Source organism: Peromyscus leucopus, chromosome 2 (assembly GCF_004664715.2).
Source record: "Peromyscus leucopus breed LL Stock chromosome 2, UCI_PerLeu_2.1, whole genome shotgun sequence".
NCBI classification, from domain to species: Eukaryota; Metazoa; Chordata; class Mammalia; order Rodentia; family Cricetidae; genus Peromyscus; species Peromyscus leucopus.
In genome coordinates this window covers 67767145-67839233 of record NC_051064.1, presented here as the reverse complement: position 1 = coordinate 67839233, position 72089 = coordinate 67767145, and the positions used below count along the sequence as shown (strand labels likewise).

At 43.2% G+C, this 72089-nt stretch overlaps 2 protein-coding genes and 1 pseudogene across 2 annotated transcripts; all 3 read left to right on the top strand.

Moving 5' to 3' along the window:
- Positions 1-13557: 13557 nt before the first annotated feature.
- On the top strand, positions 13558-20596 carry Tal2 (TAL bHLH transcription factor 2). Its single transcript, XM_028862774.2, has 2 exons — positions 13558-13620; positions 18827-20596. Exon 2 carries the CDS (start codon positions 18837-18839, stop codon positions 19146-19148), a length of 312 nt encoding a protein of 103 aa, XP_028718607.1. The 5' UTR covers positions 13558-13620; positions 18827-18836; the 3' UTR covers positions 19149-20596.
- Positions 20597-43582: 22986 nt separating this feature from the next.
- On the top strand, positions 43583-69643 carry LOC114688145 (trimeric intracellular cation channel type B-like). The gene is made up of 3 exons (XM_028862771.2): positions 43583-43597; positions 44092-44425; positions 69179-69643. Exons 1-3 carry the CDS (start codon positions 43583-43585, stop codon positions 69337-69339), a joined length of 510 nt encoding a protein of 169 aa, XP_028718604.1. The 3' UTR covers positions 69340-69643.
- On the top strand, positions 59684-62681 carry LOC114688146 (annotated as a pseudogene).
- Positions 69644-72089: the final 2446 nt, after the last annotated feature.

Genomic DNA, 72089 nt, shown 5'->3' with positions numbered 1-72089 from the left:
ACATTCCTCAGGCTTGTAACAGCCAATGGGAAAACTGTCCAGAGCAACAATTCTCACCATCCCCTTCTGGTTCTAACGTTATGGCCCACCCCACCCTGAGCATTGTGGGGCAGATTTCTAATACCAAGTCCTCAGCACAGTGAATCTGGATGTTGGCATCCACTATGAAGGGGATTCTATCGGTTCATGGTGACACACCACCAGCATTCTGATCTGTGTGGTGGCTGCTGAGATGTGGTTGGTGATAGAGCCAGGGTTGTAGCCCTAGACCATGCCTTCCATATTGGGTGTCTTGTGTATTCTACCTTCTGGGTCCAAATCTCAGGATATCATCCCTGTGCTGTGCCAGGCCACCCTACTGTGAAAGCTGCTCTGTGGCCACCCTGGAGAAGTGTTTTGCATTCTCTGAACCCATGCTAGCCTGGATTCTTTAGACCATTCAGAAGGCTTACTGTAACAGGCCCCAGACCTTAGCATAACTGACTCCATAACATAAGTACCATTCAGCCCATAAACTCAACATGTCAACTGTACCATCTTACAAAATGAAAACAAAGGCCTAATCCATCTACATCCACAGTTATGGGAAAGTCTCTAAATGGTCTAGCCTCGCTTTTTGGCTTCTCTAAATGGTCTAACCTCGCTTTTTGGCTTCTGTAGTTCTACTTCTGGCTAAGTGTTCTTGTTAACTAAAGATGTCAACCCAGAACATGTTTTGTTGTGCTTAAAAGCTCACCCTGAGAAAGGCTCAGTGCTACACTGGGATCCTGAACACCCAGTGTAGAAGCCAACTGGCTAATAAAGACTTTCTATTGGCTTAAACCCATGTCTGAGCAGTCTTTTCTGGTGAATACTCCACAACATTTACCACTCTAATCAGGTGGCTTATGGCATGCACCAATTTCTTGGGCAGTATCTCCAGATCCTATTCTGAAAATCAGGACCTGGGGCTGGTACCCTAACTGCCTTTCTTCCTCCTACAGTGCTATGTACCCCAGCAACTGTATCCTTCCCTTGTGGTCCCAGCTTATGGTGACTCCTAAAGCCATCCCCATAGACTTCATCAGGGCCTAGGAGAAGACCCCACCTGGACCATCTATCTACAGGCTCTCAGAGCCACCTTGACGTTACAGAGAAAGCAGAACCAACTGGGTGCTGGTGGTAGTGTAGAAAGACCAGGTAGTTTGGCCATAGGGGTAGAACAAGACCTCCACTGGGTATCAGAGATCTTACATAGTAAAAAGGGGTTGGGGGCACACTATTAGGTCAGAATGGAGAGAACATGACTGCCACCCATGTCCGGACCATCCAGCATGCTGGGCAGGAAGTCTATCTCAGCATCCAGGCTTCTGGGGTGAATGACCCCTGCTTTCTTTCGTGGGGGGAGGCTGGGTACAGAACCAGAGAAAAGAGAAATAATACAGCTTGCAACCCCTGGGTGCCTCTCGCCTCTGCTCTGAGAGAGAGACCCCATACATCCCATCCTCTACCCCAATTCTCACATAACTTGTTATAGTGATGGTACAATTAGTTACTCTGCTCAATATTAAGTTTTACATAGAAAATTGTTACTAAGAAGGAAAAAGGCAAAAAGAAAAAATTGTAAAAGTATACAGTACATTTAATTTATACTATATGATTGTTATGAGCACACTTAAAATTCAGATATTTAAGTCCCACCTTAACTTTCAGTATGCACAATATTATGGGATGTGGAAACAGAACCTTTTAATAGGCAATTCAGGTACAATGGAGTTCGTATGTGTAAATCCTAATCCTAATCATTGTAAGAGAGAGTGAGACAAGAATGACTCATAAGGAGAGTACTGCGTGTGGACAGGAAGAGGGTGTCTATCTACAAGCCTGGAAGAGGAACCTACAGAAGGAATTAACTTGCCAACACCTTAATTTGGATTTCCAGCTTCAGAACACAGGAAATAACTACTGTTTAAGTCACCTAGTCAGTGTGGTCCTTTATCAGGATCCTCACAATCTAATGCTGGAATCGAGACATTAGTGTTTGCGAAGGATGGACACTGACCATCCATGCAAAGCAAAACAACCCACATGAATGTGCTAAAGCTATCCAATGAAGGCAAGATGGCTTCTTCAGCAGATGGAAACCTAGCAGCAATAAGACTAGTTGTTAGAGTGTTATTTTGATAAATGTAATATGAGACATCTACAATGTACACACAGACAAAGACACAGACACAGACACACAGACACACAGACACACACACACACAACACAGAGAGAGAGAGAGAGAGAGAGAGAGAGAGAGAGAGAGAGAGAGAGAGAGAGAGATAGGAAGCATGCATGAGGGAGGCCCTGGGCCCAATCTCCAGTAAGGCGGAGAAAAAAATAACAAAAAAAAACCCAACCCCAAAACCTTTGCAAGGTTGTAACGTATAGTATAAAAGAACAAAGCAGAAACAAGTGAGGGCTAAGGCAATAGCTCAGTGGGTAAGTGCTTGTGCTCCTAGGATGAGAGCTCCAGTTTGGATCCAAGGAGCAGCACAAAGCTGGGAAAGGCTAGCACTGAGAGCTGGAGCAGAGACAGGTGGGTCCTAGGAACTTGGTGAGCCAGCCTGGCTAGTCAGTCAGCTTTAGGCTCAGTAAGAGATCTTGTCTTTAAAAATAAGAGAGAGATTGATATTAAGGGATATAAGGAATAGGAGACCATGGTAAATGAAGACCATATGAGAAAAGGAAGAAACAAAGAGCTAAAGAGGCCCACAGAAATCCACAAAGATACCCCCACAAAAGACTGCTGGCAATGGTTGAGAGACAGCCGGGACTGACCTACTCTGGTGATGGGATGGCCAAACACCCTAATAGTTGGGCCAGAAACCCATCCAAGGACTGAGGAATCTGGATGCAGACATCTATGACTAGGCCCTGGGTGGAGCGCTGAGAGTCTAATTAGTGAGAAAGAGGAGGGTTTATATGAGCAAGAATTGTTGAAACCAAGGTTGGATAAAGCACAGGGACAAATAACCAAACGAATGGAAACACATGAACTATGAACCAAAGGCTGAGGGGCCCCCAACTGGATCAGGCCCTCTGAATAGGTGAGAGTTGATTGGCTTGATCTGTTTGGGAGGCATCTAGGCAGTGGTACCAGGTCCTGGGCTCATTGCATGAGTTAGCTGTTTGAAACCTGGGACTTATGCAGGGACGCTTGGCTCAATCTGGAGAGGGACGACTGCTGGACTGAGTCTATCAGGTGATGCAGTCTCGGGGAGACTTGATCTGGAGGAGGTGGGAATGGGGGTGGGCTGAGGGAAAGGGAAGGGGGCAGGAAGGGAGAGAACAAGGGAATCTGTGGCTATTATGTAGAACTGAATAGTATTGTAAAATAAAAAAAAAAGTCAAAAAAAAAAAAAATAAGAGAGAGAGCAGGAGAGGAAGACACCCACTGTCAGCTTCTGGTTTCTACATGTTGCTGCTGGACTAGTGGTGCACCCCCACCACCAACACACACACACACACACACACACACACACACACACACACATAATTAAAAACAAAAACAGTAACCTGAAAACCTGCCTTCTAAGAACTGAGACAAGTTTCTTTCTTTAAATTTTATCCTGAAGGGTGCTCATACTACTGAGTTTAAAATATGTCTCAGAAAAACAACATGTACAGCATGCATTCGAAACGAGAACCACAGGGGGGGGGGCCGGGGGGGGTTGCAGAGATGCTCAGCAGTTAAGAACACTTGTTGCGCTTGCAAAAGAGGCAGGTTCCATTTCCAGCACCCACCTGGCAGTTCACAAGCATCTGTTGCTGAGATCTTAGACTAGAATCCCAAGTGGTGCTTAGCCAGGTGAGCGTTGATGGCTTAGATAAGGTCAGTCCTAGGAATATCTCACCAGTTCTAGCCACAAACAGGGGCTCCAAGGTCAAAATGACACTTGCATGGCTAGACTGAGCAGGGTGGCTTGAATGGTGGTCTTGCTCAAAAGCATAGAGGCAGGTTCTTGTCCAGAGGGTTTCTGGGAATTAGCATAGGCCTTCAAAAACTAATTTAGAAGTTAGTTGAATGGGGGCAAGAAAGCTGTTAGCAGGACTCGGGGTTTTGAAAAGGACAGTTTTGAAAGGTAAGAGTAGAGTAACAAGGAAGCCCTGCAGTCCATTTTGGGCCCATGCATCACAGTGTAGCAATGTGAAGAGGAGGCTGGGGACCTGCTGCTTTCAGTTGGAGAGCAGGCAGGGAAGGACTTATAAAGAGATGCCCAGTACAAAGTATAAATTCTGGGTCTCAGCTCTCATTCTCACTCCCTAAAGCCCCACACTCATTAGGGTAACAAATTTCTCTAGTATCGGGGGTGGGTAGTTGAGACTAACCATCGACCTCACTTCTGCTACTCTATGTGAGCCCTAGGAAATCAGGTGGAATAAATCCATCTTGCTTTCATTCATGCCCATTTCGCCCCAGCTGAGGAGTCTGCTGCCCCAACCAGAAAGAGCTCAAACACTTATCACAAGTGAATGGCACTGGGCCAGGCTAGAATCCCTGCAAAAGCATGGAGTCAGCGAGTGAAAACTGAGCCAGGCTCAAGACCACTTCCGTTAGTGTGAGTCTTCAAAATGGGTCTGAAACAGCAGCTGGTAACGTTTATTTCAGGCCATTTGCAAAGCTGTCAAATCTTCACTGGTTAAAAAGACAGCTACACGCTGGAGGAGGGCAGAAGTAAGCATTAATACCTGTTATGAAAGGCAGAGGTGAGAACCCTGGTGGGAAAGCAAGGTTTCTTTGTTGATCTGTTTTCTTTGTGGGTCTTTGCAGATCGGATTTAAAGTGACATCCTCTCATTTTCCTAAGAAGCTTCCTGGAAACCTTGGCTGGATTGGAGGATAAGGAGGTGCTGCTTTCATGGCCTCGTGTGTGTGTTTGGTTTGGGATTTGTCAGTCTGGAAAACCCGGGCCTCTGAGCAGCTTGTGCCTGGCAGCTTTCACCCACCTGCCTAAAACACAACCCAGGGGGCACAGAGGCCCCTCTCAGCTCAACCGGGCACCTCCACTCTTTGCCCCTGGAACTGTGGCCTTTATTTCAAATCTGGTCCCCTGAGGACTGAGTAGGGAGTGAGGGCAGCTGATAAGCCTGGCACTGTTGACTTTATGGGGAATATTCAATGTATTTACTTTTTACACGTAAGCTGCACTCTTATCAGCTGCCCACAGAGCTCTAAATCCTGTCCAGGGAACCAATTGATGAGTCATGTTCTTATACCAAGAGCAGCGAATAAAAAGGGGACAACATCCCACCCACACCTTTCTGCCCACCCCACCCCATCTGCCTTCATTTTCATCCCTGCTCTTGGGTTTATTGCTTGAAAAATAGAAGCACTCACTGTTCCACGCCTATGGAGTTAAGGCCAAGCCAGTCTTGTCTTGAGAGTTTAGCAGGTAGCTGGGCACACCCAGGGCTGTGTGCCCCTCCAACTGGTAAACTATGGGAAAAATGCCCACTCACTTGAGCCAGTTACAAGCCCCACTTTATGCTTCAGTAGTCAGCATTTGCTCTGGACAGAAATACCCCCCAGGCCTCCGCAGCAGGTGTCTTAGAGGACTTTCTGTGTGTGCATGTGGAAGTGCGGGTGTTGCCGAGGCGACGTCAGCCTGAGTCCTGGAGAGTGAACATAATCGGTGAACAGCCTGATGTTCAATAGAAGCTTTGCTCTCATTGCTGGCATTGCCCTCCTCTGCTTCTTCCACACTCTGATTATAGCCTCACTGCTCCAGGTCACTCAGAGGGGAGGACGGGCAGAACACTGGGCTGAGCAGGGACAAGCAGACACTGCAGAATGCCCTCTGCAGACGATGAGAGCCATGTGCTTAGATTTCTCTATCCCTAAAACAAAAGAACAAGTACTGGAGTCTAGCTGGTTTTTGTTGTTGTTTGTTTGTTTGTTTGTTTGTTTTAGTCAGTTTTGTATAACCTAGTTTGGTTTCAAACTCCCTGTGTTGCCAAGGATAAATCTGGACTTTGGATTCTCCTGTCTCCACCCTGTTAGTATCAGGATTACAAGCCTATAGCACCACATCAAGTTTGTCAGTATGGAGTTAGAAGGCAGGGCTAGGCAAGCATTCTACTAGCTGAGCTGCATCCTCAGCCCTCATACCATTTACTTCACATGCTTAGCACATCATCGCTCATCGAGTCTTCACAATAACTCATGAAGCTGATATTTACAATGTGTAATTAAGACATCTGTGGCCGGGAGAGGAAGCATTCTGCCCACTGTGTGAGCATTAGTGGTTCAGATATCAGTTGGTCTGCCTTTAAAGTCAAGGCTCTAGTCTTCTCAGCTACCACAGTAAGCTGCCTCCCATGTGCCATTCCTTAGTATCTTAAAGCAATGAGTATTTATTACTCCTATTTTATAGGGGACATCTTTGGAGGGTACTTCTACCTGTCTGGTGTGTATGTGGAACCCATCTAGTACTGGCTCTGTGTGTAGAGATGCTTTGAAGATGCTAGCGTCTCTTTTCTGTTCTAACTCAGAGAAGTCTAAAGGTAACAGTGAACAACTAACCCCTTCATTGAGAGAGCAGACCAGAGCTCTCAGCCCTCTGCCTCTGTTCCCACACTCAGGCAGAGATGGGGGCCAAGTCAATGCTTTTTCCCTTCTGTGGCTTCGTTTGCTCTCTCACCTGCTTGCATCCATACCTACCCTCCTTATTTGGGGGGTGTTGTCCTGAGGAAACAGATAGAGGTCTGAAGATGGGAGCTAATCAATCAGAGTTGCATGGTATACTCTAAGTGGAGCAGTTCACACTAATGAGAGAGAACTTGCAGCCTCTGCCGACTCAACTGAGTTAGCTCTATGCCCAAGTTTTGTTTCTTTGAGTATATGTTTTGGAATTTCACTTAGTTAGGAATAATACTTTGTTTTGTCTACAATTATAATTTGTCTGGTAACTTGTATACACACACACACACACATACATGCACAAACACACAAATATATATATATATATGTTGTATATATACATATATATTGTATATATGCATATTATATATACACATACCACACACACTCATATAAATATTTGTTTGTTTGTGAGAGAACATACTAATGAGAGAACTTGAGTGAAATGCCTAGAGTGATACTAATGCTTAGGGTTAAGTAATAGGGGCGTTAAGTATTGGGATCTACTGAAGTTCACCATGTAGCAAGTGACAGAAACTGAGATTTATTGCAAAGAACTCGGCAGGGACATGGGGGCTCCTTTGTAAAAGGGCTACAAGGATTTTAAATTTACCAAGAAAAGTTACACCAGGCGGTGGTGGAACACACCTGTAATCCTAGCACTCAGGAGGCAGAGGCAGGCAGATCTCTGTGTGGTTGAGGCCACCCTGGTCTACAGAGAGAGTTCCGGGACAACCAGGGCTATACAGAAAAACCCTGTCTTGGAAAAAAAAAAAAAAAAAAAAAAAAAAAAAAAGAAAGAAAGAAAGAAAGAAAGAAAGAAAGAAAGAAAAAGAAAAAAAAGAAAAAGAAAGGTTTCCATGGCCAAGAGTTACACCAGGCCAATAAATTAGCTGTAAAGAATGAGTACAGATCCTGGGAGATGATTCAGTGGGTAAAACCTTAGGTCAGGATTTCAGATCTGTCTTCCTGCCTGTACTCCCAACAATTTGAGGGTAGTTATGGGGTTACCAGAGCAAGCTGGTTGGGAAGATTAGCCACGTGATCATTCCCTGGGCTCAGTGAGAAACCTTGAGTGATTGAGAGTGACACCTAATGTCAACCTCACCTCCACATGCATATATACATATACCATGCACCTACCCACACATGCGCACAAGCATGCACACACACACATGCACATCCCACACATACACATGATTTTTTTTAAAGATTTATTTATTTATTATGTATAAAAATATTCTGCCTCCATGTATGCCTGCACACCAGAAGAGGGCACCAGATCTCATTATAGATAGTGTTAACCACCATGTGGTTGCTGGGAATTGAACTCAGGACCTCTGGAAGAGCCATCTCTCCAGCCCCCACATGAATTTTTTTAAAATTTAAGTTAAAATGCATGGTTTAATGAATTAATTAATTTTTATCAATAAATTATTAATTTAATAATTATTTGATTTGGAAATAAAAACTTTAAAACAAGAGTTATAACTTAAATTATTAATATTTCTATTAAAAGAAAATAGAATTTTTGACAGAAAGCTTGGTCATCTTTATCGTTTAGAGGTACATTTCTTTAAATCATCTGAACTCCTGTGCACATTTAAACCCAAAAGATGCTCATCAAAAGACTTATAAACCTAAAGCAAGTTGACCTTAATGTTGCTTGCCTTTAACCCCAACACTTGGGAATAAAAGTCAGGTAGATAGGCCTGCCTGGTCTACATAGTGATTTACGGCCAGGGCTGCCTACTGAGAAGCTTCTGGAAAAACAAAAGCAACACTCCTCCAAACACAAAAGAGAAAGAACAAATACAAGACAGAAGTTTCCACAAGTCTACTAGGCTAAACCTTCCAAGAATACAGAGTAATGACCTAATGGAGGTACATAAAAGCGTGGTAGCTTTCAAATAAGGACTGTGTCTCTTCTTATAGTGACTAAGAAACATTTAAAAAAAAATGGTTATATGTTGTTCCAAAAAGAAAAGTTTCAAAAAACTATTTCAGAGGAAAAAAAAAAAAAAGACTGTACATTTTTGAGAACATCACAATAACATTAGAAACTAATAGCAAGTCATGGCCAATAGGAGTAATAATAATACAATGAAGCTTTAAAAAACACTTTCTAAAAAGGAAAAAAAAAATAACAGACTTTAGAGGCTAATAGCAGCCCGATGTCATTGCATACATCTATGACACAGGCAGAGGTATCTGTTCCAGGCCAGCATGGGCATCATAGCAAGACCTTGTCCCTAAAATTGAAATAAAATAAAAAACTTAACCCTATTGATGAATCTTGGGTCAAAATTTATATGGTCAACTGCCAAAACTTAAGAGCTAGAATACGTAAAGAAAAATATCTGCCTAGCGGGATATGCTTGCAAGTTCTGTTACATTTCAAGAACCAGCTAATTCATATGACAACTAAACGCATGCACACTGCGTGGTTGGGAACAGGGATGAATAACTGACTGGCTGCAGAGAAGTATGATGCTGATGCCTGGAAACCACGAACTGAGGATTGAGAGAGGGGTTTAGCATGGGGGCGGGGGGGATGGGTAGGAAAGGTTAACACTGGTTAAGGCTGATGCTTAACCTCTAGTCAAAATGACTTTGGTCACCCATACCCACCTGTTCTGGCAGAACCTCCAAGGACCCCTCATTTTTCCTGAACCTGACAACCCTGCATAGGGGACTAGAAGGCCAGTATACACAGGCTTCTCCAGGCAGATCAATTAAAGCAGCAGGACCAGGGAGCTGGACAACACCAGGCTCTCCTAGGGACCAGCTCATCCCCCAGGCTTTCCCCAGGAGCTCTGCAGGTGCCATCTCTCCAGGGGGCAGCGAGAGCCATGAATAGTAAGCCTTTTAGCTCAAGCACATAGAGGCTTTTAGCTGCCTAAACTTAATCCCCCAGTAATCGGATTATGTAAATTCCTACTCCAACCCCTTCCACTGCAGGACCTAGCCTCTAAATGCTCTACACTGGGAGAATGGGATGGGAGCAGACCCATCACTCTGAAGAGCCACTGCTAGGGAACCGAAGTACCCAAATGGCTTCCAAAAGCATAAAGCCAACAGTAACATTTAAGAAGATTCAAGAACAAAAGCCAACCCTCTTCCAGTATACTAACATACTTATGCTCCGAGTCTTTGTGCTTTGTCTGAGCGCCTGTCCACTTGCACAGACTTTATTTTACAGCTTGTTACACTTATCATCATCCACTGGATCCTGCCATCCAGTTGCCATAATTCTCTTTACAAATGAAAAACGTGCCATTGGGGAAATACATCACCTCACAGATGTTGGCTAAGGTGAAGGATCATGAGCTTTGGTGTGGCCTGTCAGAACTGTAACATAATTGGACAGAGTGGGAAAAGCATGGACACTGTAGGGACATTTTCTCTCCCATAGCACACCAAAAGAGCAGGGGACAGAAAGAGGAGCAGGCCACAGGTGTTTTCTGCAAATGTTAGGTTGTGTTTCTGGGCACTACTTGGCCAGCTCATCTTATTCTTCCCTCCACTGCGTCCTCAAACTACAGCCAGAATGAGTCTTGGAGTCCCAGCTGAAGTTACGGTTCCCATCTTTGCAGCTCACTGCTGTCTTCCTGTCCTCTACCCTCCCCACCAAAGTCCAGGCACCCAGGGCCCTCTCCTGGGTATTGTACTTCAGAAGCCCTGCTCCTGGTCTCCTCCCCTGCCTACACTGTACCCATGCTCCACCTTCTAGACAACACCCTGGACATTTGGGAGCCCTGAATTGTTTTACAATAGGCACCGAGCTCATTTTCAGTGTTGGTTCGGGGCTCTTTTCAAGTCTGGGGATCGGGAGTCCACCTAATACACAGGGCCGTTCACTGAAATAAATGGAGCTGTGGGTAGGAAAAAATAGAGAGGAAGGAATTAGGAGTCTCCATTTGTTCCTTTAAGGTCCTCAGTTCCCAGTGGGAGCCTTGCTTCAAGGCCTTGTCTAAATACCATTCCTCCCACACATAATGCCTGGTTATCCAGCCAGAATCTTTGACCTCCTATCCTAACTAGAGTTTACCTTCTCTGCTCCTGAGGACTGTCAGTCTTGTGTTCAGTCTGTCATGTCCCCTTCACCTTTCTGGCTCTGCCCACACACCTGAGCTTTGTAATCCAGACAGTATCTTCTCCATTTGTAATAAAATTATGAGTTTACATGGGTGTAGGGCAAGGAGTCGTAGGTGTGACAAGCAGCCTGAGGTCTCAGTGCCTCACAGCAGTGAAATCTCCTCTTGCATTAGGGCTGTGGGTGGTTTGGGGTTTGCTCCATGGTACTCAGGCTGCAGGAGCATCCTCAAGCATGGCTTTCTCGCTGCTGCCTCAGCCCGCAGTTATCTCGCTGGAGCTTGTGCTCCATGGTCTGTGTCATATCTGCTCAGATTCCATTGGCTGATGCAAGGCACATGACCCAGCCTGGCACTGAGAAGGGAAGTGTATTCTTTCCATCTATGCAGAGCTACTGGTCACATGACAGTGTTATGCCCAGATCTTGGAGACCCCCAAAAGACCACCATGGAGAGCGAATCCCGCATGTAAAAGCAAAGAGCCTTTATTTCAAGCTCTGGAGCTTTGGTCCTTCTGTCTGACACAGCAGAGAGAGCAGAGAGCCCTGAGCTCAGGTAGGGCAGAGTTTTTATCATAGCAGAGCTTGGGGTTATCTGTAAAACAACAACAACAACAAATAAATAAAATAAAACAAATAAATAGGTGTGTGCTAGACTCAAAGACATCTGGCCACCTTATCTAATGGTTGGAATGTTTGGGATGTCAGGTACTTCCTCACCTCTGGGTAGATCCTTGGGTGGTATCACCTTAAGACTTTTTCTGGATCTGGGTGTTGCCTGCCAGTAAACCTGTCACAGAAGCTGTGTCTAGGCCCCTAAGCCTGTCATGGCTGCTGTGTGGTCAAGCTATTTTGGAGCCCCTTCACAGACAGTGGAAGGGTTTATATAATCTTCTCACAGAGAAGGGAACTAGAATGCTGTTGTAACAATAATATAATCAACTACAACAAAAATCTATTAATACTATGCTATGTGCTGCTTGTGATCCTAAATACCTTACCTGTTTTTTCTTTTACTTGATTCCGACAGTTCCAGCATTGCAGCCATTTTACAGATAAGGTAACTGAAGCAGAGAGAAGGTTAGGAATTTGCCTGGCATCCTACAAATGAATAGACAAGAAATGTCAATCTGGGTGAATACAACCTCAGAGTCATTTGCTCTTATTCACCAAGGTGCAATGCATTTATGAATTTATTGTCTCAAATCTTTGGACCTTCAGAGAGAGAAATACCTAGAGATTGATTTTTTAAGCATATACTAATCATGAAACAGTTGATGGACATCTATTCAATGTGGTACTGAGGGATATAAAAGAGATGTAAGACATGATAAATAGTAAATATTACTAAGTGTGGTGAAGCGCTGAGAATACAGCAAAGGATGAAGTGTGTGGGTGCCTGTTCTCTGGTGTGTGTGTGTGTGTGTGTGTGTGTGTGTGTGTGTGTGTGTGTAGGCACAATCTTAGTATGCTAAAAAGCTTTTAGGTGATGGGCTGATGAGAGGGCTCAGTGGGGAAAGACACTTGCTGCCAAATCAGAAGTCCTGAATTTGATCCCTGGAACCCACAGAGCTGAAGGAAAGAACTGCCTCCCTCAAGCTGTTCTCTGACCTCCCACATTCACCTTGGTGCACCCAAGGCAATAAATGCAGAAATATAATTTTAAAATGTAAAGCTTTTCACCAGGAAGGTGGCATCTGAGTAAATAGTAAAGAATGTCAGTCCCTTGAGGGCAGGGGTTTGTGTCTGGTTTTGTGTGGAGTTATACTCTCCACACCCACACAGGGCCTGAGCAGGGAGGACATAAGCTTCAAGTACTGACCTGATGCACACACAGTAAAGGAAGGGAAGGGAAGGACTCCTAAGGACAGCCTGTGAGAAGCACGTTTTAGGCAGAGGCTAGGAGGCAGGAGGATGTCTGGTGTGTTCCTAGAAAGACAAATCTGAGTCTCTGGAGAAGAGTGAAACCCAGGGAAGGAAGGGACAGGCTGATGAAAGAGATAGGGATCTCAGGGGCCAGAGGTAGAGATCTCAGAGGCCGGTTAAAGTCTGCAGCTCACATTCCTTCTGTTGTTTGAGTCTGTTGACAACGTCTCTCTCACACATAGACCAGGATGGCCTCAAATGTCCCATCCCTTTGCCTTGGGATTGCAGACATGTGCCACCGCATGGATCAATGCTTAACTTTGAATGAAATGGAAAGCCACCAGAGAGTTTAGATCTCAGAAGTGACAGAGGTCTGACTTGTGTTTTCTCAGATCATCCTGGGAGATACAGGACAGAGGAGGAGGCAAGAGTAGAGTCCCTCCATCCCTGAAATAACCACACCCTGTGTTGACTGACAGGAAAAAGTAGACGGGACCCATAATAAATCCATCAATCTGTTCAGTGTGGTGCTTTTAAACTTTGTTGTGCGCCTTCATTTCCTGGGGGCACTTGGTGAAATTGTAGGTCACAGGCTGCATCCCCCAAACTCATGTAGAGGGTCTGGAGCTGGGCATTGGGATCAGACTGCACCTGGGCTGGGATTTGAAGAAGCACCCGGTGAGTCAGTAAGAGCTCGAAGCTTTCAGATGCTTGTCCGTAGGAGGAGGTTGGAAGCAGCACCCCCTCCCCGAAAGCCTTAGACAAAGGAGGGGCCCTCTTTCCTCCATTGCTCCTTGGCTGCTGCACAAGGGAGGGATGATGGGGCAAAACGGGGAGGAACTGGAGGGAGTCCTCTGCAGAAAGCCCCCCTCCTGTCGTCAGACAAAGGGCGGTGTCCTATAAAGGCTGCAGCCGAGGCTCAGCGTCCAGACGAGGGCGCACACGGACAGCCACAGCCGCTGCGACAGCGCGGACTCCCAGCTCCCCGCAAGAAGGTGCGTTGACTTAAGGGAGTGGGAGTGTTAGGAGCAAAGGGACCACCGAGCAGGCCACAGAGAACGGAGAGAGATGTGGCCACTCGGTAGCAGCCACTGAGGGGACTCTTTGGGTGACCCGGGAATTTTAAGAGGGGCAGTGGCAGTGGCGCGGCACTCGGGGAGAGGGTCTGGCCTCCTAAGGCGCGCGTGTTGTCCAAGCCGCTTTAGCTGGAACGCAGGGACAGTCCCCTCTACTCCAGAGCATCTCCAGGGTTCTTTATACCGCCGCCAGATCTCTCTTAGCGATCTTCCGACACTTTGCAGATGTGAAATTTCAACCCCTATACGCTTTCCCAGATTCCTGAAATACCCGGCAGGTTTGCTACGATGAAATAATAACTTATTTTTCTTAAAGAATCGGGAAGGGATAGCTGGGGAATGAAGAAGGTCCACAGACAAGCTGCAGGTTGAACAAAAAGAGCAGAGAAGTCAAGTGCGTGCAGGCTGCGAGCCCCGCCCCCCCTTGTAAAGTGCGCCTCAGCATGGATAGCCCATGAAAATGGTTGAAGGGGACCGCTTTAGTCTGCTCCCTGACAGAGCGGTATCCAGTGTGCTCTGCTGACTCAAAGCAAAGCGTGGGGTTGCTTAAGAGAAACAACTTGCGTGATAGTATGCATAGTGAGTGCTAATACGTGAGTGTATGTGCTTGTATGAGTGAGCGTAAAGTGTACACCTCAAACTCGCAATGGCTGGGGAATGGGATGGGTTAAATAGATATGTAAGAAACTTTCCTCGTACAGTTTACTTTTTAATTTTTTCGAACTGGTATAGAATAACTTTCTAAACATCAGCATAAAAGGTGTTTGATATCATTGTAACATTTTCAGATAAACTGTTGTAGTCATTTCCTTCCCTTGTCCCACACCACCTGCTACTCTTATATCCCCACCCCTGACCTTGTGGCTTCCCCTGTAAAGTTTTGCTTGGTACTTTTTTATTAACGGAGCAGAACTGTACCTAGTGTTGGCTGTTAGACCATCCCTAATCTAGTTATTCAAAGGGCTGTTCGGCTTCCTTCTTAGGGGGCATCTGCACTTCAAGAGACGGTTGTAGGAAGAGACAAACACACAGGATTGAGTTGCAGGAGAGAAACCTTAAGAACAAAAGACCTGTATGAGCCTGCAAGCCTGAGGCTAACCCTGTAGCAGTGTGAGTTGCTGAGACCTTTTGTGCCTTTCTAGCTGACCTGGGGTTTGTGTCCAGGAGCTGTGGGCACCTAAGAGCATCATCAGCTATTAGCAACAGCGGACACATTCTCTAGGAGCGTAAATCATTTTCTTCAGTAATGTGCTACCTTCACTGGTGACAATATAAAGAGGTTGTACACTCTATATTCACGGTGTATTTAACATGACATTTGTCCAGAGCTTTCTATAGCATCCATGACCTAGTGAGAGAAGTTGCCCAGGCAGGCCTTGAACTTAGAAAATTTTTTTGTATGTACGGGTATGTATATGTGTACAACTTGCATGCCCGGTGCCCAGAAGGGGTTGGGTCCTCTGGAACTTGAGTTACAAACAATTATGAACTGCCATATGGGTAGTGGGAATTGAACCCAGGTCCTCTGGATGAACAGCCAGCGCTTGCAACCATGGAGCCATCTCTCCAGCCCTTACAACTCATTCTTGAGTTTATAACCCCTACCTACCCAGGTGTGTGTGGCTAGAATTCAAAAGTTCTATGAACTTGAATAGGGAGATATTACATCTTTATTTTCTATTAACATTTATTCTAATGTAACATTTCCTTTAGGTGTTAGGTGCATTAATATCAACCATTTTTGATTCCCTTCTCAGAATAATTATTTTAAATGCATTAAATACATAGACACAGAAAAAAGCCAATAATATTTAGTAGCTGCTCAGATACTGTGATTTCAAATACAATGTAGTAGCAAAGATTTATCCTAAGACAAGACAACAGTGGTGAATTTGTCACCAGTGGAAGTCCTAGAGACTTGTATCTCACATCCCAAATGTTGCAGATATTTTGAAAAAAAAAAAGAAGCCAAGTATCATTTCTTAGAAATTATGGTAATATGTGTAGTTTTTAATGTGTTAAAAATTAAGCAAATGCATTACCATATTGCATTTTTAATTTTAGTATTTTAATAACTACTAAGTATAACATTATTTTCTGTGTCGCTGTATTTTAACTTATTTAGCATTTAAAATAGTTAATCTTTTAACTATTATAGTTAATAATTTTATAGTTAATAATAGTTAATAAGTTAAAATTTAACTTATCCTTTGACATAGGAACCATTATATATTTAAAATCATTGTTCTGAGTGGACTGCAAACCCAGGCTTCCCTTGACCACCAAAAAGATTCATGGTACAAAACAGAAAAAGAAGATGTTAATGAGCCCTAACCTAGTGGGAGTCCTCAGTCGTGACACTGATGCTTTGCCCTTATTTCAACGTCTATCCGTGGCATCTGGTGTGGAATTTTCCCTCTTATTTTGCTCTGAAATCAAGATTAGTGGCAATCAGTCCTTGCAACTGGAAAAACACTAAATGCAATTTTCCTTTGATTTAAGAAGTATAGTGCAGCGATTTTCTAGTGGCCTCTATTTTGAGCTTTTCCAGTTTGTTAAGTTACTGATTTCTATTTCCCCCATGGAGAAGGAAAGTAAAACACTCAAGGCTAAATCAGCAAGTAATTACCAAGCATCCCTCAGGCAGCAGGCTACATTTTAGAAGAGTTTTTTTTTTTTTCCTTCCCTTCCCTTCCCTTCCCTTCCCTTCCCTTCCCCTCCTCCCTCCCCTCCCCTCCCCTTCCTTCCTTTCTTTCTTAACTGACCCTTCGGTCTGTCTAGTACAATAGGCTCCAGCCGTCTTAGAACAACACCACAATCAGTTTACCCTGCCTAATCTTCTTTGCTTCCAGCTTGAAAAGGATCCCCACCCCCCACAGGACTAGAGTTGACTTGGCAGTGAGCTAAACCCGCCTTTGGATAAGACAACTTTGTCCTTCAGCCCTGGCCAGCTTCAGTGCGAACAAAATCTAATAGTTTTCTTTCTGTCTTCAAGTCCCCTTGATCTGGGTTCAGGTATAGTTCTCTGTTTCAGGTATAGTTGGGGTAAAATTCTGGCAACATGCTTTCATTGTAGGACCAAAGACCAAAAGATTCAGAAATGACTAGGGCTAGACACAAGAGTGGGGCAGTGTACATTTCTAAACAGGAAGAGACCTGGTCCTCCCTTCTGTTTACAGGGAGGTGTGGTCTTCTTGGAAGCTTGCTCTAGCGTGTAGGTGTGTTGTTTCTCTGCTTCTGTAGAATCTATTTTCCTCCCTCAGGTAAACAAAAGGCAGCTTGCTCCTGAGGGTCCAGCAGCAGTACAAGAAAGCCATGCCCTGACTCAGGATGTATTTCTGAACCCTCCTCAAGAGTCTGCCATAGGTTGAAAATACACATTGAAATTGTATTTGACATACCGAACCTATAGAAAATCATTAACTTAGACCAGCATGCCTTAAACGTGCCCAGAACACTCACATTCACCTACAATGGGCACAATTACCAATGCAAAGTCTATTTTATAAGAAAGTAGGAAATGTCACATACAGTTTATTGAATACCTCGATCCACAAAACACTGACAGTATAGTACTATGCCCTCCAGCTTACTCCAGTGATGGTGTGGCTGACAGGGAGCTGCAGTTGATCCCAGGGTCTCCAGAGAGTATCATGCTAAGACTCATATAGTCAGGGTTAGGAGGAGGCTGGGTAGAGCTGATCCCTCCCTCAGTGCTAGACACTGAACCTTGGGCCTCCTTCATGCATGCTAGACAGGTGCTCTTGCCCAGGGGCCCAAACTCACTTGGTAGCTTAAGGAGGCCTTGATCTTGGAATCTTCTTGCCTCAGCCTTCTAAGTAGCAAGGAATGCAGGCCTACATTGCCAGGCCCAGTTAGAGCAGCTCTTTAAGGAATGTGGAGAAATAGAGGGAGAGAGTGTGTGGAGGGGATTCAAGAAAAAGGAAAAGGTAGAGTTAGCAATAGGCGTGGCTCTTTGGAACAGCCGAAGCCACTAAGTGCCCTGGGAAGCTGAGGCTGGAGCACGCTGCAAGTGACAGCAGTAGGCTGCAACACCAGGCTGCCTAGGGCGGGGCTTTCGCTTATTGCCAGTGTATCCTGAATGTTCCCAATAAAATGCACTAATCCAGGCCACCCTGGGGAAAAAGGGGGCGCGTGCCTCCAGGAGTTAAAGATGGCAAAATGAGATCTTGGCGGTATTTGATGATACCTTTCCTAATGTGGAAAAGGTGAGCTATGGGAGTGCTAAGAAGCCTGGGTGTCTGCTGTAGATCCATGCCACAGGGCACCCGCCGATGATCTTTTCATTCTTACCAGGCTGAACACCTCCATGTCTGTTTTCATAAATCTGGGTATCACTTTCTCCCCCTGCTCACAGTCTTCCAAATGTGCTCCTGTGTGAACATTCTAGCTACTGGAGATTGGAGCACAACCCTCCAGCTAAGGTCAGCTAAAACAAGGAGAGCTGTCCCATTTTCTCCATTCCAAACGTCATTTTATTGAGGAAACCCTGGGGTGCAGCCTTTCTCTCGTTTTAAAAGCTCTTGACACACTGCATGTTCACACCCAACACTTCCTGGGATAAATGTGTACTCAATTCCACACTGTAGATGACTTTGATCAGCTGGGAGGGACGGGTTATAAAGGAAGTAGTGGGGTTGGAGATGTCGCTTAGTCAGTGGGCATGGCAAACATAAGGCCCTGGGCTCAAAAATCCCTAGCATGCATAAACCAAAAATGGTGGCACATGCCTGTAATCCTATCATTCAGGAGGTGAAGTAAGAGGATCAGAAGTTCAAGGTTGTCCTTGGCTGCAGAGTAAGTTTGATGGAAGCCTCGAATACATGAGATCCAGCGTCAAAAGTGTGGGTGTGTTGGGGGAGAGCAAGGGAGGGACTAAATACAGTTTTGTAATGGTGACTTCAAAATAATCATGGAAAAAGGGCTACAGGGTTCTTCTTTTTGCCCTTTCCTCTGCCATCTTTTTTCTTAAACACTGGAAATGGATTTCCTGACCTCTGAGTTGAGACGCTCTACCACTGCAGGTTCTTGGCAGAACATGTGATAGTCACTGGGCCTCTTGCAATGTGTTGGTCACCAAATTCCCTTTTCTCTCCCATCTCAGGAACCTGGACATGACCAGAAAGATCTTCACAAACACCAGGGAGCGCTGGAGGCAGCAGAGCGTCAACAGCGCCTTCGCCAAGCTGAGGAAACTCATCCCCACTCACCCTCCAGACAAGAAGCTGAGCAAAAATGAAACGCTTCGCTTGGCAATGAGGTACATCAACTTCTTGGTCAAGGTCTTGGGAGAGCAAAGCCTACAGCAAACAGGAGTAGCTGCTCAGGGGAACATCCTGGGGCTCTTTCCCCAAGGGCCCCACCTGCCAGATGTGGATGAAGGAACTCTCCTCAATGACCCTGGCCCAAGCCATGAGGCTCCCTAGGGTGGCTGTGCCGGTCAGCCCCCAGGACAGTACTGGTTGCAGAGTCCTGTGGTTTCATGCTGCGGAGAGGTGTGACGCAGGAGGTGATTGGGACAGAAGCTGAGATCTGCAAAAGGACTTGAGGAATGTTGCTCTGACCTCATTGCCTCAGAACTTCAGGCAGAATGACTTGTTCTATAAGTTTGCACGAGACCATTGCAAAAAAACAAAACAACCATCTTTTTAAAGCTGCCATCTCACTCATGACTTCAGTAATGACGATTTCCTTCTATTGGATGTCTGATGAATGAGCAAAGCTTGCTGCCCTCTGAATATGTTTAAAAGTTTGCTTTGAAAAAGGAGACATGTTTATTGAGGGTAAATACAAGAAATCTTAAGATTGATGAATGAAAAGGTAGCCACGGTGGAAAGGAACACAAGAGAGGTGTGGGGGTCATCTCTGGAGGGATGTCCCTTCCGAGCAGAGCAGTGAGGATTATGTGTGTGAAAGAAAGTCTCCATATCCTTCGACCTCTATAGAATCATGATCTTCTACTTTAGTTGAACCTCTGAAACCAAATAGTGGATTGCATTCATTCCAGGAAAAACCTTGGTAATTTAGGAGCTGGACTTCATAGTTTTCTTATTAAAAGTTAGCTAAAATGAGTGAGCAGACCACTTAGATTGACACATTGGGTACTAAAACATTTAATTCAGCCCACATTACTTCTAACTTAAGTCCTGTACAATTCTATAATTATGAAAACCCAAATATTGCCATTTTCTATTTTGTTGAGAGCAAACAATAGAAATAAAGGAGCAGAAGCTAATGACCTCGTGCATTTAGCTTCACTTCCTGCCTCCCAGGGAGCATCACCTGGGTCTTAAGCTGGAGGCAGGGGTGGAGCCCTGTGGATGCTCCAGTCATCACCACACACCATTCTGGGCCTCACAGTACTTGGATTCAAAGATAAATCTGGTAGCTGAGCCCCAAATGCAGATGTCTATCTCTGGGACATTTTATTTCCCCAGAGTTCTTTTGGCTTTATGATCTTCTAAATCACAGGTGGGAAATCTATGGATTGTGGTTATGAATTTCCAGTGTCTACACAATATAGGACTTTAAACTTCTTGTCTCTCTAGAAAGTATTAGAGTAACTGCATCATTAAGGTCATTTTAGCCGACACACTTGTAGGACAACGGGTTTCCCTCTAAGTCCTTTATTTAATCTGCACTAGATCAATTTCCCCACAGAAACAGCATAGCTTTTGAAGACTGGTAAGCACAGAGGCTGGCCAAGTCCTTCCTTCCACCCGAGATGTGTATACCATTCTCAGCATTTTGGGGAAGTTCAAGGTTGTCCCCAAATTGCCAGGCAGTGGGACATTTCAAAGTTTTTATGGTAAATGTCAACTAAGTAACACTACCCTCTCATCTGGTACATTAAATAAAATATGTCTGACAGTGACTTTGTTTTTACATAGGTTCTGTGAATATGAAGAAAGCAGAGAGGTCCTCTGTCTCTAAATGCAACATTTTTGTGCTCTATACAGTACACACTCACTTTCCTGATTGTTGGAGCTCTTGTCTGTGCTCAGCCGGGGGCCTCCCACTGAAATGCTTACAGGGACCCCAAAAAGATGTAAAGAAGCTGAGTCATCATTACAGTAAATGGGGGGAGATACTTAAAGAAGCCCGAGAGGAAATCCTTTCATAGATGAATAAACCTCTACAATGTTATTTTATGTGATGTACTCCTTACAATATTTGTTCAGCTTTAATTTTCCTGTATCAAGTTGAATTAAATTAACATGACTGTCAAACAAGCACACAAAACAAAACAAAAAACAACTGTAATCACATGTAGTCCAAAACCTAGTGATGATATGTGTGAGGATGGAAGCTAATTCAAAACTCCCTCTACGGTTTCCTTTGGTGGTCCTAGTCATAAGACTTCATAGTTCAAATGTGTTGCTGTCTGCGGGTGCTACTTCTGTTTATGGACCATTTGAGTCTAACAGAAGAGTTAAGCCAAATTTTCTAACTCTGCCTGTCTGCTCCTTGAACTAAAGTGAGCATTTGGTCTGCTTTGGACAGTAATGGAAATGTGTAGAAACCATATTCAAGCAGGGCCTTGCTTTATATAGACTGTGTTGCTCCATTTCACAGAGAAGAAAACAGGCCTGTCTCATGGGCCATCAGTGGAAACCTAGGACACAGATGCCAGTCTCCTGATCCTCTCTCTAGCCTGTCCATAGCATTGATCAGTCACTGTGTGTTGAGATTGAAAAGGAACAAGCGCCTTATCATTATGTTAACCTTTTCCCCAAAGCATTTAGTGATCTTCATATGCTTTTTTTGTGATATGAAATTATCCTGCTCTGTAGAATGTGAGTAGCTGTGTTAACCAAAGATTTTTATCTGTTGATGCATTTTGTGAGTTCTTAACCATTGATAATACTTTGCTATTTAACTGTTAACTTATTACAAATAAATTATTTAAGAAAATAATTGTCCTTTTATTTTTAGGTATAATTTCATAAACTTACTAAGCATATCTATCCCATCTCTCCACTTTCATGGTCACTGTCCTGACATGGAAGAAAAGCCTTTCCATACTCATTGTCCTTAGTTTAGAGAAAAAATTAGCATCAACTGATTTCTTTCCTCTCCCCCCATGTCCTCACAGCAGCAGGCTTTCTTCTTTCCCCCTCTCTTTTCTTTTCTTTTTCCCCCCTTTTAGACAGTTTTACCACATAAGACCCCAGTGGTCTTGAACTTATGATCCTTCTGTGTCAGCCTTGCTTATGCTGGAATTACAGGCAGGTGCCACTACCCCTGATTCATATGGCTTCCTAATTGTCCTCAAATCACAGCTGTGGTCAGATTGCTTCCATGTTCCTGAACCCTCGGTGTATCATCTACCACACACACACAGACATTGCAAGAGCTAGGCCACCTGCAAACTTGGCCCCATCGTAGCTTCTCCTCCTAACATTGTAACAAACCCTACACGTGTTACATGGGCCAATAAAATGGCTTCACTCCATGATCCATTTTTCCTGCATCTTCCTTTAGCCTTGTGATTTCAGTTGTTTGTTCCATTCTCATTCCTTCCACTTGCCTCTCCCTCTGTATCATTTCTCAGACACTAAATCTTCATGGTTGGTCTTAATATATAACCCCCTTCCACCCTCCATTCCTTCCCCTCACCCTTTTTGAGACGGGGATTCACTCTGTAGCTCAGGCTGACCTCAGTCTCTTGGCCATTCTCCTTCCTCACCTCCCCAGCGCTGGGACTGCAGGCTTGAGCCAACAAGCCCTTGGCTAGGTACTCTTACACAGCGTCCCAGAGTTCTAGTCGACCCACTCACTGCTTCCTCATCTCCTTTATCTGACTTACAACCTCTTTTCCTTTGCCTTGTTTTATGGACACCTGTATATATATCCTGTTCTTTCTGAAAAGCTGAAATCCACTTGAGTACAGGGATGGATTCTGATGTTTAATCCTTACCGTAGCCCTGCAACTTCTAAAATGTGAAAATGATTCCAAGACTATCCATGTCAAGAATATGGTTGACTTCCCCTGGGTGGGGGGAGATAAGACGTTAAAATGAAGCTGCACAGGCTGTTTTCCCCCCTCTGAGAAGCTCAGTCTAATGCTTCTCTTTAAAGCTTCCCATCATTACCATCCAAGAATACCCCTTATAGCACCTGCCTTGTGAATTTCATCACCTAAGAATGAATGGCTTGAGTTGGCCAAAATAAGTATTAAGTTATGCACGACTGGCATTGTCCTTAGGAAGGCGAAAGATGAAAAAGCCTGGGGATAATGGTCAGCTTAACTGCTGACCCAGGCCAAAGGTTAGTCAAAAGTCACATCCTTCACTAGAGAGGTCAATGATATGGAAAGATTTGAAAGGCCAATAGCAATGCAAAGTGAGGGATTTGCAGCAGGTGTTTTGAAAGGAATTTGAAGGCTAGAATGTCCTCCAGGGATCTCAGGAGGCCGGAGGTGGCAAGGCCTCCCCAGCCCAATGTCTTCTTGTGCCCCACTTGCTGCACACTGGAGACAGACAGTCATGCATGACTTCATTTTCTTAACTTCGCTAATGGTGTATCATAAAGAAGTTCTAAAGACACCAGATTTATACATAAGTTTCAGTTAGGCTCATAATTTACTATGTAACATTTATTACAAGACTTTAGAAATTCCCACTCAAGAAATTTCCTTAGTAGACTAATAATGGTTATCATTAGAAAAGTATGGAAAATGTGGACTATAGTGAATGCAATCCCATTCTTTATTCTAAGTAATCATAGAAAGAAATATAGAAAGTAATAACCAGAATTCTGGTCAAAGAAGCATGTGCATGATCTTAGTGTAGAAAATCTCCAGCAGTTCTTTTTTTTTTTTTTGTGATATATATTTTTTTTTACATAATTATTTATATCAGATTTTTTTTATTTAATTTATTAGAATCTGAGATTTATATTGTATCATATCTTTCTTCCAGACTAGCATGTTCATAGTTCTGTTTAAACAAACTATGAATGAGCAAATTTACTGCTAGATGTCAAATGATCAAGCAATCAACTGTCTCACCTATTCGAGCTGATAGCTAGTTCATATTATTGTTCATTCATTTGGTATTTTTTTTTCAATAATTGAGTAAAACTGAAATTTATTATATGCACAGTCTCCTAGGACCTCCATGCTATATATATAGCTCTATGTTCTATTTGTGTCTGATTGTTCATTTTATATCTAGATCCACCATGAGTGAGTACATACCATAACTTCTTTCTGGTTTGGTTACCTCACTCAGGATGATTTTTTCTATTCCATCCATTTGCTGCAAATTTCATGCTTTCATTGTTTTTCTCTGCTGAGTATGCTCCATTGTGTATATGTACCACATTTTTTCATCCATTCTTCTTGATGGCATCTAGGTTTTTTCAGGTTCTGCTATTACAAATAGTGCTGATCTCAGCAGTTCTTGCTGTACCACAAGTAAGACAAAAGGACATCTTCCATTCCGGAATTCACAACCTATGCCGCATAGTGAGACCTTGTCTCTGGGAAAAATTCTTTTTCAAAGAACTATCGATATGAATATTTCAGAATTATATGTAAGGAACACATGAGTATAATATTAAGAATAAGACTGACAAAATTTTCACTCCCTGCCAGACACTGACCCTAAGAACTTCTAGTATATTGACTTACCTAATTCTTATAATAATATTATATTTGCTAATAAAGCATTAATTGTATTCTATTAATTATATGTACTTCTTTTTGTGGTCCTGGGGAGTGAATCTGGGACCTTGGGCATATTTAGCAAGCATTCTACTACTGAGCCACATTCCCAGCCCTAATTACATGCATGTATTATATCAATATTATTGTTGCCATTTCACAAAATATCTAAGAATATATAACTGTTGGTTTACACTGCTGAATCAGAACGTTCCTCTGAGCTGTTTCTGCACAGAAGAATTGCATCATGTAAAGACAGGGTGACTTTTCACACTGTTTTATTTACATCCGAGTCTTACGTTCTTCTTGACTCTAACCATATCCGTGTAACCTCATGACCAGAGACACACTGTTAGGTAAATAAGCACCAAAATCTTTAGGAAGAGGAAGCTTCCTGTCCCAGAAGCTCTGGGCAGTGGTTACCACCAATGAACCTCTGAAAGACAGCTGTACCAAATGTGATGCCATCTGTACCACAGGCAGCCCCACAGTGGGCACCTGTGGGCACCAGCATGAGACAGTTTGGTGTTTTTTTTTTTTTCTAGTCCCTACCAACAGACCTGTTCTGCCTCATCTTGCCTTCCTGCTCTATAAGGGCAAGCAGGCCAGATCAGGACACTTCAAACACTCATTGTATTCCCCTTCCCCTTGGTGGCCCCTCCATCTCTCCTGCTCTCCTGGTCTCAACTCTCCAGAGTTGGAGAGAAAGGAGGACTTAAGGCGTGGCACAAAATGTTCTTCTTCACCACATAGAAGATACATTCTTGCTCTCTGTAAGTCTTCCTATTGGTTTTTGTTAGCTAATCATGTACATGTGTTAGGTTTGAAAGGACTAGAAAAGGGGTGGGAGAGATGGCCCAGTAGTTAAGAGTACTTGCTAGGTCTTGCAGAGAACTCAGGTTCAGTTCCTAGGACCCACATGGCAGTCCACAGCCATCTGTAGCTCTAGTTCCAGGGGCTTTGATGCCTCTTTCTGGTTTCTGTGGACACCAGGCTTGCTTGTAGTGCATATACATGCATGCAGGCAAACACCTATACACATAAAATAAAAGGAAATAAACATTTTCTTTCTGCAAAAAAAGAAAACTTTCTTGTACACAGTCACATGACCACTGTGACCAGATTCTACTTTGGGGTAAACAGAGTGCTATGTTGAAAGAACTTGAATCTACTCCAGAAGTCAGATATTAACTCCAGTGTATAGTTTTAATATTTCACTAAATAAATGTGGATTGAATTCTACCTTATGTGTGTATATGTATGTGCATATATGTTGTCTCTGTGGCCTGGCGATGTCTTCTCCCTGCACACAGGTAACTTGCAGAGTACAATTACACCAGAAACTTGAATGTGCGGACTCCCTTGAACTCCATTCGGGACTGCACAGAGGGTAGATTTTGAAAGAGTTGTCAGCAATGAGACAAGGTGCCTGGAAATTCCCTGGAAGGATGAGATATCTGTCACCTGAGTGGTGTAGCATCTAAGTGATGCTGAGTTGGGGGAGGTCTTATCAGCGAAAGCTGGCAGCGCTGTCCTCTAACTTTTCATTGGTTCCAGTGAGTAACAGGAGAAGGTTGGAGGATCAGGTAGCTTAGATTCCCTTTAACACTCTAGCTAAAACTGTGGCGATCATACAAAACCTTTGAAGATATTTTTGAGGATCTAATTCACTCATAAGGTACAAAATTGTACTGAGGCTGGGAGATAGCTCAGTGGTAGAGCACATGGTTCATGCTCTAAGTCAATTCCCAGTTCCTAAATAAACAAACAAAAAACCCATTCCACTTACTTTATCCATCCATCCTACTTCTTCTACCCACTTTTATCAGTGGGTAATATGCAATAAAACTCTGTATTCTTTTTCTTCCTCCTTCTTAATCTCTTACTACTGTATCCCACAGACTTGCAAATCATACAGCACTTTCACGGAGACTAAAGAGTTTCCATCTTGCCTGCTTGCTCTTATTCTTTCTTCCGGACAGGAGTCCCCAAGAATTCAGCTTCTCTTCATACTGGGGTTATTTTGTTCCCTGCCTTCCCAGGCTGCAGAGATTTTTAAAAGCAACTTGCAACCTATCCTTTGTTGCTCCCTGAGAGGATGTGGGCTCTGACTTCAAGAGGAGAAACACTCACCGTGGAAACTGAGCGGGAGACATGGACTGGAAAAATGACCGAGAAGGTAAAAAGGAGAAGCTAGCTGCGGGGACTTCACCTCTCTGCACTCTGTTCATGGGCATCATGGGCCTCATGATTCACCTCTTGGACACATGTTGTAAATGTATCTGAATATTCAGGTTTGGGTTGAGAAGGAGCCAAAGTGTAAACACTTGCAGTAAATGCTGGTAACTCCCACTGCATGTTTACAGGGCCCAAGGATATCATACATGCCATTTTTAATCCTTCTAATCACTATTTAATGATGCTGTTTATCAAGCTACAGTTACAGGAAACTGTGACCTAGAAGAATCTAGCAGAAAAACTTAAAGCCCAGGCCAGTAGTGACCAGGAAGGCAAGACTCTGAACCAGGTCAGCTTTTCGGGAAAGGCAAAGTTTCTTTTACTTTTTCTTCTGCCTTTTAGAATAGAAATTGGAGCAATGAGATGGCTCAGCAGTTTAAGGTGCTTGCCAAGTAAGCCTGGTTACCTGGGTTCAATCCTCAGAACCCATAGACTCTAAAAAGTTGTTTTTCAATCTCCACACTCAATCCTAGGGCCCCAGAATCTATGCTCGTGAGTACATAAACACACACACACACACACACACACACACACACACACACACACACAGACACGAACCCACGCACACATAAAATAAAAAATAATAGAACCCTTAGCCAGGCTGGCCAGTGAACAATAAGGATCCACCTGTCTCTATAAGCAACTAACATTACAGATGTGAGCTGCCACATCTGTTTTTTATGTAGATACTGGAGCCAGTGAGACAAGTTCAGACAGTAAAATTCCTGCCCCATAAACATGAGAACCTGAGTTCAGATCCCCAGCACCCACACAGAAAGCAGGGCATGGCAGCATGCATCTGTACACTGGTGTAGGAAGGCAGAGACAGGCAGATCCCTGGAGCTTATGATCTGATGGTCCTAGTCTAGTCAATCAGTAAGTGCTAAGTTCACTAAGAGAGCCTGTTTCTAAATACTGAATGAATCAATAAATATGGTGGGTGCTAGCTGACGACACCCAACATTGACCTCTGGTCTCAACAGGCACACATGGGTACAGGCACCACACACACACACACACACACACACACACACACACACACACTTGATTGAGACTCAATATTTATTCATGTGAACATGGAGTCCTTTTTTATGTTTCAAAAAAATGAAAAACTTGATCATGCCCCCTAACTGTAGAGAAAAGTAGTATCAGTCAATTTCCCTGACTTTGCCTGTAAAAAACATTGGATCGTTCAGTTTGTCTATTGTGGTTTTAAACACAAGTTACCCAACAGCCAAAGATGACTCCCACCATCTGTACCACCACATAGCTTTTTTTTTTCTTTTTCTGTTTTTGTCTTTTTCTTAAGCAAAGGAAGGATGCAGACGTCCAAATTCAGAAACGACTAGAATCAAACACCCACTGAACTTTATTCCCTTATCGTATAGAGTCAACCCCTTATCAGTCTGTTGCAGAGATTCTCAGATGTTATCTCCATAGACCAGATTAGGAGGCTAACACTCTCAGTGCTGAGGAGGAGCGAGCCAGTCACCCTCCTCCGTCAGCAGCCCTTGCTCTAGCAATCCAGATAAATCAATTAATAGGATTCAGAGCTGCCATCTTGCCTTTCTCCTCCCTATGCTTACCTCCCCCAGGCTCCCCGGGCCCCTCCGTCCCCTGTCTAATACCATCTGAGAGTCCTTATTTACAAGAGGGCTTGTGCAGGTGCAAGCATTCAGGCCGGCCGCAGCCCGGAGGCCAGTAGCCACCTCTCCCTTCCTATCCTCCAGGCTCTGCTCTTTGTAGGCCACTTTTCTTGTCTCTGCTTTTCAGACCAAAGGCCCCCTCACTGGCTAATCTAATCGGATTATGCTAATTTGTACTTCACGAACCTAAACAGCATAACCAGACTCTGCAGAGGGTTAAGGCTGAGAAGAGAGAGGGACAATGGCTTCAGCGGTAAACCTACCCCCTAAGAGTGCAGGAAGAATGTCGATTCTGTGTTCAGCCTCACAAAGCTGCTCCTCTGGGAAGTCCACAGAGCTCTCGACGTTTTAGAGTGTCCAGGAGCCACAGTGCTAGCCAGAGCATGGCACACATTAGGCACAAACAGGACCAGAGGGAAGGTGTCGTTTCTCCCGGTGTACAGTAAGCCTCCTCTTCCCACTTCTCAGTTACCTGCTGGGTTAGTCAATACCTAACTGATAGATGAGCTGAAGCCATGATGCAATCCCACAAGCTACCTGTGATGCTGGGTGCTCTGGGACGTTCGAAGTTGTTTGAGACTTATTTATTGCACTTGAGAATTCCAGCTCTGGTTGGGAAAGATATTTTAGGTACAGAAACTAGAAAACACCTCCATGGGACAATACGTTTCCTCTTTTGTTTCTGTCGTTGTGGGGCCAGCTCTGCTCCTCGTCTTCCATAGCCTCCTCTGAGTGATTTTGATTTTAAATCGAGAGGACTCATCTAAATCTACTGTTCCCACTCCTTTCCCAGCGTCTTCCTTGCAGAAGGCTGGACCTCCGGAGGCAAAGAGTACCATTCTCTCTCTCACACACAAAATGGGCTTTTGAGACAAACTGGTTTCAAACTCAAAAGCCTCCTGTCTCAGCTCTCAAGGACTGACTGGTATTACTGGTGTTAGCCTCTCAAGTACCAGTTGGTATCACTGGTGTTGACCACCAATCCCAGCACTAATAGCCTTTTAAAGGACCTTTGTGCATTGTTTAGTTGGGGAAAACTACGTGGTGTTCTCAAATGGGAAGGTGAAATCTGCAGAGATGGAGGAAAGTGTTTGGATGCATTGCTGGGAATAAGATAATAAATCCAAGAGACAGGTGGAAATGAAGCCATGTTTAGCATACCGTTCAAAGCTGTTTTTAACATACTATTCTGAAGAGAGGGATGTCAGCACAGACAAAAAGCAGGCCTGGTCTGGGTGCTGATCTGACATAAGATAATGGTTTTTGAAGTCCTGGCTTGAGAGAAGGTCTCCCATAGGCCAGTAGGACTCGACACATCCCCCACCCCTCATTTTAAATTCCCCATCTCATTGGTTTAAGACATAAAGCTATAGTGATATATTGTGTATCAAATAAAGCTTGCCTGAGGGTCAGAAAGACAAAGAACCAGCCACCGTCATGTCTTATCTCTAGAACTCCTCAGCCTGAAAAGCTTCAGCCCAAAGAGCCTGACTGTTTGCTTCTGTGTCCCCAGCGGAAAGACTCTTAGTTCCTGTCTCCTCAAGCCTTATATGCCTTTCTCCACCCTGCCATATTACTTCCTGGGATTAAAGGTGTGTGTGTTTCCCAAGCAAAGGTATGAGATCTCAAGTACTGGGATTAAAGGTGTGTGCCACCCCTGCCTGTCTCTGTTTCTTTCCTAGACTGAGTCAATCTCATGTCGTCCAGGGTGGCTTTGAACTCACAGAGATCCAGACAAATCTCTACCTCCCGAGTGCTAGTCGTGTGCCACCACTGTCCGGCCTCTATGTTTAATCTAGTGCCTGGCTTTGTCCTCTGATCCTCAGGCAAGCTTTATTTGATACACAAAATATCACTACACAAAGTCTTATCTAATGAATAATGTGGGGCTTGAGACTGCCCCCTTTTTTCCGTTCATGGGCTCAGTCAAAGAGCAGACTGCCTTTAACTTTCTAAGTTCTGAGACAAGCAGGTGCTAAAGCCAGCGAGGGAAGGGAGGGCCTGGTGCCTCCTGCTTCTCTGTCACTCTGATGTGCTCTGGGCACGCCTCTCGCTGAAAACCGAACCACAGCAATCTACTCCTTAAACCATCTCAACTCACTTTTAGTCCTGACCATTCCTGTCTACCCAGGGCCTTCCTCTCTCAGGCAAGACATTAATAAACAGTCTCTGAACTGCTGCCTCCCTCTCATCCAGAGCCTTGCCTCTCTTCCTTCTTGCTGCATAGGTTGACTGACACTGGCACTTTGGCTAATTGGTTTCTTCGGGTGGCTGTCCCCTGGGGTGCTGAAGCTTCAGCAGTTGCAGACATGGTCCCTGGAGACTGGCTGCCACACACCTGCCCCTGTCACAGCTTGCAGAGCAATGTGTCTTTTTCCTTTTCCTGAGCCCCTTTTCCCTCTGGGATCTTTCACTGAGTTCTTTTCTGAGCTGAGAGACTCTTGTAATTCACAGTTCATTTACTGAGAGGAAAGGATTAACTACTCTGAAGCGAATGAATGATGGGGGCCTTCTCAGTCAACACTCACCCACTTCCTCCCAGCTCCCTCCCCACAAGCCCAAAGTAGGTTACAGTGACCTACAGGCAGTAATGACCAGTTCCTATCAAGAGAAGTAAAGAAGGCCTATCTTATTTCTCTTCCCAGCTGTACCGGTCACGCCCGCATTACCGATAACTGTTCACCATGTCCGAGCGAAGGGCTGCGATAAAAAATAGAGACAAAGACAGCGGTCATCGTACGATGGATATCGAATGCCTTATTGAAAGAGGAAAAACTTAAAACAACAGCACACAAAAGGAAACCCGGAGGCAGAAGTTCGTCAATGGTCCACATCAGACCAATTTCTAAATTCTGCATCTAAGTATTAACGCAAAATGCAGATACACAACAAGAACTTCCCTTAAGCATCAGAAGGGTGATACGTAGGAATCTGAATAGGAGACATTGATCAAGTCAAGCAAGCAAGGCGCAGCCACTCCCAGTCGGGGGCCAGGGCCCATGGCGCCCACACCCAGCCTCCACTTGTTTCCAGAGTTGTTAGGGCCAGAGAGTGGACTCTGGCAGCCCTAGTGAACTGTTGTTGGCGACCATTTTCAATAAACCAATTAAAGAGACAAGAAAAAGCAGAGGCCAGAGAAAGATGTATCCCATGTGGCCATAGAAAAGCGGCCCTTGGTATCTCCTCCCGCCATCTTTGCGGTCCTATCGTAAGGTAGAGGTTTAACCAGAGGGCAAGAGGTTAACCCAGTCAAGATGTGGGCCTGCCCATCGTTAACTCATTATTTTCTGGGCTCCTCCTTCTCCCCCTCCTCTTCCCCTTCCTCTTCTCCCTCCTCCTCCTCCTCCTCCTCCTCTTTTTCTTATTCTTCTTCTTTCTTCCACCAACACAGGGTTTCTCCATGTAGACCTGGCTATTCTGGAACTCACTCTGTAGACCAAGCTGGCTTCCAACTCTGAGATCCTCCTGCCTCTGCCTCCTGAGTGCTGGGATTAAAGTCATGCACCACCATTCTTGTAGTTGCATAGCCTCAGATTCTGGTTGTAGGAGGACTGCAACTGCAAAAGGCTGAAGGTGAGATTTTAGATGAGTCTAAACAGCAGCACTGAAGTGCCTGCATTCAACTTAGGGTTTTAAAATGTATTTGTGTATGGTTTTTTTGGTTTGGCTGGCTTTGTATGTGATGTGTGTGTGGGGGTGTGTGTGTATGCACACATGTGTGTATGCATGTGGAAGGAAAATGTAACTTTGAGTGTCATTCCTCAGGAGCCATCACCCTCCTTTTTATCTATCTATCTATCTATCTATCTATCTATCTATCTATCTATCTATCATCTATCTATCTACTATCATCTATCTAGCTATTTATTTATTTGCAGAATCTCTTTATAGGACCTGGGGTACACCATTTCAGTTAGACTTTCTGGTCAGCAAGCTTCAAATATCTTCCTGTCTCCACCTCTCCAACACTTATCACCATACTTAGATTTTTACATGGAAGCTGGGGAATTGAACTCTGATCTGAACAGCTTGCACAGTGAGCCCTTTACAATTGATCTGTCTCCCCAGGTGCTGAAAAGTAGTAGTAGTTGTTTGTTTGTTTATTGATTGATTGAGAAGGAATCTCACAATGTAACCGTGGCTGGAATTTTCTGTGTAGCCCAGGATAGCCTTGCACTCTCAGAGATCTGCCTGTCTCTGCCTCCTGAGTGCTGTGATTAAAGATGTGTATCACCACACCCAGCTTCTTCTAGTAGTTTTAAATTAATTTCCTTAGGTGGCTGACTATTCTAGGATAATTTCATATTTTCTTTTGTTACTAGTTTAAATATACAGCAATCTAAATAGCAGTGAGCTTTGGACATACCTTTGGTGTGGATTTTGGTATGTGCGGCTTCCTTTGCCTGATGGAATGCTGCTGTATCAGGTTGCAGTGTTCCATCCACATCTGTTTGTCTAGTTGTCATCATAAACCGAGTCTAAGGGTCAGTGGATGTGAACTGCAGTCTTGGGAGCTGGTCAAGCTAACCACCTTGACCAAATCCAAACCAGTTAGGACAGACACAGCTCTGTGAAACAGATGGCTTCTTCATGAGAACAGAGAAAGCCTAGATTTAAAACTCTAATATTTTAAAGACACTGGAGCAAAAATACTTAGATCTTTTATAAGACTTACTAATAGTCATTACTATTAAACCAGAAAATGTTTCCTGAATTTATTCTGGCCATTTATTTTATGTTTTATCCACCCCAATGTTCCTTAAAGCCAGGCAGAACTCAGTGATCCTGAATAGAACATAATGTGGACCGTCCTCCCCACCCTGCTTACACAGCACAGAGTGTCCTAAGAGCTGTTATGTACATACTGAAAACAGAACCAGGAAGGAGGAAGAGGTTATGTATCAGCTTGGAATGGGCAGGATGCCGAAGCCAAATCCCAACAGCTGTGGGTGTTTTGCCCAGGATCATTCTTAGGGCAGCACATTCTCTGTGGAGGATCCCTGTTCCAGAGAGATCCCGGCCATTTCCAAGACCACAGAATAGCTACACAGAGGGGTCAAGAAGAGTCTAGGTAGACCAGCCTTGCTAGGATGTTCTTGCCCCCAAGCCCATTAACATTAGATTATACCTTTTTGTAAAATAGCAGTTTGCAAAGCTGACCGCTCTTCATCAAGCAGAAATACCAAAATGGGCTGATTTCTTTGGGTCTTTGAGTCTTCATCTTTAAAGGCTCTTGTCCCATTGAAGAGTTTGATTGCTTTTGTTAACCTGTCTTTAGTTTTAAGTGTATCCACCATGACCTTAATAATTGATAAGGAAAGACACCACACCTCTCTTCCCCTACAGTGTGCAGGTTTTTATGGAGATGCAGGGGCCCATCTCTGTGACCATCCCTCAGTTTTCACAAAGACCCAACCCTGAATTGGTGTGTACCACTGACTTGTACCATGGCTTTCTTTCTGGCGATTTGATGCCAAATCTCCTGAGTAGGCTTGGCACTGACTTTCTTTTTGAGCAAGGCTTTCTCTGTGTAACAGTACTAGCTGTCCTAGAACTTGCTCTGTGGACCACATCTTCGTGTGTTTCCTGGCTGTTTTGAAAGCCTCTTTGATGCTGCTGTTGTGCTGGGAAACCTAGGGCCTCCACGGGCTGAGGCTGCTCTGTGTAGGCCCCAGGCCTGGGCACCTCTTTCATGTTCGTCCGTTAGCATGTTTGCTCTTCTTTGTATTCAACTTTCCTTTTAAAAAGGACTGTTTTTTAAAATTATTTATAACAGGTTTTATATATTTTGGGTAAGACGTATATTTTTTAAAGGCATCTGTCGATAATGAAAAAGTAATTTTAATGTAATTTTTTCCTTTTAAGATTTATTATTTTAGTTTTTGAGAATTTCATATATGAGTACTGTTGTTACATCATTCTCTCCCCTCATTTAATCTCATTCATCATTAAAAAAAAATCATCCTTAAAAAACCATATAGCAGAGATTGTGTGCGTGCGCGCATGTTCGTGTATGTGAGGTATCTTTTGGGCAGCAAATTCTTTGGAGAGGCTAAGTGTATGTTTTTATTGTGGTGGTTTGTGTGTTTTTTTCAACTATTTACCTGTTTAGAAGAAATCCTTCCTTGGTTCTAGCCTAGAGTAGTTTTATATGGCTAGTCATCCAAACTTCCTTGTCTCTGAGCTGTCTTCTTGCTTTTATCAGCTTGATTTTTATCTCTATCTCACCTTTCTGCCTGGACAATGTTTGACCACATTCTACTTAAGCCAATACACAGTACATCATCTGGCTTAGGATGGATTTCTTAGTCTAAGCTATGACCTAACTGACCAGACTTGCCTGCCACCTGCTCTAATTAGCTAGTCTCTACATCCCTGTGTCTAATTTTATCCTCAACATCTTTCCTTGTATGGATTTTTGACTACTGGTGACCAGTTGTCCTAATCTTAGTTGGAAAAGGGGTGCCCCCTTATTTAGAACATGACCTAGTAAATCCTAGCTTTTACTTTGGCGTGTCAAGGCTGGGTGCAGTGACAGCATCAGAGGCCATGTTAAGCATTCTTTTCTGCACCAAACAAGTTATATTTTTAGCATAAGCGACTTCCAGCTGAGAGAATGTGAAAGAGAGATACAGAGAAGCTTGAGAACATGCCATATTCAAAGCCACTCTATCATCTTCAAGTATCATAGGGAGCATTATTGCTATTTGTTTTGGAGAATTAATGATTATCATTAACTGCCATTTAAAAATAAAAGACAAAACAAACCAAAAAGGAGAAATTGAAGAAAAAAAAGTCCCACATCTTTTCTTGGAGTGCTATAAACAATTTTTGGTTTTGTGTGTGATGTGCATATTCAAGTTTGAATGTGTGTGAGCACACATGTGTGCAATGTGTGTCCAAGTGGAGGTCTGAAGTTGACATGAGGTATCTTCCTGGACTTCTCTCTACTTTATATGTTGAAGCAGAGTCTCTTCCTGAATCCAGAGCTCACCAGGTCTGGCTGGTCTAGCTAGCCAGATTGTCCCGTGGATCCCCTACCTCTTCCTCCTGAGTTCTGGAATTACAGGAGCCACCAAAGCTGCTTGGTTTTTATGTGGGTTCTTCAGCCTCCTACCTCCCCTACCAAACCATCTTTCCACCCTGCACTAGACAATTTCATTGAACAGTCAAAAGGGTGTAGGTGCCTAAATGCAATAATTAGTCTGCTCATTATTCCCATTAAGATAAGCAGGTAATGGGCTGGTGCTCAGTGGTACAGCACCTGCCTAGCAAATGTGAGGCCATAATTTTAATTCCCAGCAGCCGGGGTGTGGAGTGGGATGGAGGTGAATGCACTAGAGTACAAGTTTGAGTCCTCTGATGTGGTATTTTCTATTCATGACAAGTGAAAATTATTCAGAAAATTTATGATATCAAATAAATAAATATTGATTCATCATAAATGGCCATCATTGAGGGCTTTCTTTGAGCCAGGCACCATTCTTCATATATATTACTATACTCATTACTGCACTTACCTTTACTTTTACTATTTTAGAAACAAGCAGAGAGGCACTCTCCCATGGTAATTTTGTTAGCAAGTAGAAGACCCAAACATCTGGCTTCAGTACTTGCTTCTTAATCACTGTATCTCAAGAAAATTCCTGTTATATTGCATTAATAGTACGAAAAGAGAAGGAGAGAAACTGAGTTCCCTCTGTGGCTGACACTGCGCCAAGCAGTTTCGATGCATTATCTCTTCATTTTGAAAACAACACTGAAACAGTGATGTGACTTCTATTCTAAGGGTGAAGACAGACTTGTAGAGGTTGATCAACAGCCCTCTATATTAGGCCACAGGGAGTGGCTGTTCCGACTGCAGACAGAGCTCTGTGTTCTATGCTATTACCGCACTACATGAGATGAGACATTTTGTTCAAGTCCTTTGGTAGTCAAGGATGAAACTGATATGCTGCTAATTGTAGGGTAGTGCCAACAGGGAGCCAAAGGATAGAGGAGGACTTTCCTATTATGATCTGTTGGGCCCCATCTGAAAGATGAGATAAGTGTTCACTAGGTGAATGAACACTATAACTCACCTGATTTTCACCTGAGATAATGGAGATAAGAAAAGCTTAAATAGTATTTTTAAAGCTATACTCCAGTTTAATAAATTGCTTAAAGGGTGGCTGGGCATGGATTTTCCAAGTTTAAATAACTTTGGGAAATTATCCCTTTCTTAGATTCCCATAAGAAACTCTGCTATTAAAATATTCTCCTTAGTTCTTATTTATTTATGTACACATTTATTCACTTATTTAGTTTTAGACAGGGTCTCATTATGCAGCCTTCATTGGCCTAGAGCTCAGTGGCCTCCTTAAGAGGATCTAGCTTCATGAATAATGTTACTGGTAGACTCTCACATTTTTCAGATTTGATATTTCACAGGATTTACAGAGATTTAAAGAACATATAGTGATTGAAGTGGTCCTTGGAATTTATATTCTAACCATCCATGCATGATGATTCTGCTAACTGAACACTGACTTGAACAGTGGACTTAGGAGATGTGTGATGTATACATACACATTCTATAAGAAAGCTGTGCTATTTTGGTCTCAAGCAATGGGATATGCATTTGTGGATACTTGTTACATGGACAGCTTTCAATAGAATGATTTCCCTCTGTTACTGGTAGGCATCAGAACACACTTGCAATGGATCTATGTTCAAAGGATCTGTTTCTGGATCCCATTGATTCTGATATCCAATTCTCATGGTGGAAATGCAAGAGATTCATCTCTGTCGCTTTCATCCTACTGCTCCATAAGGTGGATGATCTGTTTTCTCCTGTTTTGAGACACAGGAGTTAAGAGGCAGGTGCTGAAGGGCTGGACATGAAGGTGCATGGCTTGAATCCCAGCACTCAGAAGGAAGAAGTGGGTGCATACCAGTGAGTTCCAGGCTAGTCTGATCTGCACAGTGATACCCTGTCTCGAAAAGAAAACAAAACAGGAAGCAGGTGCTGAAGCCAGAGATCCCGATTTCTCCATTTTCTGGAGGAATTGCCTGTATCCAGACACCTTTATGAATTCCCATGTAGGATTCTTTTCATTTGTCCAAGCATTAAGCACTCATTTTGTTCACATTGTTGGTGTGCCAGATAAATCCATCCACCTACACAAATCACAAGCATCTTTCCAACCTTTTCTGTCATCTCCATCTTTTTCTCGTTTTCTGGAGCAGAAGCTGTTAACTGGGACTCATTTCCTTAGCATTCTCCTTAGAGCCCTAAGACAAAAGATGCTGCTTCCACATTCTCAAATGAGAAGCTAGCCTGTCTATGCAGGATGAATAAAAGTTAACAGTCACTCCTGGGATCTTCATGGCCAACAGTCTACGCAGTGAGAAAGCTAAAGGGAAATCCATGGAAGGGAATTCGGAGAGTAGAGTGCTTCCTTTTCTACTTCTCTAGGAGGAAAGATGCACCTTCCTTCCCCCACCCAGACTCTCTTTAAACAGATAAAGGACTATTTTATCTCAAACAACAGAAGGCCAGAAAGGCATAACTGATACATTTGGTTATATGCTATTTTTCCCTCAGGGTTACAAGATGGCTGCTTAAGGCTGAAGACAGGCCATAACAAGGGCATAGGGCTCTCTTATGGGGTGATTACCTTTTCCCCTCTCATTGATCTACTTCCTGTCCTTTCATTATTACTATTGCATTTTAATTCCTACAGCTTTATGGCAGCTCTTGAGGGTGGACAGTATCAGTCTTTCCCCTTTGTTCTTCTTCTCTTAGTTTCAGAAGCTGATAATAGAATTCCCCTTTCATTTAATTTGCCAATATTTGAATGAATATACCTCTTCCGGAGACGCTGGGCAAGCCACATTGAATTTTTAATCTAATACACAGAGGATACGCATGTTGGATTCATCACATGTGGTGTCTGTTATAACTGTACACAGCAAGAATCCTTGGTACATGGAGGTCTATGGCATCAACAACAAACACACAAATATACCCTGTGAATGAGTTAGCACCCGGGCCTGCCTAAGAAAGCTACCAACAACAGAAAAAAAGACTCAAAGGAAAACCCAAACCAACCCTATGACAACACTTACCACATGGGAAGTTGTCTTAGTTAGGGTTTCTTATGCTGTGAAAAGACACCATGACCACAGCAACTCTTATAAAGAAAATACTTATTTGAGGGGCTCGCTTATGGTTTCAGATGTTCAGTCAATTATCAACATGGTGAGGAGCATGGCAGCGTGCAGGCAGAGGCGGTGCTGGAGCTGAGACTGCTGCATTTTGCAGGCAACAGAAAATCAATTGGGCAGTATCCTGAGAATATGAAACCTCAAAACCCGTCCCCACAGTGACACACTTCCTCCAACAAGGCCACACCCACTCCAACAAGGCCACACCTCCTAATAGTGCCACCCCTTATGAGATTATGGGGGCCAAATACATTCTAACTACCATGGAAGTCTTATTCCTCTTCTCTAATTTGCCCTCCATCTGCCCACTGAGCATCCTGACTATAGAGAAATAGAAGATGGAAGGGGAGAAGAGAAGCTGGGAGACAATGGAGTCATCTTACTTCCTTCCCTCATCGATTGACTTGGACAGGTACCTCTGTACCATTCTCCTCATTTGGGAGGGAACATTGATGTTTTTAACTGTTGTGGACTTTTTCTTTAGTATCCCAAATGAGGAGAATGGGATGGGATCTTCTGGGTAACGTTAAAGGATACGATGAGTTACTAACGCCTCTTCAAAGGTCTTCTTGGTTCTCACCTGGCCTTTTCACTGCTGAAGCATCCATCAGGAAAGGAAAACCTTAGCAGTGTTTGAGCTTTGTCCAACATGAGAAAATAACTGTACTAACAGCGTCCTTAAGAGGAACTGGTGGTAACAGAATAAATAAGTCTAGTTCGTTACTGTCTGTCTTTGCATTCTCTCTTTAGCACTAGTTTAAAATAAATGGGTTAAGGAAAATGATAATGTATGCTGGGGTTGTAGGTTAGTTAGTAGAGGGCTTGCTAACATGCACTGAAGCCCTGGGCTTGATCCCCAACACCACAGAAAACCAGATTAAAAGATATCAAGATTAGAAGTTTAATAATAATAATAATAATAATAATAATAATAATAATAATACACAGTGAGTTTTCAAGGCCAGTTTTGGCTATGTCAGATTCTGTATCACAAAAAGAAAGAAAGGAGAGAAAGACAAAGAGGGAGGGAGAGAGAGAAAGAGAAACCTTTTGGGTTTTCTCTCTCTCTCTCTCTCTCTCTCTCTCTGTCTCAGAGATTGCCTCAGATACATAGCAGTGTCTTGTATCTTAACCATGTGATCCAGCCTCCGCCCAAGAGCATATTAACCAGGAAAGGACATCTTTCTTTTCATGGCAGGCAGGCTATGTCTCCTGGAAATGTTGAATGGGGGAGGAGCACAGGATGAGGGATGTTGACACTGAGTATGGTGAGTACCTGAAAGAAGGCCCTGACCCTCTCTGTTATTGGACTAAGAACTGTCCTGCTTTTCTCCTTCTTGGATCTGATTTTCAACTTGTCCTCAGTTTCATGGGGTTCAGTAGCTTCTTTACTTTGCTTAGCCTTCTCAGAATGACTTATTGTCTGTCCTGGAAATTTCTTAAAGTTTTTATTTTATTTATCATCATCATCATCATGATCATCATGATTAGTTGTCTTAGACAAAGCTTTATTGCTGCAAAGAGACACCATGACCACAGCAGCTCCTATAAAGGAAAACATTTAATTGGGGTCTGCTTACAGATCAGAGGTGTATGCCATTGTTGTCATATCGGGAAGCATGGTGGCACACAGGCAAACATAGTGCTGGAGAGGTAGCTGAGAGTTCTACAACTGGATCAGCGCACAGCAGGAAGAGAGAGTGACTCCGGGCCTGGCTTGAGCATCTGAGACCTCAAAGCCCCACCTCCAGTGACATACTTCCTCCAACAAGGCCACATCTACTCTACCTAGGCCACACCCCTAAATGTCACTTTCTATGAGCCTATAAGGGGCCATTTTTATTCAAACCACACATTATTATTGTTGTTGTTGTTATATGTGGGGGAGGGCATTCACATACAGGCACCTGCTTGATAAGGCAGCTATGTGGAGGTTGGAGGACAACTTCCTGTGGGAGTTGATACTTTTCTGCCCCTGTGGGTTCTGGGGACTGAACTCAGGTCATCAGTTTGTGTATCCAGAACTTTTACTCATTCAGCCATCTTTTGGGCCCCCAAAGACTTTTATTTTCTTCAAGTGCCTAGGTCCGTGTTCCAATTTGAACGACCTATGAATTTAATGGTCCCTATTACTCTTGAGCAGAGGTAGATTGCTAAGAGTGTGGTGAACCATGGAGAACTGGCATCTAACGCACTGGTGACTGACTGGCAATTCAGCTTTGATGAAATGAGATCCTCCCCTTTGGTGACCTCAGGTTTTTCTTAGGAAAGTTTGCACTTGGAGACTATTTTTAGTCTAGTAGTTTATATTTACTGGAAGTATGAATGATACTGATACTAAGAGAAAAAGATTTTCATTTCAAGTGTGAGAAATAAGGGGCAAGGTCATATTTTCCCAGACATAACATCAAAAGTATTACCAAATACATATAGAGTAGAATTAAGTGGATTCTCAGACCAACTTAATCACTGAAACATCATGGTGCTGATTGAAGTGGTAGGTATGTTGAGTGTGACCAGCATTCTCTAGTTAACTGTCCTTTATAATTCTGAACATTAAAAAGGTTAAATTCAAAGTACATGTGCTTATGTCCTGTCTTATAATTAATACAGGGTAGTTACTAAATGGCTATTAGAATAACTTTAGATGAGGTGCTGAGATGACTCAGGTGGGTAAAGGCATCTGCCACCAATCCTGAGGACCCAAGTTTCATACCTGGGACCCACATGGTGGAAGGTGAGAACTGACTCCTTCCATATACATGCTGAGGCATATATGCTTCTACACACATATATCTCCACACACATAATAAATAAGTGTACCTAAATTAAAAGCATAACTTTAGACAAAAATGCCTATCTAGCATACTCAAGTTTAGAAGTGCAATCAGTCCCTTCAATATGAGAGTTTCTTTTCTTACACTATTCATGGCTCTCTCTCTCTCTCTCTCTCTCTCTCTCTCTCTCTCTCTCTCTCTCTCTCTCTCTCTCTCTCTCTCTCTGGATTCCTCAAAGTGAAAGGCATGCCACCCAGTGGCTAGGAAGCAGTATTGCAGGAGAGAAAGGAAATGCCATTTGTGATGCTGAGTACAGACATTGAACCACAAAGAAACACGAACACGCTGGGACTAAAATGGGTTATGAGAGTAGCTCTAGAATTAACCTGCTGGTTAATTTTACAGCATGACTACAATGTTTGTATTAATAGAAGCACATTCTGCCAACAGACCTTTATTCATTTACCGGTGTAGTTCTGGACTGTGCATGATTTTATAATCCTCCCTACCCTGGGAACATTTCGAAATGTCTGGAGATATTTTTGATCATCACAACTGGTGTGTGTGTGTGCGTGTGTGTGTGTGTGTGTGTGTGTGTGTGTGTGTGCGCGCGCGCGCGTGTGTGTGCGCGCGCGCGCGTGCATGTGCTTGTACCAAAAATACTACTAAATATCCTATAATGCCTAGGGCAGTCCCAAATGAAAAAGAATTCTCAGTTCAAATGCCAATGGTGCTACTGTTGAGAAACCTGGTTTAGGAAATACTAGTTTCACATATTTCTGAACTAAAAAATGCTTTGAAGAGCTTGAGTCAAAATCCCTTAGATGCTAGTCTGAATAGACCAGCTTTGTTTTCTAAGGTGTATACTTGTTTGGATTTATTTTATCAGCAACTTTTGTGAATCACTTTCAGACTGTCAGAAAAGGTCTGGATGCTCCCAGACAAACAAACTTTCTTTCTTTCTTTTTTTTTTTTTTGTTTTTTTTTGGGACAGGATTTCTCCATGTAGTTTTGGTGCCTTTCCTGGAACTCACTCTGTAGACCAGGCTGGCCTCGAACTCACAGAGATCCGCCTGCCTCTGCCTCCCGAGTGCTGGTGACAAACTTTCTATATCTTGCCTTTCTTCTATTCCAAGTCTTCCCTCTTTCATTCCCTGTTTCCCCCAACTATGCAGCATTCCATTAGACTGAATAATCTATGTAGTGACCAGACGCCAATACAATAGGCACAGACAAAATCTGGATAGAACTTTTCTGTGTGTGATATTACTAGTTCTTTTCCTTTAGATCTTAACACTGTCTTTAGGTACTAGGTGGATGTGGCTATTTACTTTTACACTTGTGTGGTGAAACAAATGTCAGGGAACCTCTAAAACATATGAAAAGAATTAATAAAACCTTGAGTGTTTCTTATTTTATTTTTATAACAAAGTATGCGGGCGGTGGTGGCGCACACCTTTAATCCCAGCACTTGGGAGGCAGAGGCAGGCGGATCTCTGTGAGTTCGAGGCCAGCCTGGGCTACAGAGTGAGTTTCAGGGGAGGTGCAAAGCTACATAGAGAAACCCTGTCTCGAAAAACCAAAAAACAAAACAAAACCAACGTGTGGCAGAGGTTAAAAAAAAAGTTTTTGTTTAGAAGGTGTTTGCTTTGAAAAGCAAGTAAAAAACTATTTTAGTAAGGCTATTGTTTCATAGTAGGTTATGAAACATAGTTATTACCTTTTTTTTTCTTTTCTTTTTCTTTCTTTTTTTTTTTTTTTTACATTTTAAGCACCTAGTGTTCAGGACAGTGCCTCTAGTATCTACTGTTTGGTACAAAGCATGTGTGTAGGTAACAATTGCTAACTGAGTTAAACCAAAGGTTAAATTCAAAAGGAAAAAGGTGAAATGCCCTTAGCAGTAATACTTAGAGCAGTCATCTACCTCTTCCTTCAGTAGTTTGTGTGTTTACATATTGCCGGTAACAGCACTGTCTGTTGGCTTGTCAAATAAAAAAGTGCCAAACTCACTCTTTTTTCTTACCCAGACTTACTTCGTTTCCTTTATTTCTAGTTCTTTTTATAAATATTTTCCCCAGATTGCTCCTTTCCTTGTTTCTTCAAACTTGCCTCTGTTTGCTACCTTTACAAGTGGAGTTTGCATTCATCTTGGACAGTCTTTCTCTATCTGGGTCTCTGCCCTTAAGACTCACATCTACTACTTTTTGTCTTGAACCTGTGAGTACACTCTGATTTCCCTCAGCTCTTTCCACTAATCTTTGGAGCTGGATTGCAACTTCAGCGCCTTGCCCATCTTCACCAGAATGACCCAATTTAGCACAATGGTATGGATTTTGGTAAGCAAGATTGAATACAATGTAGAGATTGATCAAGACTTTAAAACACCTTGGCTTTATTGTGAGAGACTTTTACTTCTTTTCTTTTTTAACTTCTTTTCTAACTTCATTCTCAGTTTGTAGTCTAGCCAAAATACCTCCTAGTATTTGCAGACCATCTCCCTGCAATGGTCTTCCCTAACCAACTGCCTTGGCATGGCATCCATACTTTTTACGATTTGTGAAATTTTGTGCATCCTCAAAAAAAAAAAAAAAAAAAGAAAGAAAGAAAAAAGAAAAAGGCCCCCTTGGGAAAGTGCAAGTTTCATGAGACTATGGATAAAACTTTATTGTTTTCTTTTTCATATCTTCAGGAGGCAACAAAGTGAGTTACATTGTAGTTGTTTAATGAAAGGCGAATGGCATCCGTTTATGTAAAGAAATTTGACTCTGAGAGTGGCCCCTTGGGTCAGTTGGCTCCGACTCACACAGAGAAGATGCCAAATCTTTATTAGGAGAACCAGGGCCAAGCCCCAGCCAAGGCCCGTAATTCGCTGGCCCCGCCTCTCGTTCCGGCTCCGGCCACGCCCCCGTACAGGGCCCCACCTCTCGGCCTCCCCGGGCTCCAGAGCGCACGCGCAGGGCTGGAGCTGGCGCGGCCGTCCCCTCCCCCAACCCTGCCGCGGGAGGGGAACCGGCAGCTGTGGCTGCTGGGGCCGACGGGGTCGGTCGTCGTCATGGAATACCCGTGGGATGATCTGACCCTGGCCTTCTCCCGCACGTCCATGTTCCCCTTTTTTGACGTCGCCCACTACCTGGTGTCGGTGATGGCGCTGAGGCAGCGGCCAGGTGAGTTGAAGGGGCCCGACGCGCTCCGGTTCCGCGCAGTCAGTGCCGGGGTGGCCCAGGACTGGGACTCCTGAACCCGGGGCGGCCCACCTCCCGGTCCGGACCACCCGACTCTGACCTCGTCTTAGGGAAATGATGCAGACCCCTGAACAGAACGCCTCAGAGGGCACCTAGCACAGTGCTAGCGTGTTAAACCTCACGAGTGGGTGGCTTTGCGTTTTCTCAGAGACGTGGTACAGGTTAACAGTCTCTTGGCATACGTAGTTCAGCATCTCTGAACCGTGTGGGGATGTGATGGGGTTTTCACAACCTTGAGTTTCATGAACCATGTGACCAGAGGGCAATGTTTGATTTCCTGTCTCTCACTGGCTTTACTTTTAAAGTTACCCCACATTTCCATTATTTTTCTGAGTCTCTGTCTTTGCGGGTCAGGCATTTCACCGCCTTCCTGCTACCTGCTGCCTTGCCTTGTGCAGCAGGTGAAGTGTGAAGGCTTGAGGATGACTGTCTTACCTCTTATGGACTACTGACTTCCTAAGTCCTTGACTCCTTTACGTTTTTCGCGAGTTTCTAAGTCCCACTCATTGTTTGAAGAACAGAGCATCTGCAAGGGCTAATGCTTCTCCGATTAAAAAAGAACTACTTTTTTTTTTTATACTACTCCACATCCGAAATCTGATAGTATCTTGTATTGACTAAATCAGATGTTCTCGAAGTGTGGTTCACTTTTTCACGTGCTTTCCTGTCACACGGTGTAAAAATTCATTATTTTCATGATAGTCAGAAGTTCTTCACGTCTTCATTGCCTTTAGGACTGTACAGTGAAGTTTCCCAGCAGCTCTGTGGCTTATAGTGTCGTAAGAGATGGAAACATGATGGGGTCATCCAGCTGTGCCTGTTTGAAGCTGGACGCTAAGGAGATTGCCCAAATACACAACAGTGTGCCTTTTCTCACGAAATAGTTTTGGCTTTGGGAAATACACTTATTTTAGTAAAGAACACATTATTTTAACATTTAATGCGTTATTTTAAAATTAGTATGTAAAAACTTTAAAAACTGTTGACATTTTTAAGTGCTAAATGTAAACTAACACTCTAGGCCTTTTGTTGTTGTTACTGGAGGTGATGTTAGGGAAATGCCCTCCCACTCAGTGTAGCCCCAGGCCGAACCATTTCTAATGTCATTTTTTAAAGGATATTATTTACATAAATATATTCACTATTTTTTTAATCATAAAGTTACATGATTAACTATGCTCATGATTAAAATATAACGTATTTTTCTCATCTTCTCCAAATCCCCTTTGCCCCTTGGTAGTCCCTTCCTCCAAACCGTGGCACCCCGTGCATGCCTTCTCTAAATTTCAGGGTGTATAGAAATTCAAAATTTGACAGATTTTTGAGAATCACTTGGATAATTGAATGCCAATAGACATGGATGGAAACATGCTTTTCTCCTAATACTAGTAAATGATTGCGTTCACAGGAGAACGCCTATGTAAGCAGGGAGTGTGTTAGGGTGCCCTTTAATGTTAACAGTAGTCCTTACTGTCAGTCCTCAACCTCTTGTTATTTTCATAGTCAGAAAATAGTTTTCATTTGCATTTTTCCCGATTATTAATGTGTGTGCTCCCTTGGTTTATTGGTCATTTGTGTTTAATTACTGTACATGTCTAATATCTTTTGCCTGTTCTGTTGAGATGTAGCTTATTGTTTTACTTTGCTGATTTTCTTCATGCATCATGGACATTCTATTGGAAGTGCTAAAGCTTTTTGTTTTATTTTTTTCTCTCATTAAATTTTAGCTTTTAGTGCAGAAGTTTTAAAAATTTTATGGTTAAATCTAGTTTCTGTTTTTTTTAATAGACAGACATACTTTTATAGACAGATCTCCTTTATGACTTTTAGGCTTTATATATTGTTTCCGGAAGGTTGGTCTCTGCTGAGGATTATAGAAGTGCTGATTTATGTTCTCTTAAAAATATATTTATTTTTATTTTTAATTGTGTGTTTGTATGTGCACATGAGTACAGGTGCCCGCAGAGGCCACTGGGTCAGAGTTCCCTGGAGCTAGAGTTATGCTAGCTTTACAGCTATTTCTGAGCCATCCATTGAGGGTGCTAGAAACTGAATCAGGTCCTCTGTGAGAGTAGTAAGTGTTCCTAACCATTGAACCACATTTCCAGCCCCTTATTATGGTTTTTAGTTACAAAGGGAACATTTGGGGCTGGAGAGACGGCTTAGTGGGTACGAAAGCTTGCTGCTCAGGCCTGAGGACTTGAGATCGAATCCCCAGTCCCTATGTGAAAAGCTGTGCATAGCTACATGTGCTTGTAAACTCGGCTCTGTGGGGGTTGGGAGAGGCAGGAGGTTTGTTGGAGCTTAGCTTCAGGTACAGAGAGAGGCCATGTCGGGAAGGAGTAAGGTGGAAAGTGATAGAGTAGGACACTGATGATGTCCTCTGCTTTCCCTGAACACTACGCTCCATTGCACACACACACACACACACACACACACACACACCTTAATCGCTCTGCAACCATTTGGTGGTAGATGGGTATTTCTTCGAAAGTCTTTGAATCTCAGTGATGAATTATTGCAAAGGGCCCTTGGAACTCAGTGATGGCGGCAGAGTGACTAACTGAAGGGCTTGCCCTCTTACAGAGACCATTCTGCATGGCCCTTTGCAGGTCCCTAGTATTTACTTGCTTTCTTCAGCCTTGCATTTCTTTTGGCAGTTACTGAAATTCTTCCAGTAAATTCTCTTTAGCTTAAGTTTGCCATATTGCTTGTAGCCAAGAACCCACATTTCTTTTTCTAGCCTCCTTATGAGAAACATCAGTCCTGGTACAGAGTGACCAGCAGTAATGCTGATTGTAGTTCCCACCTTCCTCCTGCTTAGTGAGGATGCTCCTAATGTTTAATGAAATGTGATGTTTTCCGTAGGCTTTTGGGAGGCATCTTGTAAGACAGTTTTATTGTATTTGTTAAGTCTCTAGGTTGCTCCTCTTTACCACCCGAACAGAGAAGGTGACAAATTTTATCAAGTTTTTTTTTTTTTTTAAATTAAAAATCTATTGATTCAGGATTGGTAAATGTCTGTAATCCTAGTACTTGGGAGGTACAGACAGGACTGGACTGAAGGTGAGCTTGGGCTACATAGCAAGACCTTGTCTCAAAACAAAACAAAACAAAACACCCAAAAGAAATCTATTGAGGTAAATAATTATATATATTGTTTTTCACATGGAAATGTAATGTCAATTACATGAATGTATTTTTTTTTTTTCGAGACAGGGTTTCTCTGTATAACTTTGCGCCTTTCCTGGAACTCACTCTGTAGTCCAGGCTGGCCTCGGACTCACAGAGATCCGCCTGCCTCTGCCTCCCAAGTGTTGGGATTATAGGCGTGCGCTACCACCGCCAGGCTGCACATGAATGTAATTTGAAAAATTATGAATCATTATATTCTTGGAATAAACTTTACTTGCTTTGTGTATTATTTTAGTGTATTTGGGAGTTAAATTGTTAATATGTGATCTAAACTTTTACATTCATGTTTATTATGGGTGTTTGCATATCCAATTTTTTTTTTTGAGACAAGGTTTTTTTCTGTAGCCCTGGCTGTCCTGAAACTAGCTCTGTAAACTGGGCTGGCCTTGAACTTACAGAGATCTGCATGCCTCTGCCTCCAGAGTTCTGGGATCAAAGGCATGCCCCACCACTACCCCAAGGTTCTGCTGTTTTTATAAAATAGGTTTAGATCAAGATGACTTTTTAAGTAAGTTGCTTGGTAATTTACATTTTTCTCAGGAGTCACCTGTCTCCTTTAGGTTTTTAAGTCTCTCAGAGTAGATCTGTATGTCTCTAGATCCTTTACTAGTTTAGCCTTTATTTTTGGGGTGTGTATGAAGTATGTATGTATTCATGCATATAGGTGCCAATGCATGAGCAGGCGAAAGTTGATGATGGGTATCTCCCCTGTTCACGCTAGTGGAGACAGCTTTTCTCACTGAACCTGGAGCTCACTGGTTGTCTGGAATGCAGAGCTTTCTCTGCTCACCAAGTACTAGCTTATGGATGTGTGCATTGCTGTCCCCAGCTTTATGTAGGCATTAGAGAATCTGAACTCAGCTTCTCATGCTTACGTGGCAAGCACTTTACCAATGGCACCAGCTCCCCACCCCATCCTGTAGTTTACTCTGAAGTGTTTCTTTGAATTTTGTGGATCTTATGCCTTATGATACTTTTATAGGTTCTCATGTATCTTTTCTCTTTTCATTTTGTTAAAATACATTTGTCCAGACTTTTGTCTGTAGATACGGTGATTAGCTTGTGTACTCCGCCTGTATGATCAGCATTTCTTTTTCTTTTTTTTTTTTTGGTTTTTCGAGACAGGGTTTCTCTGTGTAGCTTTGCGCCTTTCCTGGAACTCACTTGATAGCCCAGGCTGGCCTCGAACTCACAGAGATCCGCCAGGCTCTGCCTCCCGAGTGCTGGGATTAAAGGCGTGCGCCACCACTGCCCGGCAGCATTTCTTTTTCTTAATCTAGAACTGAAGCCCTGATGTGTGCGTGTCTCATCCGAAGTTCAACTCCATTATCACTTAGTAGATTCATGCTTTACAAGTTGACAGTGCTGTTATGATGGCTGCAGAAAACTCCCCTTTGTGCTAGGCACCCGTGTTACTAGCCACTTGTCTCTGACCTAAATTCCTGAAGGATAAGTTCCCAGCAGCCCTCCCTAGAATTGTGTAACTGTTGTGAAATGATTAGCTGCTTGCTCTGACTTCTGTAACGTCACTTACTACTGTGTGCAAGGGGAGTAAGGCAGTTCCTCACGCAGCTGTGAATCCCACAGGAGGGAAGTGCTGTGGTTTTCCCCTTTAGAAGCCCTTCCTTCACCTGCTTCTGGGTGGCGCATCTCTGATTTGGGTTAGAGTCTGCGGCCTTGCTAGCAGTTTCAATAAATTTGGCCAATTATAATCTGAATTGAATCTGGTTGTCTTTTCTGGGTGGTTTCAAACTCTATATAACACTTTCAAGCCCTCAATGAACAGTTCTCCAGAGCTCTAGAACCCATAGTACAGTAAAACCTATAATTCATGTATGTGCAGATAGCACAGAGTTCTTCCCCTATCCACAACAGGGCCCTAAGAATTTAAGGCTAGCCGGAACTATACAATGAGTTCAAAGCCAGCCTGGGCAACAAGAGGTCCTGTCTCACCCCCTACCCCCAAACTCTGAAACAGCTTATCAGTGTAACATTACCAGATTATTGGGTAGTCATTGACTTTCTATTCAATGTAATTTTGTCTCCAGCCATTAAAATAATTCAGGCAATTTTAAAATGACACTTACCATCATTAGAATACATTTAGTAGAGCGAGTGCACATGCACACACACACACACACACACACACACACACACAATCCACCTTAACAGTGTGCTATAAAAACGAGCTCTGCATCTGGACATTGGCAGCAAACGAAGGAAAAAACACCACGGACTTTGTGATGCAGGGAGCGTGGCTGGTTTTAATTCTGTTACCATAGATCTTTCTAGCTTGGCCATCTCCCACCAGAGGAGGATGTGACAGGCTCCTGTTGGTGTGTGGCTGGCAGATGTTAAGTTCCATTTCACACTCACCGTGACAGCTGTGTGCAGCCCACACCGCAGGCAGACCTCCAGCCTGCTCAGAGATGGCTCTGGGGCAGCCATTAGATTTGTCTGTGAACAGAGGGGTTTGGGAGTTGGTGATGAGGAAAGATTTCCAGGAGAGAAGCAAAGAAGGCTTCATGCTCCTCGTGTCAACAGTTAGTAAGTGTGATGTTAAGGGAGGCAGAGTTTAGTAAATTATAGCAGAGTTTACTAAATTATAGCAGGTACTAAAAGACCATTGGTTCAGGATAATATAGAAGAGTTTCTGGAGTCAAAGACACTAATAGGGAGATTTTCTAGCTGGTGATTAAAATAACAAACCTGGGACTGGGGATGTGGCTTGGTAGTGGAGTTCTTGGCTAGCATTCACTACTGCTTGGGTTCAGCTGCCAGCGGAGAAAAACAGACTCCCTCAAGGCTGAAGGTATGCTGGATCTGGCCAGCGTGGAATTCCTGTAGGATCTGGCCAGTGTGGGTTCCTGTAGGATCTGGCCAGTGTGGATTCCTGTAGGATCTGGCCAGTGTGGGTTCCTGTAGGATCTGGCCAGTGTGGGTTCCTGTAGGATCTGGCCAGTGTGGGTTCCTGTAGGATCTGGCCAGTGTGGGTTCCTGTAGGATCTGGCCAGTGTGGGTTCCTGTAGGACCTAGGGTTGCTCACAGAGAAGACACAGTGAGACGTCTTTGCTCCATCCCCCAGCTCACTTCTCTTGACACAGGGTCTCGTGTACTCCAGGCTAGCTTTGAACTTGCTATGGAGCTGAGGATGACCTTAAGTTTCTGGTTCTCCTGCCTCCACCTCCTGAGTGAGTGCTGGGATTACAGGTTTGTGTCCGCACACCTAGTTTTATTTATCAAATCCAGGGATTCACGATGCACGCTGAACAAACACTCCACCAGCTGAGATCCGTCCCCAGCAGGTTCTTCTTTCCTCCCCTTTCAAACCTGTATTTCCTTAAGAGCCTGGTTTTATTTTTCATCTCTGCCAACACATCACTGCTCGGAATTTGTATCCTATCATTTGTAAAACCTCTGGGTAGGTTTTATGAAATGCCAGTGTAGGTTGGAGAATAAAAGGTTTTGTGAGAAACTGCTTTTCTGTCAACAGCACTTACACCTTCCCCAGTTTGTTAAACTTTCTGTCAAGGAATCTGAATCTTTTACTGGCCCTACACCGTAAAAACGTCTATGCAAACCTGTAATCTCTCTCACCTGATAAAACTTTCGTTAAGGGAGGCCTGTGTGCTCCCAGAATATGATGGCCCAGGCTGGCAGATCCCTCTCCTCTTACCTTGGCATAAGTTGTTTTCCAGCCAGCCAACTGGAAAAGACTGAGGATGCGGCCCGCCAGTGTGGAGAGGTCTTACACTCCAGGGTGAGTATAAAAACGTATCAGATTTCCTGCTTGGTGTGCTCTCTTGCCTCCTAAAAAGAAATTGCCTTGCTGGGTTATTTTTGTATTGTTTCTTTGTGTGGCAATAAGAATATTCTTCTCTAACAGTTGGAGAACTACCTCTCATATTTGTCTGTCTGGGGTTGTAGTTTTTTTTTCTTTAGATATATTTTTACCATGTTTTAAATTATGTGTATGAGTGTCTGTCTGTAGGGGTATGTGTGCATGAGTGCAGGTTCCATGGGAAGCCAGAGGTCTGAGGGGGGACTCCAGATTCCCTAGAACTGGACTGTGAGACACCCAGCATGGGTGCTGGGAATTGAACTTGGGTCCTCTGCAAGAACACTGTATTCTTAACCACTGAGCCATCTCTTCAGCTCCTTACTTGTAGTTATTTAAACCCAAGGAAGGAGAGTAGCATCCTTCTCTTTCTAGATTACTTTTGCTTCATAACCAAAGACACAAAAACATCAGCCTATTTATGTGAATTGAATCTTTTCCCAATTACTTCCATTTGTCTCATAAATAGATCTAGTTCCTCCTAAGTCTTGGCATCTAATTTCTGTAGTTTTTGACTTGGGTTAGTAGTGTACAATTTTTTTTTTCTAGATGGGTTTCTCTGTGTAGCCCTGGCTGTCCTGGAACTCATTCTGTAAACCAGGCTGAACTCAGAGATCCGCCTACCTCTTGCCTCCTGAGTGCTGGGATTAAAGGCGTGTGCCACCATTTTTGGCTATATCATCAATTTTAATCTTATTTTCTTATTTTATACTTAAAATCTTGTCTCCTCTAGACCCTTTTTTGTTTCTGTTTTTAAGTTTTTGTTTTGTTTCGAGAAAGAGATTTATGTGACTCAGGGTAGCTTTGAATTCATCTTACAGTTGGGGTTTTCAACTTGTGGGTCACGACACCTTAGGCAAACCTCTGTCTCCATAAATCTTAACATTACAATTCATAACAGCAAAATTACAGTTATGAAGTAGCAATGAAACAATTCTATGGTGGGGTCACCACAACATGAGGAGCTGTATTAAAGGGTCGCAGCATTAGGAAGGCCGAGAACCACCGCCTTAGGGCTTCCCCTGAGTGCTGGCATTAGGGTGTGTGCCACTAGTTTTTTCCCTAAATCTTAATAAATTAATTAAATTAAAATAATTTGGCTGTGGTGGCACGAGCTATGGTGAAAGTTTGAAGTCCTAGTACTCAGGAGGTTGACAAGGGATGTTCATGAGTTCCAGGCCAACCTAGGCTGCATAATGAGACCCTCTCTCAAAAAACAAAAAAATAACCGTTCAGCAGCCCCCACCCAAAAAACAAAAACAAAAACAAAACAAAAACAAAAACAAACAAAAAACCCCACCTTGAACATATTAATTTAAGTCTATGTTCACATCCAGGTTCTTTTCTCCAAGAGCCCCCACCCAAGGTTTCATGTAGCCTAGGCTAGCTTTGAACTAGAAGATATAGCCTTGGAATTGAGGTCCGCTTGCCTCCGCCTCTTGAGCCCGGTGTCACAGGCATGCATCGCCCTGCTCAGTTGTTTGGCCTGCTGCATGCTAAGCAAGCGCTTCACCAACTGAGCTACATCCCCCGCCTTCTGGAAATTTAATCTGCAATTATTTCTTCTATCCATGACATCTGTTATTTCAGTCTGAAGTCTACAACAATTTTGCTAGCTTTCCAATCATGTGTCGTTCATTAAACCAAATTGTTACTGAACAGCGTGCTTGTTCAGGCACTATATTAGATACTGAGGATCCTCAAAAAAGATACTGTTACAGCCCTACATAAGCTCAGCTCTTTTCTTTTTCAATAGTGTCTCCTAAGGCAGCACCATCCTTCTCACACAGTAATAATAGTTACTCAGTTCAGCTCCGTGAAGACTCTTTCAGCTGGATAATTATAATCCTTCCGCACTCCTGTAGTAGTGCACTCATTTGACGGATGTGGAGTTGGGGCGAGTATGCATCCTTCCTAAGGCACATGGGTAGTAAATTATAGAGCTTGTTCTTGACTCCAGATCTTGCTAGTTCCAGTTTCTTACTGTTCACTGTTCACTTTTGCTTTGCAGCCGTATTTAATGTTCTTGGTTTCTCAATATTTATAAGTCTCAATACATTGTTATTTGTTATGTTTTTTTCTCCTCCACGATTTTTGTCATTTCCACACCACAAAGCAATTTCTTCATTGTTTTTATAATTAAATACAGAAATAAAGGTTGCCATTGTTTCTGCCTCTAGTTTGTGGGAGATGAAAGGGTTAATATATTAAGAACTTGTTAATCTTGGTGTTATAAACAGGTGGAGTGACAGCAGCATATCTTGCAGTTTTTGTGGATGCCTATATATTCATGCGAGAGGGACAACAGTCATAAATATACAGCCTGTGAATATTCAAAATGTATCTCTCCTTGTAATTAGTATCTAGATAAGAAGACAGCATCCATGATTTTCAGAAGCACCTTTTGCTGTATGATTTTAAAAGCTAGAACAGGCTCTGTCTAGTGTGGAGTAAGGAAGGATGTGTTAGAAAGGACAGTTCACGGGCTGGGGCTGGCCTCAGTCTGGAATGTGCTTGTGCCACACAGGCGTGAGGATCTGCGTTCCACCCCTCGTAAGCCGTGGTCAGAAGCTCTGTGCTGTGGCACTCACGGGTAATCCCAGTGGTGGGATTTCTGGCTAGCCAGTCTAGCTGAATTGGTAAGTTTTAGGTTCAGTAAGAGACCTGTCTCAAAAAGTAAGCTTGAGGGGGGTACCCAGCTTCTACCTCTGCCTCCACATGTGCATACATCTATATAGCTATATATTGATACACACACACACACACACACACACACACACACACACACACACACACCCCTCTAACTTACTCCTGAGTTTAGAGAGTTATAGTTATTGCTTGAATATATTTTCTTCTCCTCCTCTTCTTTCTTCTTCTTTTTTATTTTTATATTTATTTATTTAGGTGAACAGGAAGAATCTTTGACCAGGCATAAGATACCAGTTAGTGATATGGTAGAGCGCATGCTCATAAAGACAGTAGAGCAGTGTCTGAACTCTACCAATAATGGGTTGGGTAGCATGGGGTGAGAACTTTAGACTCAGCATTCTGTTTGTGTAATGAGTGGGCTGGACTGAACACCAGCTAGAGTGGCTTCTCCTCAGGGGTCCTAGTCTGGGCTCCATGGAGCTTTTCTCTATGCTTCTAGGTTTTCATAATTTCAGCTTATCCTTTGTTCCCCAGAATAGTAACTGCTTTCTGAAGCTCATACCTCTATTATATTGTATTTACTTTTGCTTTTCAACTGTTTAGTTGAACTTCTATATGAATTTAGTTCTTTATATTAAATTCTGTCTGTTAAAGTAACTTTGTTTTCAGTCATCTGACAAGAGGCTTAACTGATAAAAGAACCCAGAGGTAGAGTTTAACTTTACATTCTGGCTTGTAAGTGTCTTGTGTTTTTTTTGGGGGGGTGGGGTGGGGTTTCTTTTTCTTTTTTTTTTCCAAGTCGGTTTCTCTGTGTAGTCTGCTGTCCTGGAACTCACTATGTAGCCCAGGCTGATCTCGAACTCAGAGATCCACCTGCCTCTGCCTCCCAAGTGCTGGGATTGAAGGCATGCTTCACTACACCTAGCAGTGTTTGTTTGTCTGTTGGTTTTTTAATGGGAACTATTGGGGTCCAGCCCCTTGATAGCCCTCTACCAAGGTCTGTGGAAGAATCTACAACCAGCTGATAATCTAATCTTAGACATATGAAATGAATCTACGTACACCATGCTTCTTTGTCTGTCTACTTTATTCCTCTAAGACAAAATTCTATCTATACAGCTTCAGTTCTGTTCTCACACTCAACTCCACTCTGTTCCTTCTCTTCCTGCCCTCTCATTGTCCTAGTCCTAACTCAGCTCTCAACCTCATCTTCACTCTCTGCTCCTCCGTCCATGCCCCATCCCTTCCTTTCCCAGTCTCCTAACCCAACGCAATCCACCTACAATCTGTAAAAACTCTGCTTGGAGCAAAGAAACCTGCCTAATCCACCTGGTATCCAGAAATGTCATTCCACCTGGTATCCAGAAAACCCTTTTTCTAAGTAAATTGCTCTAGGGCTGTGTGAGGAGGGGAGATCTGAGCTTGATTTGCACAAGAAGCAAAGCTATGCGCCTAACTTCCCCTTGGGCCAGGCGGTGTCTCCATAAGGGTGTTTACCTTAGTTCAGGGGCCTCAGGCACCTCCCGGGTGGTCTGGCCAGCTATTTTTGCTTGTCCATGGATGCTTGCTAAGGGAGAGTTGCAGAAGGCAGATATCCAATTCAAGTGTTAAGGAAGGAGCTGAGGGCCTGAAGGCAGTAAACCTTGTCTATGTGGATTTATTCAGATATCTCATGTCCCAAGAAATGATCCATCCATACCATTATAAGTTCTTGGGGAAGTTATGAGTGCACAAGAAGTTCATAGCAGGAAACAGCTTGTATATTAAAAGCTGAATAACATCAAATATTCCCTGAGATTTGGCTCAGTCCTCTGGAAGAGTTCCTTGATTCTTCCAGGTATTAGCATTGTCATAATCAGCTGAATTCCTACTTCATATTTCTGCTGTGCCCATAGCATTTTTTTTTTTTCAAAAATGAAAACAGCCAGGTGGTGGTGGTGGTGCACACCTTTAATCCCAGCACTCGGGAGGCAGAGCCAGGTGGATCTCTGTGATTTCAAAGCTAGCCTGGTCTACAGAGTGAGCTACAGGACAGGCACCAAAACTACACAGAGAAACCCTGTCTCAAAAAACCAAAAAAAAAAAAAAAAAAAAAAAAAAAAAAAAAAAAAAAAAAAAAAAAAAAGAAAGAAAAGAAAAGAAAAGAAAAAGAAAAAAAATGAAAACAGCTGTCTTTATGTAACCCTGATTGTCCTGGAACTTCCTATGTACACCAGGCTGTCCTCTTTCTCTTCAGTGCTGAGATGTAGGTTTTGTTTTTCATTTCTTCTCTCTCTCTCTCTCTCTCTCTCTCTCTCTCTCTCTCTCCTTTCTTTCTTCCTCTCCCTCTCTTTCTTTCTTTCTCTTTTACTCTTTGGTAGACCTGCCACCCAGCTCCCCAATAATCATATGGAGGCTTATTCTTTCTTATGAATGCCTGGCCTTAGCTTGGCTTGTTTCTATCCAGTTTCTCTTAAATTACCCCACCTACCTTTTGCCTCTGGGCTTTTACCTTTCTCTATTTCTGTATATCTTTTCTTTTCTTCTTCTATTGTGTCTCACCCTGTGGCTGGCACCTTCTTTTCTTGCTCCTCTGGTCTTTTTTCTCCTTCTATTTATTCTCTCTGCCTGGCAATCCTGCCTATCCCTTTCCTGCCCAGCTATTAACTGTTCAGCTCTTTATTATACCAATCAGGTGTTTTAGATAGATGAAGTAACACAGCTTCACAGAGTTAAACAAATGCAACATAAAAGAATGCAACACATCTTTGTATTATTAAACAAATGCTCCATAGCATCAACAAATGTAACATATCTTCAACTAATATTCCACAAACTGGGATAAAAGGTTTGCATCACCACCCATGCCTTACATGTATCTTGTTAAGACATATACTGCTATTTCTTAATCATCAGACCCAGTCAGTATAATATCTGTAGAGGAAGTTGGTGTGGTGTTGTGTAGATGCCCAGTATGATATTGTCTCTGTGGAACATATTGAAATGTAGGAAAGTTACCATAGACCTGAAGACTGGGGTAGTTTAGCAAAGTGAAGCTGCTTCTGCCAAGTTGGTATAGAGGAAAAAGGCATTTGACTTCTAGATTGCAAGTTGCATTACTTTGATGCAGTAAATACTGCATCATAGGTGATAGCTGCTGTTAGAGCTACTACCTCTCTAGATTCTGATAACTCATATCTCTTCACCAAGAGCCATCTGTGTTATAAAAAGACTATAAACAATCAAGTCATGTGGTTACCATCTTTTTGTTTTTCAAGATGATACCAATTTTTATTTTATTTTATTTATTTATTTATTTATTTTTGTGTGTGTATGTATGTGTGTGTGTGTAGATACACACTACTGCACTGGTGAGGAGACGAATCTCTATAGGTTCTTGATCCTTCCTGCCATAATGATTTATGGATCAGTATGGGGATTGTGCTGGTTGCCAAGTATATTTATTGTAGTTACACATTAAGGAACTGGGAAAATAACCACATAGTGGTTCTGTGTGTCTACTTTTCCTACTGTAATTAAAAATTGATTGAAAACTCCTTGAATTGTGTCAGACACAAATTCAGTGAGCTTTAGTTGCTTACATTGATAAATTAAAAAAAAAATAATTTTGATGACAAATCATATGTGACTCGTATTACTTATTCTCTGTTGCTGTGATAAAACATCATGACTAAGGTCACTTACAGAAGAAGGCATTTATTGTGGCTTCAGTTCCAGAGTCCATACTGGCCAGCGCAGTATGGCAGCAGCTGGCCGACGTGGTGGCAGGAGCAGGAAGCTAGGAGCTCCCATCCTCAAATACAAGCGCAGAACAGAGCGAGGGACCTAGAAGTGGCAGGAGTTGAGCTCTCAAAGCCTGCTTCTGCTGCCATCCTCCCTCCATCAGGCCACCCCTGCAGCCTCCCAACAGCACCACAACTGGTGAGGAACTATTCCAACACTAGAAGCGGTGGCGGAGATTCCCGTTCATGGCCCTACATGAGGCACACGAGATTTATGTGTGTGTGTGCGCGTGCGTGCGCGCGCGCCAGTCAGTTACTCTCCTGTTACCCTGACAAAAGCAAGAGAGGAGAGTCATGGTGGGAAGCCATGACGACAGGGGCAGGAAGCTGTCTGGTCACATTTTATCCACACAAAAGAAGCAGGAGAGAGAGGGAGGGAGGGGGGAGGGAGGGAGGGGGGAGGGAGGGAGAAGGGAGGGAGGGAGGGAGCGAGGGATGGATGGATGGATGGATGGATGGATGGATGAGGCCTTAAAACCAGTCTGCCTCAGTGATGTACTTCCTACAGCAGCCTTTCCACAGTGTCACCAACTGAGAATCAGGTGTTATGGGACTTCTCGTTCAGACCACCACAGTGTTGTGCACGTGTTTGTGCATGTGGAGGCCACGGGATGACCTTGGCTGTTTGTTCTTTATGAACAGCTTCCATCCATTCCATCCACCCCGTTTTTTTGAGACTGGGCCTCGCAGTGACCTGGAACTCACCAAGTGTGGTAGGCTGTCCAGCCATTGAGTCCCATGGATCTACCTGTCTTCATCTCACCAGTGATGGGATTATATACCACTACCCTTGGCTTTTTTATTTCTATTTTATTTTATCTTTTATCATGGTTCTCTAGGGATCAAACTCAGCTGCTGATACTTGCAAGGCAGGTATTTTGAAAACTAAGCCATTTCCTCTAGCTTCCTTTTTTTTTCATGCCCCAGCCCTGTGTGTGTGTGTGTGTGTGTGTGTGTGTGTGTGTGTGTATAAGCCAGTGGTAATCATCAGGTGTGGTTTCTCAAGATGTTTCCTCTTTTTTGAGACAGTCTCAGTTTTGCTTAGGAACTCACTGATCTGAAAGACTGGCCAGGATCTGCCTGTCTGCAACACAGGTCACTATTAACCAGTGCTTTTTTTTTTTTTTTTTTTTTTTTTTTTTTTTTTCTTTTAAGTGAATTCTGGGGATCAAACTCAGGTCCTCATCCTTGCATAGCAAGCACTATGCTGACTGAGCTATCTCCCCAACACCCTCATTTTAAAAAAGGGGAACTGTAGGGGAAAGACCAAAAAAAAACAAAAACAAAACAAAACAAAAAAAACATGTTAGTATTCACACGATACTTAACACCTCAAGTGGAAGCTTTAAGAAAGCCGGTCATTCCCATGCTTTTTTCTGGATGTCATAGCAACCACCTGCCAGCTGGATGTTAACTGTTGTGAAAATATCAACAGTGCAGTGGTTCTACCAGGAGGAGGAGAGGAAGAAAATGGAGGGAAATATGCTCAATATACAATATATACTTGCTGGAAAAAATTAAAAATACAAAAGAAAACTACAGTGCAGTGGTTCTTAAAAATAGGTACGTACTACTGACTTAAATTTAGATTGAGTACAAGATAGAAATGTGGGGGCAGCTGCTCCGGTAGCTCCCCCTGGCCTCAGCTCGAGGGGGAGGAGTTACCGCCGCTGTTCGGCAGGAGAACTTACCGTGATGGCTGTGACCTAAGTCCTCAGGAAGCCCGGGGTCATGGCCCAGAAGCACCCCGGAGAAGGAGGGTTGTGTGGAGCCCATCACAGCTGTGGTGCCTCCCTCAGGACCTCAGGACCCTCTGTGGACCCTGAAAAACTTTCATTCTCAGAACTCGGACTCATCGGAGACGGCTCCTAATGGTACGCGCTGCCCCACCGAGCACTCTGGTCCTAAGTACACACAGCCCCCAAATCCAGCCCACTGGTCGGATCCAAGCCATGGTCTTCCAAGGGGGCTGGGACCACATAGGGAAGGAGGTGACCCTGACGAGAGTGACGCGTCTTCGGAAGAGTCCAGAGTGGACCAGGAGCTCTCAAGAGATAATGAGACTGGGTACCAGGAGGATGGGAGCCCTTCTTTTCTTTCCATTCCATCTGCTTGTAACTGCCGGGGAAGCCCTGGAGTCCCTGAAGGGGCTCACTGTGAGGAAGGAGATGGCCCTTCTAGCAACTTCTGCCACCATTGCACCTCTCCAGCCTTGGGGGAAGATGAAGAATTAGAAGGAGAATATGATGATGAGGAACCTCTTAAGTTTCCCAGTGATTTCTCACATGTGTCCAGTGGGAAGAAACCCCCATCCCAGAGGCAGAGACACCGTTTTTTGACCAAGGAGGATACTCGGGATAGTGGACGCAGAGATCCCAGGTCCCCTGGTCGTCATCGGCTGGGCCGAAAACGAAATCAGGCGGATAAGTGCAGAGGCCTGGGACTGTGGGGAGTAGAGGAACTATGTCAGCTTGGACAGGAAAGCTTCTGGTGGCTGATTGAACTTCTGGTATTGATGGGAGAGTATGTAGAAACTTGTGGCCATCTCATTTATGCATGCAGGCAGCTGAAAGGCAGTGATCTGGACCTTTTTTGAGTTTGGGTGGGAGTCTGGGCAGGGAGATTGGGGGGCCGGGCCCAGGTGATGGCCCAGTTTCTAAGCCAGAGCTTTTACTGTGCAGCAGGGCTATTCATCTGTTTTCTTAGGCTAGTGGGTGCTTTCCTACTTCTGGCTCTTGCCCTCTTTTTGGGTTGTCTACAGTTGGGCTGGAGGTTTTTGGTGGGCCTGGGTGACCGTTTAGGCTGGAGGGATAAGACCACTTGGATGTTCTCTTGACTGGATTCTCCAGCCTTGCATCGTGGCTTGACTCTGTTTCTAGATAGCAGGGCATGGCAGCAGCTAGTAAGATTAGTTCAGTGGAACTGGCTGGAGTTGCCTTGGGTCAAGCAGAGGACTAATAAGCAAGGTAATGCAACTGCAGCTAGTGGGCGCTACTGCCAGCCAGAAGAGGAAGTGGCCCGCCTTTTGACCATGGCTGGGGCTCCTGAGGATGAACTCAACCCTTTTCATGTGCTGGGGGTTGAAGCTACAGCATCAGATATTGAACTGAAGAAGGCCTATAGGCAGCTAGCGGTAATGGTTCATCCTGATAAAAATCATCATTCCAGGGCTGAGGAGGCCTTCAAAGTTTTGCGGGCAGCTTGGGACATTGTCAGCAACCCAGAGAGGCGGAAGGAGTATGAGATGAAACGAATGGCAGAGAATGAGCTGAGCCGGTCAGTGAATGAGTTTCTGTCGAAGCTACAAGATGACCTCAAGGAGGCAATGAATACCATGATGTGTAGACGATGCCAAGGAAAGCATAGGAGGTTTGAAATGGACGGGGAACCTAAGAGTGCCAGATACTGTGCTGAGTGTAACAGGCTGTATCCTGCTGAGGAGGGAGACTTTTAGGAAGAGTCGAGCATGTTAGGTCTCAAGATCACCTACTTTGCACTGATGGATGGAAAGGTCTATGACATCACAGAGTGGGCTGGATGCCAGTGTGTGGGAATCTCTCCAGATACTCACAGAGTTCCTTACCACATCTCATTTGGTTCTCGGGTTCCTGGCACCAGTGGTCGGCAGAGGGCCACTCCAGAGGCCCCTCCTGCTGACCTGCAGGATTTCTTGAGCCGGATCTTTCAAGCACCCCTAGGGCAGATGTCCAATGGGAACTTCTTTGCAGTGCCTCACCCTGGCCCTGGGGCCACTCCGACCTCCAAGCCCAGCAGTACAGTACCCAAGGGAGAAGCCAAACCTAAATGGCAGAAGAAAGTGAGGCGGCCCTTCCAACGCTGACATCTTTCTCTTCCTTCCTCAAATCAATGTCAGGGAGTCCAAAGGGCTGTGTACAGCACAGGATGGAATTTGATTTGTTTATTTTTAAATACTTTAAAAAGGGAAAAATTTAAATTGCTCAGTCAGTACTTAGAGGAAGTCCATGACCTATCCCCCCCTCCCCCAACATCTAGGAACTGAATCTTGTCTTCTGACAATACCAAAGAAATAGGAGGTGGCTAGAGCAAAGAGCTTAGGGTCTGGATCCAGTCCAGTCAGTCTGTTCCTAAGGTGTGGGAACTGGGGATTTCTCTGGGGTCTGTATGCCTTTATCTTATCATTTGCTCTCAGAGCAAGTGAAACACACCCCATTTAAATGAGTGTATCTTATTTCTTAACCCCCTTTACCCCGATGTACTAGCTGAAAGAATAAGCATGTAGCCCTAATTTTGGAGATACAGAATTCAGAGTGGAAACTGAATTTTTCCTCTGACTTTTCACTTTATGGGAAACCACCTAGCTTCAGGCTTGTTGTTGCAAGGAGGGCCAAAATTAATTAATTTTTAAAAAGCAGACTTATGCCCTGTGCCCTTGGGTGAGGGGGAAGTACAGAGGGGTTCCCAGAGGCCCCCTTGTGAGCCAAGGGTTTGTATTTTTTTTAAGTTTGTTCATATTTGTATGTGCATATCTATTTAAAGCCAGGGGATTATCTTTCTATAAATATATAACTGGCAACTTAAAAAAAAAAGATAGAAAGGTCATGTTCACCTACACTGAAGAGTCTGTTCAGGCTTTGTGATGACCAAGTCAGCAAAGCCATTTTAGGCGGGTCTAAAGATTCATTTGGGATTTTGTAGGTGTGATTTGAAGTGAGTTAATGGAAGTGAATTATGATTTTTTTTTTGTTGTTTGTTTGGTTGGTTTTTCGAGACAAGGTTTCTCTGTGTAGTTTTAGTGCCTGTCCTGGATCGCACTCTGTAGCCCAGGCTGGCCTCGAACTCACAGAGATCTGTCTGGCTCTGCCTCCCAAGTGCTGGGATTAAAGGCATGTGCCACCACCATCTGGCTGTGAATTAGGGTTTTATGTTTAACTTTCATTCTTAGTAAAAGTAAGTAGCCGTGGGGCATATAACTGGGGCTACTCGTCATGTCGCTGACCACTGCTCTTTCCAGCACAGCCACTTCCTTGTGCCTTTCCAGTCCCAGGAGGCTGTGCGGGTAGCAGGCCTCGTTCAGCTGTTGCACCATTTGCCTGTCCGTCTTCCTCCAGCTGTCCATCACAGCTCATTTGAGGAATCTGATACTAAAGTTCATGTGAGATTATTTGTACTTCAGCCATCTTGAACTTGAAACTCAGTTTAGTCTGCAGTGTGACTGCTTTTGCAAAGAATTTTTTGGAAAATAATTCTGTTGGTAGCATATTTAAAATATCTTAAGGTAGGATAGAGAATTTTCTCTCTCTCTCCTAAATGTATAGTAGAAATCAAGAAATTTGGAGCTAGGGAGATAGCTCAGTGCATAGCGCACTTGCTATACATCAAGCATAAAGAAAGGATTTGGATTCTCAGGACCTGTGTAAAAGCCAGATGGGTGTGGTGGCCACCTGTAAGTCCAGCACTTGGGCAGAGTCAGGGAATCCCAGGGGCAACCTGACTAGCAAAGACTAACTGGAATCAGTAAGTCCTGGGTTCAGAGAGAGACCCTGTGTAGCAGGAATCTTAAAAGTTCTTATTAATAAAATCAAACCTGAGGCCAGTTATCGGGGTCAATGCTGGTAGATCAGAGAGAAAGAACAAGCCACAGCTATCTCACCTCGCCGGATCCTCAGCTGGTCTTGTTTCCTCAGACTGGAAGCTTCTGTGTCTTCATCCCAATGGCTCTCAGCTGAACTGCTGCTTAAAAGCCTGAATGCTGAACCAGCCAAAAGCTTCTAGTTTCTGGTCCTCACGCCTTATATATCTTTCTACTTTCTACCACCACTCCCTGGGATTAAAGGCTGGCTTTCTGGGATTAAAGGCGTGTGTCACCATGCCTGGCCGTTTCCAATGTGGCCTTGAACTCACAGAGATCCAGAGGGATTTCTATCTCTGGAATGCTAGGATTAAAGGTGTGAGTGCCACCATTTTCTAGCCTTTGTAACTAGTGGCTGTCTGTTCTCTGACCCCAGATAAATTTATTAGAGTACACAATATTTTGGGGAACACAATACCACCACAACCCTGCTTCAATAAGTAAATGAGTAGAAATTAGGAAAGTACCCAGTATCAGCTGTGAGCCTCCATATTTCTCTCTCCCTCCCTCTCTCTCTCTCTCTCTCTCTCTCTCTCTCTCTCTCTCTCTCTCTCTCTCTCTCTCTCTCACTCTCACTCACTCACACACACACACACACACACACACACACACACCTGTGTTTCCACACATATGCATATACACACACATACCACACATACATCTATGGCTTTGCAGTCTGAACTAGAGAAGGTTTTCTTGCTGACATCATTTTGAAAATGGGGTCAAAAAGGACCAATCTGAGGGAGGTACTCCCCTCTCCTGAGCTGTTCTCTTCCTGAGTCTTTTCTGTCTAATACACCCTAGTTCATTGATTTAAGGACTGTTGATTTGCTTTCACTGGCATGGCACATCATTCCCACCCCAGCCTTTCAGTAAGAAACAAAGGAATGACATTTTTGGCATAGAGAATTGAATGAGCAGCAGCCCCAGGCTTTCCTTTAGCCTGTTTATCTCTGCTCCCAGATTGATCCATCCAGCAAGTAAATCAGCCAGCAGTGTCTACCATGTACTCAGCATAAAAGTATGTTGTCTTATTTTAAGTCCTTATGGAGTATATAATATTTTCATATTATGAATGATGAAATATAATGCAAATGAGATTGAGGCCCTGTCCAGAAGTTAGAGAGCTACTGGTACTCCTAACTCCTTGTTTAAATTGTGACAATGCTAGGTCAGGGAAACTCATGGTAGCATAATTTTAATGCTTAAATGGTTTGAAATATTTCACATATGTTTTTCTGTCATATGAACATTTTTAGAGTGCCCATTCCTTACTGAGGTCTCTTTTAAAATCTCAAAGATTAAATCTTAAAATGCAGCTATAACTTGTGCACAAGTTCAAGAATATGGGAATGTCTTGAGTGCAATGAGTAAATTGAAGTTGTGGGAAATGGTATTTGTTAGGCATAATCAGAAACGAATAAGCATTTGATACATTTGATTTGTATTGTTTTGATGGGTAAAGGGAAGTCTGGATGTATATAGGTCCGCTTATTAGCCAGTGAATGCTCAGCATAGGGTAAAGGTTAATCATTTGTTAGAATAACACTGAGCCAGTATCTCTAAATGTGAATGTAGCAGAAATAATCAGTTACTTGAGGAATATCTTCATAGTGATGGCAAGATGTCACACTTTGAATCTCATTCAGATAGAGTTTCCATTTGGAGAACTCACCCCTAGTGCTAACCAGGGTATACCTGTGTGTGAGGAGTCATCCTCATCTCGATAATGAGTTTGAAGCCAGTGTGGAATGTATGAGACTGTCTTAATAAATACATAAGTAAAAACTAAAACCTGAAATTTTCTTGATCATCTTCCATAAAGGCCAGGATTCTCATACTAACAATTAATCGTTTGTTAGTGCACACTGGTTTCTGTGTACTCTATTTATATATCTTAACAACATACACAGTATTTAGTATTCCTTCACAAAAGGTTCCATGCTATAATTTTGTTGTTCATGTGTCACTTTGTACTTCTCGAAATTGCTTCTGTTTTTCTGGTTTGGACTATTTTTATGTTTTAGTTCATTTTTCTTTTTGATAATTTTAGATTTATAAATCAAGTTCCAGAATAATTGGTTAAGGACCTCCTACATAGTACTTACTTAATATTTACCAAGTCTTTACTTTTTTGTTCTTATTTTTCCACTCTGAAATTTTCTACTTGTGCATATTATTTTTAGGGCTGTGTAAGTATAAATTAGAGGCATTTTGTCTAGTCACTTCTAATCACTTAAGATAATATATTCTGACCACAATACAGTTATAAAAATCAAAAAGTTTAACTGTGATAAAAATACATTTTTCTGCCTCAATCTGTAAATTTTATCAGTTCTCGTATATCCAGTAGTTGTCACTGTAATAGAAATTAACCTTGAAACAAATTGGCCAGTGTGTGTGTGTGTGTGTGTGTGTGTGTGTGTGTGCGTGCTCGAATGTGCTTGTGTATGCATACTGTGTTTGTTCCTTGATCTAGATATTTTAAAGGTAAAGGCCAGGTTTTTCTTCTTCAGAGTAGCCTTCTACTTGGGTTTTGCAGATTAGATTAGATTAATTCTTGTTATATATTTTGAAAGACAGAAGACCCCACAGAAATGGTAGTGTGTTCTCAGAACTTCGAGTCTAGAATCACTTGATGTTCAGAGTAGTTTCTATTAGGTTTCTCCCTTCAGTTATTTTCTTCTATAAATCATATGTCATTTGTTAGGATTAATTTTTAGATGGTAAAATACATATTTCTCATTAATTTAAAAATGTCATTTTTAAGATTTTTTTTTAAAGTGTGTGTGTGTGTGTGTGTGTGTGTGTGTGTGTGTATGTATTTGTGTACTTGAGTGCTGTCTCTATGGAGGTCACAGGAGGATGCCAGATGCCCTGGACCTGGAGTTATAGGCTGTTCTGAACTGCTTGATATAGGTGCTGGGAACCATGCAAAAGCAGTGTATTAATCAGTGTTCTCTAATATATTCATATATGTATGAATTCATTAGACTGGCTTACAGGCTGTGGTCTAGGTAGTCCAATAATGACTGACTCCCAGTGGAAAGGCCAAGGATCTAGCTGTTCAGTTCATGAACTGGATGTCTTAGCAGTCCCAGTCTGGTGCTGGAGTCCCAGAGGATTCTGTGGAGTTTCTGTCTTCAGCTTACTTTGGAATCTCAAAGATTCTGATGCCAGCGGAGGAATGCCTAAGCACCAGGGTAGATGAACTTGCTAGTGAGACTGAAGGCAAGCAGGCAAAAAGCAAAAGCTTCCTTCTTCTCTGTCCTTAGATGTAGGCTGCCACCAGCAGGTGTGGCCCAGATTTAGAGTGGATCAACACACTTCAAATGATCCAAACAAGAAAATCCTCACAGGTAGGCCCAGCTGCCTGGGTTTTAGTTGGTTCCAGCTGTAGTCAGGGCGACAACCAAGACGAGCCATTAGGAGCAATGTGTGCTTTTAGCCACCGAGCAAGCTCTCTAGCCCTCCCCCGTTATCTGACCTTGGAGTTTGTTCCTGTTTCCAGCCTGAGATGTCGAAAGCTTAGTTTGTTTGCTGTAGCCTCTTACGTTTTCTAAATTACTTAAGGTCATAAACCTTTCTTCAAAAAACCAAAAAGACTTTGTTGGTGGTGATGGTAGGGTACTGTAGCACGTGTGTGGAGGTCAGAGAGCAGCTTGTGGGACTGATTCTCTCCTTCCACCTTTACATGGGCTCTGGGCATTGAACTCAGGCTGTCAGCCTTGTACAAGCTCCTCTACCCTCTGAGCCATTGGACTGGCCCAACTTTTCTTTTAAATAAAATTAATTACACTCTTTATTTGTGTGCTGTGGGATGTCTTTCAGTATGCTGTTAATATGTGTTGCTCTGATCGGTTGATAAATAAAGCTGCTTTGGCCTATGGGAAGGCAGCTTAGAGGCAGGTAACAAATCTAAGGAGAGAGACAGGAAGAAGAAAGGCAGAGGCAGGACAGATGCCAGCCTCTGCCAAAGGAGAAGCAAGATGCCCACAGACCGGTAAAGCCACAGAATACATGGCAAAACACAAATTAATAGAAATGGGTTAATTTAAAATATAAGAGCTATCTAGCAAGAAGCCTGACCCATAGACCATATAGTTTACAAGTAATATAAGCCTCTGTGTGTTTACTTGGAATCAAGCAGCCGCAGGATCCAGGAGGGGGAGATTTGTACCAACCACAGGGCCAGGCAGGACCGGAGAAACCTCCGACTACGTGTGTGTGTGTGTGTGTGCGCGCGCGCGCGCGTGCGCCTGTGTGGTGGTCAGAGGACAGTGTGTGGGATTTGGTTCTCTCCTTCCACCATGTCTGTCCTAGGGATCAGACTTAGTTTGTCAGACTGGTAACAAGTGCTTTTACCTGCTGAGCCGTCTCACTGGCCTCCGACCTTTCATACTGTATTCCTTTGCCACATTGTCTAGGAGTGCTTACAGTAAGATTTGGGATGAAGGGAAATGCTAAGTGGGAACCTTTTAAAATTAACCATCTGTTACTAGGAAACTGGCAAGAAGAACTTGGATGGTATTTTAAGGATGTCAAAATCAGTCATTAAAAATACTTCTGGGGACGGGAGATGGCTTTAGTGGGTAAAGTATTTGTTGGGCAAGCATGAGGACCTGAGTTCATATCCCCAGCCCCCGGGGATTAAAGCCGGGTATGGGGCCGTGCATGCCTATAACCCAAGTGCTGGGAGGATGGAGGCAGGTAGGTCCTAGGAGTTTGCTTACCAGCCAATATAGTAAGACAGTGAGCTCCAGATTCACTGAGTGGCCCTGTCTCTAAAATAAGAGGGACCTAGGCATAGTGGTGTATGCCTTTAATTCCAGCATTCAGGAGGATGAGGCAGGTGGCTCTCTAGACACTAACCTCGTGTACATAGAGAGTTCCAGGCCAGCCAAAATTACAGAGTGCTCTACCTTAAAAAAAAAAAAAAACCCTAAAAGAGAGCAATATGGGAAGAAACCCCGAGCCAACCCCAGCTTCTACGTTTGCATGCATAAGCAAGTGCACTGTCAGCCATGCACATAGACAGTGTGCTGTCTCTCACTTTTCTTCCCCACCTGCCTTTTTTAAAAAGAAAAATGGGTTGTTTTGGGGTCAGATAACTAAGCGGGTAGAGTGCACAAGCGTGGAGAGCTCACTCTGGATCTCCATACCCAACAAAAGCCAAGCAGAGCAGCAGCGATTAACCCCAGCACGGGGGTGGGAGAAGGCAGATCCAGGGGCTCTTTGGCCAGTCAGTCTAAATGAAGAGCAGGCTTCAGTTTCAGGAGAGTCCCTGTTTCAAAAATAACACCGAGACATGATTGAAGAAAGCTGTTCTGACATCAAGGCCAGACCTACCCACATATACACGCACCCACATTCACCCACCCCGCCACACCCCACACAATAAAGCCACTGACTTAAAAAGAATACTGGTTTAAATGATCATGGTTAGCACACTCATGAATATAATTCATGAGAAATTACAAGTTTGGTTTATTTCTCTGGTGTGATGGGTTCTTGAAGCTTTGTTGTAAATGGACAATTATCTCAAGCTTTGTTGGAAATGGACAACTATCCCAGAGCATGTTTTTACTCTGTCCTTTCAGGAGCAGCGGCAGTGGCGTGGAGCAATCCCGTGTCCAGCTGGATGAGTGCTATGCTCCACTGCTTTGGCGGAGGAATTTTGTCCTGTGTACTGCTTGCAGAGCCTCCAGTGAAGTTCCTTACAAACCACACGAACATTTTACTGGCTTCTTCAATCTGGTAAGTTGCCCTTAGGTTGCACTGTGAGGGGTTTTAAGAATTCTTGTATAGATGGGGGTAACACAGCTCCTTTTCCTTCAAGGTTTTTTAAGTCCTTAAGTTCACGCATGTGCAGTGAAGGAACACAGCAGTGCCCAAGGTTTTAAGTGCAAATTTACCTCTTGCCCTTTCTCCCCTGTCTTCTCCCAGTGACAATTGTTCTCACAGGTTTTTGTGGGAACATTTTAATGTGAGAGAACATGAAGTATTGGTCCAAATATTTTATTTTGTGAAAACAAACTCTAACACATAGAATTATGACATGATAAAAACTTAAATATGAACAACTAAACAGAAAGTCCAAGTGATTATGGCTTATGTATAGTTTTCTTGTCTTCCTCTTTGTTGGATTTTATTTATTTATTTAATTTGTTTGTTTTTTGATAGAGAGATTGATTGATTCAATGTCTCATTGTGTAGCCCTGGCTGTCCTGAAACTCAGTATGTAGACCAGGCTGTCCTTGAACTCATAGAGATCCACTTACCTCTGCCTCTCGAGTGCTGGGGCTAAAGGTGTACACCACCACGTCCAGCTATTGGATTATTTAAAGACCTCTGACATCTTTAAAGGTTAATTTGATACTTTTGAAGTGAAGGACAAAATGTTGGTAGGAACTGGCTTGGGTTCTTCTACATCCAAATTCGGATATTCGGAATAGGATTGACTGAGTTAAAAATATTGAATATTGATAAAATCAGTGTGCTTTGTTTTATTTAAACTAAACTATGCTTTCTATTAAAAACCCTATCAATTTAATACATATCAGGAACATTTAGAATTCATTTGTTTGTTTGTTTTGTTTTTTTTGAGACAGGGTTTCTCTATGTAGCCCTGGCTGTGCTGGAACTCAAGAGATCCATCCGCCTGGCTCTGCCTCCCGAGTGCTGGGATTAAAGGCGTGCGCCGCCACCGCCCGGCTTAGAATTCATTTTTACTGGGGCTGGTGAGATGGCTCAGTGGGTAAAGGGGCTGGGTGCACAAGCCTGGCCACCTGAATTGTCGCCCCAGCACTGGCATCAAGGCGGAAGGAGAGAATCAGCCACACAAACTGCCCTCTTGACTTCCACTTGTCCATTGTGGCGTGCAGCGCCCCCGTCATGCAAGAGCAAACAATAATAAATATATTTAAAAATTTATTTTATATAATAATTTAAATATTCTTAAGTACTTATATAAACAGGGATATTATAAATAATAGTAGTAGTGGGAACCTGTGGCTGTGGAAAGTAGGTGGGGTAGAATTATTCACTTGCTAGTAATTATTGAATTAGTATTATATATCAGCTAAAATTCATTTTCATATTTAATCATTAGTCCTATGAAGTAGCTATTGTAATTTTTTTTTCTGACAAAACCTTTTCTTGGTGACATTAAGAGGAAAAAAATGACTTAAATACTATGAAACACTATGTTACATCTCTCTAATCTGTGGCTAAATTATGACTTATTCTATAACTATTTGAAACATCTAATAAACACATAAGCTATCTAATCAGGTATGAAATGACTGAGTGCATTGAACTATTCTGCACGATGACCCTCCTCCATATGAACAGGATTCCAGGTCTTACTGTGTTTTTGGTTTTTTTTAAATGCAATGTAAGTTTGTGGAATTAGGATTTTTTTTTTTTTTTTACTAACTGATTACAGACGGGTTTCACTCTCAAGTAGATGGTATCTAAGATCATGACTTAAACTATCAAATGAGAGAGAAGAGAATATACTACTTTAAACTCAGACAGGAAAGACTTACAGTGATTCTACTGAAGGCTGCTGCTTGCTTTCATTAAGAACACAATTTCTCTTTTTAATAGTTTATGTTTTTCAGCTGTGGAAAGTAGGTGGCATGGAGTTATTCATTTGCTAGCTAGTATCTATTGAATTAATATTATATATTAGGTAAATTATTTTCATACTTAACGTTGAGCTATTGTAATTAGTTTTCTAAAAAGATTTATTTATTTTTATTTTATGTGGATGGGTGTTTTGTTTGAATGTATGTATTGCACCATGTGTATGCCTGGTGCCTTGAGAGTCCACAAAAGGGCATTGGATACCCTGGAACTGAAATAACAGAGTTGTGAGCCACCATGTGGGTGCTGGGAATTGAATCCAGGTCCTCTGTAACAACAGCCACTGTTCTAAACTCCTGAGATGTCTCTTCAGCCCCTTAAAAATTAAAAAAAAACTAGCTTACACGTATCAAATTTCTTTGTGGTATTCTCATTCGTGCTCAGGCTTGGCTGATTCTCCCGATCCTTCCTGACCTCCCTGGTCCTCTTCAGATCCCAGTATTCTGCCTTCCATTTTTGTATCAAATGTGTAAACAAAACACCCATCCACATAAAAATAAAAAAAATAAATCTTTTTAAACACATTTAAACAGCAGAGGTAGCTGCTGTTACTGCTGTTTGACAGCAAGGACGCCGAGACATGGGACAACTGCTGTAATTGTCATATCTAGTAGGTGCAGGGCTAGAATCAGAACAAGTGTGACCTTAGAGCCTCCATGTGTGACAGCTACAGTATCTCATAGACTTGCTTAATCATATCACAGTATCGTCTTCCAGAACACTTCTAAAGGACTTCCATTTCTATATTATTTTAGAAGGATACTAACATTTTGGGTTTATAAATGTTTGAATGCTGAAACTATGTAAGAACTAAGATAGCCAGATTTTGTACTTTCTGTCTCTCCTGTTTCTAATCTTAAT

What these genes read in the sequence shown, in the direction of transcription:
- Tal2 (XM_028862774.2), top strand. Translation starts at nt 18,837, where the DNA reads ATGACCAGAAAGATCTTCACAAACACCAGGGAGCGCTGGAGGCAGCAG.
- LOC114688145 (XM_028862771.2), top strand. An exon ending in GGCGCTGAGGCAGCGGCCAG is followed by an intron (nt 44,426 to 69,178) that starts GTGAGTTGAAGG and finishes CTGTCCTTTCAG; the next exon opens with GAGCAGCGGCAGTGGCGTGG.